General features: G+C 41.0%; 3 protein-coding genes and 2 long non-coding RNA genes across 5 annotated transcripts; 2 read left to right on the plus strand and 3 right to left on the minus strand.

Annotated features, from left to right (window-relative positions):
• The first annotated feature begins 2,295 nt into the window (after positions 1-2,295).
• g0s2 (G0/G1 switch 2) lies at positions 2,296-3,228 on the plus strand. The gene is made up of 2 exons (XM_063015733.1): positions 2,296-2,376; positions 2,539-3,228. The coding sequence occupies exon 2, from the start codon at positions 2,555-2,557 to the stop codon at positions 2,888-2,890; it is 336 nt and encodes a 111-aa protein (XP_062871803.1). The 5' UTR covers positions 2,296-2,376; positions 2,539-2,554; the 3' UTR covers positions 2,891-3,228.
• Positions 3,229-6,095: 2,867 nt separating this feature from the next.
• On the plus strand, positions 6,096-17,705 carry LOC134333339 (transcription initiation factor TFIID subunit 8). The gene is made up of 8 exons (XM_063015291.1): positions 6,096-6,255; positions 6,606-6,765; positions 9,877-9,975; positions 11,634-11,696; positions 11,789-11,913; positions 12,001-12,148; positions 14,170-14,312; positions 17,216-17,705. The coding sequence occupies exons 1-8, from the start codon at positions 6,208-6,210 to the stop codon at positions 17,345-17,347; spliced, it is 918 nt and encodes a 305-aa protein (XP_062871361.1). The 5' UTR covers positions 6,096-6,207; the 3' UTR covers positions 17,348-17,705.
• Positions 17,706-18,401: 696 nt separating this feature from the next.
• Positions 18,402-30,749, minus strand: LOC134333873 (ciliary microtubule-associated protein 3-like). Its single transcript, XM_063016042.1, has 6 exons — positions 30,731-30,749; positions 28,612-28,757; positions 25,560-25,658; positions 24,405-24,538; positions 21,865-21,982; positions 18,402-18,499 (listed from the first exon to the last, which is right to left on the minus strand). Exons 1-6 carry the CDS (start codon positions 30,747-30,749, stop codon positions 18,431-18,433), a joined length of 585 nt encoding a protein of 194 aa, XP_062872112.1. The 3' UTR covers positions 18,402-18,430.
• A 3,657-nt stretch (positions 30,750-34,406) lies between these two features.
• LOC134333371 (uncharacterized) lies at positions 34,407-35,141 on the minus strand. Its single transcript, XR_010015375.1, has 2 exons — positions 34,851-35,141; positions 34,407-34,709 (listed from the first exon to the last, which is right to left on the minus strand). It is a non-coding gene; the product is annotated as an uncharacterized LOC134333371 (long non-coding RNA).
• A 2,402-nt stretch (positions 35,142-37,543) lies between these two features.
• Positions 37,544-57,123, minus strand: LOC134333372 (uncharacterized). The gene is made up of 3 exons (XR_010015376.1): positions 56,675-57,123; positions 38,578-38,757; positions 37,544-37,786 (listed from the first exon to the last, which is right to left on the minus strand). It is a non-coding gene; the product is annotated as an uncharacterized LOC134333372 (long non-coding RNA).
• Between the last annotated feature and the right edge of the window lie 14,966 nt (positions 57,124-72,089).

Consider the following 72,089-nt stretch of genomic DNA (forward strand, 5'->3'; position numbering starts at 1 on the left):
AGTTTTAAAAAGCCACAAAAGATACATCTGCTCAAGACTGGTTCACCAGCAACTTGGATTGGATGGTGTGGCAGAAACAATGTTAATTTACACTGGAAGTATTATTGATACTTAGAACGTGTAGATATATTCAGGGCATGAGTACCAGTAGTCATATTCCAGTATTCCAAGAATACTGCTACAATGGAATGTTACTGGAAAGTGGCATAATAATAATAATAATAATCCATTTTATTTATGGCGCCTTTCAAAACACTCAAGGACACCTTACAAAAGCAAGAAAGTAACAGACATCAATAAACCATTAAAATCTAATAGAAAAATCAATAAAGATAAATACAATAAAATCAATACAATCTCTAAACAGTCAAATGTAATCACTATTAAACAAATATTGGGGTAGTAGTACCAATCAAGTTTGAAAGATTAGTAGTAGGCTAGCTTGAAGAGGTGAGTTTTAAGTTGGGATTTAAAAGCAGAGAAACAATCGATAGTACGGATATGGATTGGGAGGGTGTTCCAGAGAGAAGGGGCAGAGTGGCTAAAAGCCCTCGCACCCATAGTCGACAGGCGGACAGAAGGAATAGAAAGCTGGAAGGCTGAGGAAGACCTAAGAGTGCGGGTGGGATTGTAGAATTGGAGTAAATCGGAGATGTAAGAGGGTGCTAGACCATGTAGAGCTTTGAATGTGAATAACAAGATCTTAAAGTGTATGCGATAATTTACGGGGAGCCAGTGAAGAGTGAAGCTGTCTGAGAACTGGAGTGATGTGATTAGTTGAGGGTGAGCTAAAGATAATCCGTGCAGCGGAGTTTTGGACTAGTTGGAGTTTTTGTAATGATTTATGAGGTAAGCCGAATAGGATTGAATTACAGTAGTCAATTCGGGATGTTACCAGCGCATGGACGAGAATGGCAGTACTTGCATTCTATGACCTCCAAAATCAGTTCCTATGTTCTAGCTAAAGAAAATCTCTGTTAACAGTGGAATCTTCCACTAACTTACAAGGTTACTGATAGGAGTATAAAGGGTGATTATTTTCTTTCCATCTTATTGCATTCACAGAGTGTCTATGTGAGACTTGTCAGTGCGGTGCTTATCTGCAGACAAGAATAAAACTATTTTCCCTGAATTCAATTCAAGCAATTGAGGGTTAATAAAATACCTCAGAGACTGGATTATGAGTAGAAGGACCGCACTAACAAAGAGACTTGCTGAATGTGATAAGAAGGAAAGAAAAAAAAATCACCATTTATACTCACATCAGTGACCATGTAGGACCTTGTTTAGGGACCCAACAGTGGCACTACAATACAGAGTTACATGAACAAATGCCACTTAAAACTTTACTGTGCAAAAAAGAAGCCCTATGTAAACCATGTTCAGAAGCTGCATCGACTTCTCTGGGCTCTCAGGCACCTAGGATGGACCATCACACAGTGGAAACGTGTACTGTGGTCAGATGAATTAGCATTCCAGAAAAAAATGGATGTCGTGTGCTCCAGACCAAAGACGAAAAGGGCCATTCAGACTGTTATCAGCAATAAGTCCAAAAGCCAGGGTCTGTCATGGTATGGGGCTGTATCAGTGCCCTTGGTAAAGGTCATTTACACTTCTGTGATGCAGCATTAATGCAAAAAAGTACATTGAGATCTTAGAGCAACATGTGCTGCCTTCAGGATGTCATCTTTTCCAGGGATGTCCATGCATTTTTCAACAAGACATACAAAAGCATGGCTGCGAAAGAAGAGGGTACGGGTACTGGACTGGCCTGCCTGCAGTCCTGACCTGTCCCCAATAGAGAACGTGTGGAGAATTTTGAAACGAAAAATGTGACGACGACGACCCCGTACTGTTGCACATCTTAAGACGAAAGAATGGGCAGGAAGAATGGGACAAAATAAAAGCTGAAACACTAAATCACTTGGTATCCTTGGTGCCAGAATGCTTTAATGTCCCAACTTTTTTTGGAATGTGTTGCAGGCCTAAAATGCAGGAATGGATGTTTATTAATAAATGAAATGAAATATCTCAGATTCATCTTGTCTGCAATTAAATATAAATCAAAGTAAATGTAAGAAACTCTGTGTTTTTTTCTGATTTGCATTTTCCGTGCTGTCCCAGCAGATGAGATTTTCTGTACAGAGGTCTTTCTAATAACTTGGCACAGACTATCCAACCACAACTAAAGCACACAAAAAATTGCTCAAGAACATTGGCAGCACTTCTCTCCAATGAAAAGTCATGCTGCATGTGTATGACCACAGATCGCACTGCCCTTTAAATAGAGGATGAGTCTGCAGCAGTTTGCCCATTGATACTTGGACTTAACCAAACCAGAAGTTATCAACTGAAGGGTCTGCTTATTTCACACAAGTAAGTACTGATTTTATGTTTTCTATTTTTAATACATCTTCAATCTGTGTGATTTTGGTTAGCCAATTCTATAACTTGATGCAATGTTATAAAATATATTAAAACCATAGATTGGATTATGATCTGGTACTATATATAATTATTCCTTAATGTTCCACACAGACACAACTTGAAGAAAATGGAGACAATGCAGGAGACCATTCTATTCGCTAAGGAGTTGCTGAATGCAAAACCCTCAAAGGGCTCCATGAAAGTCTACCTAGTGGGTGGCACCTTCGCAGTCCTGGGCATAGCGAGTGGTGTGGTTGAGGCCGTCTGTTCACTCTTCCCGGAGGATGAAACGAGCGCCCTTCAGATACTGATGGAGGAGACTGTGAAAGTGCCGGCCCAGACACAAGAGCCACAGACGATCCTCCCTGAAGACGACGAAATGGATGCTGAGATGGAGGCCAAGGCCAAAGAAATGCCTATGCTCAGGCAGCGGCGCATGAGTTTCAGAACCCATGCTTCCTAAATACACGCACATACAAACACACATACACACACAGATTATACAGCATTTGCACTGAAGCCTATGTATGCTGGGAAGAAACGAAGAAACGAAATGGAAAGTGTGTATGGGGATAAAAGGCTGTTGAGCAGCTGATGTTGGAAATATCTGAGCGCCCTGTGTTATCAAGTGTTACATGTAAGTTTGTTAAGAAGATGTAATGATTTTATACTGGCTGAATGTTATTTATAAAGGTTGTATTAAGTCTTTATGGAGTTTGCTTTCTCTGATCGCATCTAAATGAATTGCAGATTGTAGACAACTGTGTATGTTATAGGAACAAATAAATATATTTTCTTCCATTTTGTAGTGTTATTACATGTCGCCTAATTTTATTTTATAATACTGATGAAGGTCTAGAAGAACTCAAACCCCAGCAATAGATGAGCGATTGTCTCTGACTTTACATCTACAAGGTGGACCAACTAGATAGGAGTGTCTAATAGAGTGGACAGTGAGTGGACACGGTATTTAAAAACTCCATTAGCATTGCTCTGTCTGATCCACTCATACCAGCACAACACACACTAACACACCATCACCATGACATTGTCACTGCAGTAAATAATACCTGCTCTGTGGTGGTCCTGACCATTGAAGAACAGGGTGAAAGCAGGCTAAAAAAGTATGCAGAGAAACAGATGGACTACAGTCAGTAATTGTAAAACAAAGTGCTCCTATATGGTAAATGGAGCTGATAAAATGGACAGTGAGTGTGGTTTTAATGTTATGGCTGATTAGTGTATAGTTAGTGCATAGTTAGTACAGACCTAATATTTGACAGTGATACATTTCAGCTATGTATCCCACCACAATGGATATCAAACAAACAATAATTTTAGGTGTCTATTGTCTATATTGCATAAACAAAATAGGAATCTCTCCAATTAATGGGGCAAATGGATAATTGGTTGTCTAGTAGAGGACCATCAATGTTTTACTGCTTTAAATATACCAACACTTACATGATAAACGTGAGCATAGACTTGTATGAATGTCAGTGGAACATTTATACAGGTCTTTAATAATAATAATAATAATAATAGTAATAATAATAATAATAATAATAATATTAATAATAATAAAATAATAATAATAATAATAATAATAGTGATAATAATAATAATAATATTGATGATGATAATAATATAATAATAATGATAATAATGATAATAATAATGATACTAATACTAAAAATAATAATAATAATAATGATTGATGATGATGATGATGATGATATAATAATAATGATAATAATAATAATAATGATGATTGATAATAATAATAATAATAATGATAATAATAATGATAATAATAATAATAATGATGATGATTGATAATAACAATGATAATAATAATAATAATAATAATTATAATAATTATAATTATTATTATAATAATTATAATAATTATAATAATAATGATAATAATAATGATGATAATGATAATAATAATAATATTAATGATAATAATAATAATAATAATAATAATGATTGATGATGATGATTGATAATAATAATAATAATAATGATAATAATAATAATAATGATAATAATATTAACAATAATGATATAATAATGATAATAATAATAATAATAATAATAATAATGATGATGATTGATGATGATGATCATAATAATAATAATAATAATAGTAATAATAATAATAATAATAATATGATTACAGTGTACAGAAGCATCTTAACTGCTAGTGGTCGGTCTAAATAAAATACCAAAACAATAATAGCATTTAAAAAGGAAGGGAATGTGTTAGGAGTAGGGCTGGCATGTCTCCAGAAAAGTGTAATCATTTTCTGAATGCCTAATGATGGGATGCTAAATCATTAATTAAATAGAAAATCTCTGTTTGATGGAGGATTTGCAGTCTGGAGTCTAGAACATTAATAAAGGATCAATGTTGTTTAAATCTGGCGAATGAAGAGGTTATCGATCCATGGGTAAATAATATTAGCAGCATGTATGGTGGAGATTACCACTCTGTAATATGGGAACTTAATCAGTGTGTACTTAATACTCTGTAAAAAGCCTTAAATTGTGTCTTACCATGCTCATACCATATGTGGCTTATCAGACTGTTACTTTCTTCAAACCCCAATTTGGAAAACTATTTTGTAAAATTCAGTAAGAAGAAGAATCTGTGATTTGTTGATTCTGTTGAATCCTTATTCAAGTGACAAAAGTAGAAACAAAAGATTTCCAATATTTGTAAATAGAAACAAATTTAGAATTTGATGCCTGACACTACACAAAGTTGGGAGAGACAATAAATTAGTGTACAACATTTAGTTTATATTTACACTGATCAGCCATAACATTAAAACCACCTCCTTGTTTCTACACTCACTGTCCATTTTATCAGCTCCACTTACCATATAGAAGCACTTTGTAGTTGTACAATTACTGACTGTAGTCCATCTGTTTCTCTACATACTTTTTTAGCCTGCTTTTACCCTGTTCTTCAATGGTCAGGACCCCCACAGGACCACCACAGAGTAGGTATTATTTAGGTGGTGGATCATTCTCAGTACTGCAGTGACACTGACATGGTGGTGGTGTGTTAGTGTGTGTTGTGCTGGTATGAGTGGATAAGACACAGCAGTGCTGATGGATTTTTAAACACCTCACTGTCCCTGCAGGACTGAGAATAGTCCACCGACCAAAAATATCCAGCCAACAGCACCCTGTGGGCACCGTCCTGTGACCACTGATGAAGGTCTAGCAGATGACAAACTCAAACAGCAGCAATAGATGAGCGATCGGCTCTGACTTTTCATCTACAAGGTGGACCAACTACGTAGTTAGGAGTGTCTAATAGAGTGGACAGTGAGTGGACACGGTGTTTAAAAACTCCAGCAGCGCTGCTGTGCCTGATCCACTCATACCAGCACAACACACACTAACACACCACCACAAAGGGTGAAAGCAGCCTAAAACAGTATGTAGAGAAACAGATGGACTACAGTCAGTAATTGTAGAACTACAAAGTGCTTCTATATGGTAAGTGGAGTTGATAAAATGGACAAATATAAACACACAAAAGACATACCGTCATGACAGTGTTTTCTTCCCCAAATAAATGAGACGCTTAACTGTGTGGGACTTTTATTGCATATGCTTCTTTTTGTCAAACGCTATGGTACTTTTATTATGAATTTAACATAAACGAACCTGGTTGCAGTCCCTACCTAGCTCTCTGTGGAATAAACACACAATGCTTTAGTTAATATAATTATTTGTGTATTTCTAACAGTCAGTGCAGTAATGGCGGATCCTGCGGTGATGACCGGTGGTGTTCTTAACACCGCAATGGTAATAATGATATAACGCTAGCTTATAGCTTGTTAGCAGTTTAGGCTAACTAGCTTACTAGCGAGCTATGATATTATGTAGTAAAATTATATAATTAGGAATTATATGTGTGTATATCTATTGTATATTATATGTATGTCAAATGTGTGTTTTGTTTACATTTTAATAAGCGAAAGCCGTACATATTCAATTATCCGACAAGGTGCGAATTCTTTTTTGTGCTAAGCTAAGAAGCTAGATAGCAGCAGCAAGTTCTAGAAAAGTGTTTACAAATGCACGCGTAAACTAGCTGTTAACCTGGTAAGAAATTAGTAATTTTTGTTAAATATGTGAATTATGTTTTTAAACAGCGGTCAAGCGGTAATAAGGCGTCGAGCAGCCCGGCGGAAAACTATAACCTGGCTCGGCGGCGCACTCTGCAGGTGGTGGTCAGTTCCTTACTGACTGAATGCGGTTTCGACAGCGCTGAGAAAGCAGTGGTGGAAACCTTAACAGAAATGATGCAGAGCTGTAAGTTACCTTATAAACCTGTTTAAATCATATTAAAATGTATGAAACATGTACATACGGACACATTAAACGAGGTAATCTATAAAGGTACTGGACTAGTAATCAAAAGGTTGCCAGGTTGCCACTGTTGGACCCTTGAGCAAGGCCCCTAACCCTCAGTTGCTTGGACAATATACTGTCACAGCACTGCAAGTCGCTTTGGATAAAAGCGTTGTCGAAAGGTCGAAAATGTAAATGTACTGTAATCAAGGTCAACAACAAGTTGGGAGGTGTGTAGAATAAAGTACACATTCATGCAGTTTTTATAGACAAATATTATCAGATAAATGGGAATATAGGGCTTCAGGATTTGACACGTCACCCTGGCTGGTCATCTTGCCTACAGAACTATTACGAGTATTGAAATCACTATAAAGAATTATACAGTGGTACCTTGTAACTCGACGTCCCCTAAACTCAAAATCTTTGAAACTCCACACCTTTTGTCAAGATATTTGTACCCTTAAACTCGACGTGTGTGCGACTGCTGCTTTTTTCAGCGCTCATCAGAGTGCGAATACGAGACGAATCTGCATTTGTATGGAATAACGGTCAGATTTATCCTGAAAGCGTCCACATGTATCTGTGTTCAGCTGGATTTTCGTCCTGTTTCACTTTTAAACTTGTGTTACAGGTCGAGGTTCAGAGAAATTGTGAGAATCAGCTTTTCCGAAAGAGTCTAAAATGCTTATCGTTAAAAAAAAGCGCAGTGCGACTTAATGTATTAAAAGAACGACATAGAGCCGCTCAGGTGGCGCAGCGGTAAAAAGAAACGCGCTGCAACCAGGGCTGGATTCTGAGAGCGTGGTATCGAATCAAGCCTTGCTTTACCGGTTCGAAGCTGAGTGGCTATATGAGCAACGATTGGCCGGTTGCTCATGTGGGGGGTGGGACAAAGAACCGGATGTGGGTCTCTCTCTGTCAGAATGCGATTGCGTTCTCTGCCGGCTGATTGGAGGTGCTTACACAGAGATGGGAGAGGGTACCCTTAGGGTGTGTCTCTCTGCATGCAACGCTAGGTGGCGCCAAACTCGTCAATGTGTGGGTGGCAAAGATGCATCTGGCTGCTGCTCGTGTTTCGGAGGGGATACGGGTTAGCTTCAATCACCTCCGTCAGGGCAGGGTTCGGCATAGACAGAGAGGAAGCACGATGCTAATTGAACAATTGGATGCGCTAAAAGGGGAGAAAAAGGGGTTAAAAAAATTTTTTTTCTTAATTATTACTGCTCATAAGTTCTCTCCACTAATTAAGAAGCATAAGGAAACAATAAAGAAGTAAAGGTAGAGTGCAGGTTTTATTGTATTTTTTATTGATTTTTAACTGTTTTTAATTGTATTTCAGTTTTTTTATATTATATTTGTGTTATTTTCAATGTCTATGTGTCAAAAACAACCCCATTATTTTACATTTGCCTAAAATATATGCAGTTCTATGGGACCATGGAACACATTAACAGGTTTTCCATACATCCTTATGGGAAAAAATAACTTAACTCTTTTAAACTCCGTTTCCAGAACTAATTGACGTTGAGTTTCAAGGTACCACTGTATCACCTTGATATGGGGAAATATAATTGTCACTTGAACAATGCAAAAAAAATTACAATTTCATGATGCATAAACCACTACAGTGACAGTAATTTACATGTACTGTACCTTGATTGAGGATAATGGCTATACCTGGTATTTATCGAGTTGTTGAAGAAAGTGGTAAATAAAAATATACACACATCAATGCATTGTGTTGATTTTCTGGGACCTGCACAAACTTGAGAAGATGCCTCTTTGGATACATGAATATGTCCACATTTGGTAACTCCAACTGTTGGGGTGTGATTCCCATGGTGCAGTGTCAGAAATATCTGGTTTTAAATCACATTCTATACTGCTGTCACCATCTATCGCCTATCCATAAATCAGTATTGGCCAACACGGAGACACATTTGGTAGAGGGGGTGACATAACACATAAACCATTAACGGTTTAAGAAGGGACAAGCCACAAACCGCCAATGTTGTATGGCAACCAAGAGTCTATGATGCAAAAGGAAACAAAGGTTATGACATCTGATATTGACCAACAGGGGGACTAAAGTGGTTAAATAGTGTCGAGGTAAAACCAGGCCAAGATAAATCTTTTGGTAAAGCCATTTTTGTTGATGTGGAAGTATGCTTTGTGTCATTGTCTAGCTAAAAGGTGAGATTCCTCTTCAGCTTTTTAGTGGAGGCCGAGGGTTTTGTGCCAGAATTGACTAATATTTGGAACTGTTCATTAGGGATGTACCGATGCACCACAAGACAGTAAAAAATCGATTCACATGTGTAACGATTCAAATCAGTTTACATGTATAATGAATCGATATTCACTTTAAACAGCAGAGGGCACTGGCACTGTTCACCTCGCCTGGTTGACATCACTACAGGGTTGCCAGGTTCGGAATTTTCCAGCCAAATGTATTTATGTGAGGATACTTTCTTTATTTGTATTATTCATTTATTTATTTAATGTGGGATTTATTTCATTTCAGTTTGTTTTTTTTTACACAAAAAGGGAAATGTGCAGCATTGTTTTGCATAGTTTGTACCTACCTCAGAAATAAAAGGGCATTCATTATTTAGATAAATAAAATATAAGCACAAATACAGTATTTTATTTATTTTTTTAAAGAGAAATAATAAAAGGAAACTTTAATAATTTGTCTTCAATTTCATTTTGTTTAAAAATCAGGAAAAAATTGTATCGTGAACCCAGTATGCATCGCATCGTGGGTAGTGTGTATCGTTGCATCCCTACCTTTACCATATTTCCATGTTTTGGAGCTGCTCTGACCCAGTCGACATCAACTTCAAGAACTGACTGTTCATTTTCTGCCAAATATATCCCACCCCTTGGCAGGTGCAACTATATCAAGATAATCAATGCTAGATATCAGTATAACTAAACTGATGTTTACAATAATTCAGTTGACAATGTAATATAATGACATTCACAATTTCCAGCTGTGTCTTTTTTTTCTTTTTTTTTTTAAATTGGGACATGGCAGATATAACTGCTGCTATATCTGTTTGGCAGATATAACTGAAGTTGGACGTTGTGCAAAAGCAAACTGTGAGCATACAGCCAGAAGTAGCCCAACACTCTCAGATGTGGTCATTACCCTGGTAGAAATGGGTAAGTAGCACTTCTTCTAATCAGCTAATGAGTTTTTTTCCTTTTTAACCAGTGCAGTTATTCTGTTTTTTTTTCTTTATATATGTAATTGTTTGTTTATTTTTGTTTTGACCAATTTCTGGATAAGTGTTTTTTGTAAAATGACATTGTGTGGAATGTAATAAAAACAAGAAACTGTGATTTGTTAGCTCTCTTATATCTTTATTTAATTGAGCAAGGTAAAAAATAAAAACTTTAAATGTTTTGGCTGACCGACTTGATGTTATTTTTTAAATATAAACAAATTTTGAGTTTGATGCCTGCAACACACATTAAAAAAATAAGTTGGGACAGGGTTACACTAAAAGTTACAAAATATTCAAGCTACACTGTTTCAAATGTGAATTGGTAACAGGTGAGAGCCGCATTATTGGGTATAAAACACTCAGTCTTTGCGAGCAAAGATGGGTCATGGCTCACCATTTCATTCCAAACTTCATGAAATAATTGACAATCATTTGAAAAAAGAACATTTTGACACAAGACGTGTCCCTCAGGCCACAGCCCAGCAACACAACTGCTGAAACAAAGGGCGATTGGGTCAGTTTGCCCGTGTCTGTTGGTCATTGCACACTTCAGCTAAAATTTGCTCTAAATGTTCTTGTTTGTCTTCATTTTTTGGTGTCTAACTTTTTAGAATAAAGAACAATTCTTAATGCAAGCTTGCAAATAATTTGTTTCACCATCTACTGTACATAATATTGTAAAAAGGATTTTTTTACAGTAGTGCCTGGCCTACCAAAATCTTATCAAGAAAGTAAAAAAAAAAAACGATTTTACCAGTTGAAAAAAGAAAACAAACTGATGCTAACCAAGTGACACCTAAGGACTGGTTTCAGATTTAATAAACACATCAAAGCCTAATAATTCTGTGAACTGTAAGGTCAATATACTTTGAGCATATAAAAAAGGATACGGTGCTGCCTCCTGGGCTAAGCAAATTGCAGTAGTTGACAGAATCATGAACTTTGCTGCCAGAAAAGCCTAAAGGAGAATGTCTGAAAAGCTCAAGCATAATTGAGTATAGCAACAAGACAACAATTGAATTGTTGTCAATCCTTTAAAAACATAACATTTCTTATTGCAAGCTTGCAAGTAATGTAGGTATTCACCAAATACTGTACGTAATATAGTAAAATCTTTCTTTTTTTTAACAGTAATCTCATCAAGGAAGTAAAAAAAGAATGATTTCACCAGTTTGGGACAGTGGTAGCCTAGTGGGTAGAGCTTTGGGCTATCAACCGGAAGAGTGGCGGTTCAAATCCAGGCTCTGCTATGCAGCCACTGTTGGGTCCTTGAGCAAGGCCCTGCGCTCTGACCCCAGCTTCCAAACAAGCTGGCATATGTGAAGAAAGAATTTCATTGTACTGTACATCTGTATATGTATATATGACAAATAAAGGATATCTTATCTTTAAAAGAAAATCAAGGGCCTAGTTAAAGTCTAGACTTGAACTTATTGATTTACTGTGGCAGTTCTTACTTAAAAGCTGTGGTTGTAATCCTATAAAGCCAATTAATTGTAACCAGTAAACACCTGCCAACCATAAAACATCAACTAAATTCATTTATTTATTTTTAGATGTATCATTAATGGTTTCTCTGTTAAACTTTCTCAGGTTTTAATGTTGACTCACTCCCATTGTACGCCAAAAGATCACAGAGAATGGTCATAACTGCACGTAAGTCTTAAATGCTTCTAAAAGCTGCAACATATATCTGATTAAATCCTTCCTCTCCGAGCTCTAAGTCTTTATTCTTCTTTTTTTTATAGCTCCAGTGACAAATCCACCTGTGATTCCTAAATCTCTAATGGCTGGCCAGAAGCGCACCCACCCTGCTTACATCCCCAGCCATTTCCCAGATTTTCCAGACCCTCATACGTACATCAAAACCCCAGTAAGACTCGCCAAAAATGACTGGGATTTTAAGTGTATAGTGAAAATACTGACATGTTCAACATGCATGACCCTTTTTTTTCTACAGACCTTTCGTGAGCCTGTGTCAGACTACCAGGTGCTGCGTGAGAAGGCAGCTTCACAAAGACGGGACGTTGAGAGAGCTCTGACACGGTTTATGGCCAAGACTGGGGAGACACAAAGCCTTTTTAAGGATGATCTGACTGCGTTTCCATGTAATAGCTTTACACCATGCATAAATCTATCCATATCAAAAGTGTTTAGGTAGAAATCTGAAGGGAACGACTGTGTGGTTTTGTTTGTTTAGCTGTTTACACTCCTGGTGCTGGGTTACAAACTAAGCTTCAAAAAAGGTTTTACTGTCAATATTGCAGTACAGTGGAACCTCGGTTCTTTAACGTCTCTTATCTTGAGCAATTCTGTTCTCAACCAAAAGAGAACAAAGAGAAAAGTGTCTCTGTTGACAACCGTACACTCGGTTCTTGACCAGTCGGCCACACGTACGACACAAGACGTGTCCCTCAGGCCACAACCCAGCAACACATGCTAAAACAAACGGTGAATGGGTCAGTTTGCCAATGTCTGTTGGTCACTGCACACTACCACTAAAATTTGCTCTAAACGTTCTTGGTTTTTCTTCAATTTCATATGAACCCACGATATAAAGACAAGATACAATGAGCAGATTCAAACACAATACCGATCGTGCCGTAAAATGGCACAGATGTGTTAAATATGGCGTTAAAATCTAAATAAATAAATACTTGGTTTTTATTTGTCTAACTTTTTTTAATTAAATTATACACTGCATTTATACGTTGTCCCAAAATTCAGACCAAAGAATGTGGTCTGTCCTGGCTAAGTCCCAGTCATGCATTCAGTCAGTTGTACAAGCTTCTTAAAACATTGTATCATTTTTCTGATTTTCATTAAAAACATGTGTAATCATGTGTGATTCTACCAACCCTAAAAGGAAAGCAGTGAGAGTGACAATTTAACTGAAAAAGAACTCACTGGAACTTCAAGTCAAGTTCATTTGTTTCATGTACATTTATTGGTTTTATATGTATTAAGTCTCATTAGATTTAAATAAGTGATCTGCTGCTCAGGTGGCGCAATGGTAAAAACACACGCTAGCACACCAGAGCTGGGATCTCGAATACATCGTATCGAATCTCGGCTCTGCCATCCGTCAGGGCTGAGCGGCCACATGAACAACGATTGGCCTGTTGTTCATATAGGGGTGGGGTAGCAGTAAGCCGGATAGGGTCTTCTCATAACTGATGCAACTATGACCTCTGCTGGCTGCACAGGGGTGGGGAAAGAGTGCGTTGATCAGGGTGTGTCTCTCTGTACACAGGGCTGATCCGCATTAGCACTCGCCTAGTGCAGGTGAAAAGAAGCATACGGCTGCTGCCTACGTGTCTGAGGGGGCGTGAGATAGCTTCGTTCTCCTCAGATCAGAGCGGGGATCGGCATTAGTGGAGAAGAAGCATGATGCAATCGGGGACGAGCTAAAAGTTGGGAGAAAATGCATAACAAAATACAAAAAAATAAGCGATCATCTAGGGCCTAGGACAGATTCATTGGGTTACATTTTGATAGCCGGAACGTATAAATAATTCTGCTGCAGTGGTTGGCGGAGTAGAACTAGAGAAAGAAATTATGAGACACTAAGTCCTACCTTGCTGTAAATTTGCTATGCTCGACAAACATGAACTTATGTTGACACACCTAGTAACTAGACAATTTAGCTAATTAAGCAACACCCAGAGTGTAAACAGTAACTTGGGTTAAAACGTCCAAGCAGGTGCATACTAGTTTATCAGGATTCATTTATTTAATTTATTTATTTGGCTGCTCCAGTATTTAGGGGTTGCTACAGCGGATCTAGTCCACATAGCATATTGGCACAGTGTTAAGCCTGGATGCGACCCTCCTGTTTCTATACAGCTTGGGACTGGAACTGACAGCACACTGACAATTTCACCTAACATGGCTAGGCTTTTTAGGCCATCCCCTCCTTCTGACATTAGATAATCGTGTCCGTAGCATCACAGATTCTAACCCTGGATTCCTGGATCTCAGTGGTAGAGGCCTAGCCTACATCCAGGCACATCTAAGCACCCTATGTAATTTACTGTATTTAATTTATTGTATTCACATTAGCAGTGAGTTCTGCTAAAACATGTTAAATTGATCAAAAGAGGTATCTTATTTTTCCTTGTCTCCACAGTGATAGCAGCACAGCTGAGCTCGATCCCCTATTTAAGTGCGCTTTTGCCTTCTGAGCTGGAGCTGCAGGCACTAGAGGAGACCGATTCATCTGAGCAGGATGACCAGACAGACTCAGAAAACAATGCCAACCACATCATGAACGTAAGAGAACCATCTCTGGCGAGTCTCATCCACCAGAGTCTCATACAGCATAATTTAGTCCACTACATCTATATCACCGTACGTTAAGACCGGCAGCAAAGCGACGCGACGAACAACCTGTTGTCATTTATTTTCAATTGAAGCTGGCAATAGGAGGCAGAGCGAACGTTGGCGACGCAAAGCGGGTGGAGTTTGCGACTCACAAATGTTTAACTTTATGCACATTAGGAGTAAAGCAATGTGCCAATTATTAATTAATTTATCACTGTATGCTTTAATTTTAAATAGAAAATTAGATATAGAAGGAAAACACATGGTCACAGTGTGGTCACAAACGTACACTTATAGACAGAACAAACACAGTTTTCTTGTCATTGACTGCACAGACAGTGATTGAACAGGGTTGTAATTTATAGATGAGCAATTTCCATGCAGGATCTGTGATCAAATTGTTTTTTCTAGATTATCTTAAGCAGATTCTAGCCATGACATTTTCAGTAAACAATGGCAGCCAAATGCCCACAGATGATGACGCTTCCGGTGTAAAGAAGAAGAAGAGATCCTTTATTTGTCATATATACAGGTGTACAGTACAATGAAATTCTTTCTTCGCATATTCCAGCTTGTTTGGAAGTTGGGGTCAGAGCGCAGGGTCAGCCATCGTACGGCGCCCCTGGAGCAGACAGACAGGGTTAAGGGCCTTGCTCAAGGACCCAACAGTGGCTGCATAGCAGAGCCTGGATTTGAACCACCAATCTCCCGGTTGATAGCCCAAACCTCTACCCACTAGGCTACCACTGTCCCTAAACACAGGGAGATGAGCGATTCGGGCAACAAGAGGCAAAAAAATGTTGCCTGTCTGAAAGTAGGATCAGACAGCAACCTTCCTCCACACTACTGACCATAGCATCTGTGTTACTATAGCAACCAAGTTACCACAGAAGCAAAATTTTCATACTGTTTAAACTAACAAAATCACTTTTTGGTCACTGTTATTTGCTGTACAGACACTCGGTCAGTACAACAGATTTGAGAAACGAGTAGAGGAAACAAAGCCTGAATGATTTATGGTATTGGGCTGTACTAAAATACTGTATCAGTGGTAGATGGTAAACAGCTAATAAGAGGCTTTTTTTTTTGGTTCGAGCTCACTGTTAAGCTGCGACTTTCCGACAGCATACTACACTTGTTTTGTAAATGAAACATGGGACAGATCATTAGCTGGTCAGTTAGACATCCATTATAAGGGCTGGATATAGGTGGAACATGTCAACATATTATATTTACTGTTATAAGTCATGGATCAGGGTGGGTGATTTAGAGCAGCACATTAACATTCCTTATGTTTTTGGTAGTTCTGCCCACAACCCATGTTTATGTGCAGTGCCACCCAACACAGCACTGTAGATCTTTTTTATTATCTGTATTATCAGATAAGTATTATCTGTGCAGTAACTTGGGCAGTCCAGGCCCTATAGACCAGGCCCAAACACATCCTCTATGGGCCGCTCAGGTGGCGCAACGGTAAAAACACACGCTGGAACCAGAGCTGGATCTCGAATACGTCGTATCGAATCTCAGCTCTGCCTGCCTGCTAGGCTGAGCGGCCACACGAACAACGATTGGACTGTTGTTCAGATATGGGTGGGATTAAGCCGGATAGGGTCTCTCTCATAACTAATGCAATTATGACTTCTGCTGGCTGAAAAGAGTGCTCTCAGGGTGTGTCTCTCCGTACACAGTGCTGAGCTGCATTGCACTCGTCAAAGTGTAGGTGATGAGATGCATACGGCATGCTGCTCACGTGTCGGAGGGGGTGTGGGTTAGCTTCGTTCTCCTCAATCAGCAGGGATCTGCATTGGTGGAGAGGAAGCATGACGCAATCGTCATAAAAATATATGAAAATATAAAAATATATTAAATAAAAAACATATCCTCTATGCATGCCAGAAGATAAACAACACCAAAATAAAATTCTACAAGGAAATATTCACCTTCAAGGAAGTCCCCTCCTGGATTCTTACAAGCATAATAATAATAATAATAATAAGTTACACTTATATAGCACCTTTCACAAAACCCTTTACATACAAAAACTAACAATCACACAGAAATAGAGATGAAGGAAGAGAGTTCCAGAGCGAAGGGGCAGCAACACTAAAAGATCGACCGCCTATAGTACTCAGCCTGAACCTGGGAACTTCCAGGATCCAGCATCTGACGACCTTAAATTCCGGAATGGAGTGTAGCACTTAAGAAGGTCTGACAATAAACCACGAAGTGCCTTAAATGTGAGAAGCAAAATTTATATTGTATACGCTTATTAATGGGCAGCCAATGAAGTCGAAAGCATGCACCAGTGTCTCAGCCGCCCTAGAGGACAATAGAGGGCGGATACGAGCAATATTACGAAGATGGAAGAAAGCAGAACGACTGGATAGAGATTTTATGTATGGTTCAAAAGACAGAAGAGAATCAAATAGAACACCAAGATTGCGTACGGTGACTGAAGGTTTTACGTTGATGTCATTTATAGGAAGAACCAAGTTAGAAAGAGAGTGCCAGTGAACAGAAACTCTGTATTGTGTATTCAATAGTCGAAAGTTTGCTCGAGAGGCCAAGAGGGAGAATGCCAAGTAGATGATAAATAGGAGAGGTCCAAGGACGGAACCCTGAGGGACTTAATTACACCATACAAGTCTACAGCCTCACAGGAACCCAAACAACACCATAATCCCTATAAAGTCTTTTCATGAATTCCTATAAATAAACAAATCCACCCCTGCCATTATACTATCCATAGCAACACAAGTGTGGTTTAATGTGCATGTTGAATTTTTACTGTACATGTATCACTGTTCTGCATGATTATCTTTTTTTATTTTTTTATTTTAACCTTCTAGGATGATGCAGGAGCCGACAAGGAGAACGCTGTACTCCCACCAGGTGGTGGCTTAAAATCCAACGAGGAGAACATGATCGACAACCCCTATCTACGACCAGTCAAGAAGCCGAAAGTAAGGCGAAAAAAATGAAGTACATGAGAGGACTCGTACGCAATGAAACAAGACTGGATACAGATGTTCTGGTGCTCATGGGTCACACTGTGCCTTTAAAGAGGACGAATTTTGCTGTCATGTTATCGACCCGCAGATCCACTGGCACAGTTGCAGCACTGAACTACTGGTTTTAATCCTCTCGAGCCTGATTGACTCAAACGCAGTTCACATCAGAGTTAAATATTTAACAGTTTGTTCATTAGACTTTTTATACACCACGCTTTGTTTTGATATTCACTATGCTCAAACAATTTGCTTTTGATCTCTTTTTGTCATGTATGAATGACTGAATCAAAAATCGATTCAAATAAATGTTTTTATTTTCCCCACCAGACTGTTTACTATCTATTCTAAAAAGTTTTGCCCTCCATTAATGCACTATATTGCCAAAAGTAGTGTTCCAATCACTTCAATGGCCACAGGTGTATAAAACCAAGCACCTAGGCATGCAGACTACTTCTACAAACATTATTGAAAGAATGGGTCACTCTCAAAAGCTCAGTGAATTCCAGCATGGTACTGTGATAGGATGCCACCTGTGCAACAAGTCCAGTCGTGAAATTTCCTCACTTAAATATTCCAGTCAACTGTCAGTGGTATTATAACAGAGTGGAAGCGATTGGGAACGACAGCAACTCAGCGGGGTCAGCTGATACTGAGGCGCATAGTGCACAGAGGTCACCAACTTTCTGCAGAGTCAATCGCTACAGACCTCCAAACTTCATGTGGCCTTCAGATTAGCTCAAGAACTCTAGAAAATCTAGCTCTGCAGAAAGGTTCAGAGTTAGAATATTTTTGGTGGCAACTGTAAGAGAAAGGGAGTAAAAAAAGGTTATGTTTTTAAGGCACTATAAAAACATACCAGAAATCCACTAATCCCTCCAGTTGACCAGTTAGCTCACATGTACGGCAGTGATCAGAATTGAATATAATAAAAGAAATAATTCATTCATTCACTACAGCCCTAGTGTATTAAAAACACAAGGTAAATAAAACAGTACTGCTATTAACTGGTTTTATTTTGTGCTTCATTTCCTATCAGTTTCACAAGATGCAAAGTCAAGAATAAAACATACTTAGATATGCTACCCTGTTTCGTTGTTTTAGAAACTCCTTGTCACAGTGGAGCTGCATGCAATAAAACACAAAAGACAATTATCAATGTGTAACAGGTTAGGGTAATGTGCAATAAAGTGTTCAATTATATTATTATTATCATTATTTAACTTAGTGGCATCAGTTTGGAGGATGCTCTTTCCTGTTCCAGCATGACTGTGCTCAGGTGCAAAAACACATGACAACCCCACTAAACTGGGATAAACTGGAACTCTGATTTGAATCAATTGAAAGACATGACATATTCACACTGTACCTTGTCTTTGTGCACTGTGGCACAGTCATGCTGAAACAGGACGGCCTTCCTCAAACTGTTCCACAAGGTTAAAAGCATATACAGTGGAACCTCGATTTAACAGACTAAAAGGGGGGTGCACTAGTCCATAAAATGCGACTGTTTGAAACAGCGAAAATATATGAAAAAAACACAGCATTAAGGTCCACAAAAGTGCTAAACATACACATGATAAACAGTAAACGTAAATAGATATGTGAATATGTCATGTAAAACCTGTAAATAAATATTAAAAATAGTGTCCTGTACTAGTGGGAAGAAATTTCATTTACCTTGTGTGGTGGAGGGTGTTTTTTGCCGTGATCCTATAGTAGGGACTCTATGGAGTGGAGTATCTATTACTTTAAGCCTGAAGCACTGCTGGTTGCTACTGAAACAGTGCTGGTGCATAACTAAGCACTAGAACTTGCAAAAATGAAGCATAAAACACAGAGAAAAGCCGAAAACTAAGCGAGCCTCCAGACAAAATTAAGCCTATCACTTATGTAAACGGAGACGTGCGCCGGCTAGCGGACAATTACTGAACTACTGGTCTTGGTACGCTTCTCCAGGGAATTTTAAACAATCGGCCCGGACGTTTGGTTTTCCAGATTTTGTCTATTAAATCCGGAATCCTTAGGAGCCGCTCAGGTGGCAAATACATCGTATCGAATCTCAGCTCTGCCTTCCGACTGGGCTGGGCGGCAGCATGAACAACGATTGGCTGTTGTTCAGGGTTAGGGGTAAAAAGTCGGATCATGGGTCCTCATAACTGGTGCAACTGCGGCCCCTGCTGGCTGACTGATGAGGAATAATGCTGATGGGGGTGTGGCCCTCCGTACACAGTGCCCGTCGGTGTATGAACTGGACTCGTGCAGGTGAAAAATGCAGTCTGTACTGACTGTACGTGCCGGAGTCGGTGTAGAGGACGCAATCAGGGTAATTGGACACGACTAGATTAGGGGAGAAAATTGGAGGAAAAAAAGTGGGAAATTTTTTTTTTAAATCCGGAATCCTTTAAATGGAGGTCCTTTAATCGAGGTTCCACTGTGTTATTACTATTCAACTTTGTGGCAACAGTTTGGGGATGCTCTTTCCTGTTCCAGCATGACTAAGACCAAAAACACATGAGCTGCATTCGAAATCGCATACTTAAACAGTACGTTCTAGATTCGTTCTAACTTTTCTCTCACTTACACTTGTAAACAGCCGACTCTCTGCTTTCCACCATCTATCAGCTCCAGTTAAATTATGGGATACATTAGCGGACCGCAAGTGTGCATCGTTTGCATACTCAACAATAGTTGCCCATGAAGTAAGTCATCTGGGTACTTTTCGCGTACTCTTTAATGTATACTATGTATTCAGACATACTAACCGCTCTCGCGTACTGCTTTCGCGTACTGTTCAGTATGGAAGTATGCGATTTCGGACGCAGCTATGGTTTGACAAGTTTGGTGTAAACAAACTAAAGCGGCCTGCATGAGCGCAGACTCCAACCCAAATACAGTAATCCCTCCTCGATCGCGGGGGTTGCGTTCCAGAACCCCCCGCGAAAGGTGAAAATCCGCGAAGTAAAAACCATGTGTTTATATGGTTATTTTTATATATTTTAAGCCCTTATAAACCCTTCCCGCACAGTTATACAGCATAAAGCGGAATCTAATGCTTCTCTCCTTCGCTGAGCCAATCAGCACCCAGGATACTTAACTGCATGCTCTGATTGGGTAGCTTCTCAGCCATCCGCCAATAGCGTCCCGTGTATGAAATCAACTGGGCAAACCAACTGAGGAAGCATGTATCAGAAATTAAAAGACTCCTTGTCCGCAGAAATCCGCGATTTATATTTAGATATGCTTGCATATAAAATCCGCGATAGAGTGAAGCCGCGAAAGTCGAAGCGCGATATAGTGAGGGATAACTGTAAACTGGGATGAATTAAAACATTGATTTGAGCCACACCTCTATGTCCAACATCAGTGCCTGACCTTAGACAGGCACAAAGATTTTGGTGAGAATCTTTCCCAGAAGAGTGGAGGCTGTTATGGCAGCAATGGGAGACTGTTCTTCATTATCGTTAAGCTTAAACTTTTAAGGAAGCACATTCATTCCTTCATTTATTTTGACTAGCTGCTTTAGCTTGGTCAGAGTTCACACCATAGACAGGGCGCCAAACCATTGTAAGGACCTCGTACCTCGACCTCAGTCATGCTGGAACAGGAAAAGGCCTTCCCCAAACTGTTTTCACAGAATTGGTAGCATATAGTTTTATTTTATGAGAGTGACACATACTCTACTATATACTATACATACAACATACACTGATCAGCCATAAAATTAAAACTCCCTCCTTGTTTCTATACTCCACAATTACTGACTGTAGTCTATCTATTTTTCTACATATTTTTTTTTAGCCTGCTCTTACCCTGTTCTTCCACAGAGTAGGTATACTTCGTGTGGTGGATCATTCTCAGCACTGCAGTGACACTGACATGGTGGTGGTGTGTTAGTGTGTGTTGTGCTGGTATGAGTGGATCAGACACAGCAGCGCTGCTGGAGTTTTTAAATACCGTGTCCACTCACTGTCCACTCTATTACACACTCCTACCAAGTTGGTCCACCTTGTAGATGTAAAGTCAGAGACGATCGCCCATCTATTGCTGCTGTTTGAGTTGGTCATCTTCTAGACCTTTTAGACACTGTTGGCTGGATATATTTGGTTGGTGGACAGTGGTGACAGTGAGGTGTTTAAAAACTCCAGCAGCGCTGCTGTGTCTTGTCCACTCATACCAGCACAACACACACTAACACACCACCACCATGTCAGTGTCATTGCAGTGCTGAGAATGATCCACCACCCAAATAATACCTGCTCTGTGGTGGTCCTGTGGGTTTCCTGACCATTGAAGAACAGCATGAAAGGGGGCTAACAAAGCATGCAGAGAAACAGATGGACAACATTCAGTAATTGTAGAACTACAAAGTGCTTCTATATGGTAAGTGGAGCTGATAACATGGACAGTGAGTGGTTTTAATGTTATGGCTGATCTGTGTATATAATGTAATATGAATAAAGAGTTATTGTAAATCTTTGAGCTCGTACCTCTGTGTGAAGTGCTTTCTTCTCAGGCAGGGCCACTTTGGACCAGTCTGGTGAGCCAAACTTCATGGGCCATGATACTTTCTGATTAAACGTAGTCTCTAGATCGTAGAAACCTGGTCTGATAGGGAACAACAGTACAAGTGCATCTCAATAATACTCTACAGAAAGATGACAAATTGTAGGAAAACAAAGTGCAAGAATGAATGCCATGGTTTGGGTAGAGCCAATGTTAAATAATAGAAAACTGATCAACATGATAAAAGCTTTCTATCCTGATGGGAGGGGTATCTTGAACAATAATACCCCATTCACAGGGCAAAGGGATTTCATTTTTTTGATAAGTTTAAAAATAACGCAACCATACACTAAGGTCTTTGCAGTCACCACATGTCGACCCATTTAAAGCCTAAAGGGAGATTTTGGACTTATTTGTAGGACAGCGTTCTTCAGCTGCATCTTTAATATATTAGTTAAGGGAATATAGATTTGAAGAATAGTGTCCAAAGTTGTGTAGAATTCATGTCAAGGTGCTCTAAATTGCTCTATTCAGTCATATTTATAAGTTGTTTTTAGATAGAAGTGTCTGCCAAATGCCAGAAATGTAAATGTAGTAGACTCCTGCAGCATTCAAGCACACAAAACGAACAATTAAATCATTTAAAAGATAGCACTACAACCCCAAATCAGAAAAAGTTGGGACAGCATGGAAAGTGCAAGTAATAAAAAAACCCCACTTACATTTACTTTGACTTTTATTTGATTGCAGACAGGATGAACTTGAGATATTTCATGTTTTGTCTGCTCAACTTTATTTCATTTATTAATAAACATCCATTCCTGCATATCAGGCCTGCAACACTTTCCTTTTCACCACACTTAAAAGACGTTTTGGCACCGAGGAGACCAAGTGATTTAGTGTTTCAGGTTTTATTTTGTCTCATTCTTCCTGCAAACGCGTCTTAAGATGTGCAACAGTACGGGGTCGTCGCTGTCACATTTTTCGTTTCAGAATTCTCCACACATTCTCTATTGGGGACAGGTCAGGACTGCAGGCAGGCCAGTCCAGTACCCGTACCCTCTTCTTCCGCAGCCATGCCTTTGTAATGTGTGCAGCATGTGGTTTTGCATCGTCTTGTTGAAAAATGCATGGACGTCCCTGGAAAAGACGACGTCTTGAAGGCAGCACATGTTGCTCTAAGATCTCAATGCTGCCATCACAGAAGTGTAAATGACCTTTGCCAAGGTCACTGACACAGCCCCATACCATGACAGACCCTGACTTTTGGATTTGTTGCTGATTCGTCTTTGGTCTGGAGCACACAGCGTCCATTTTTTTTCCCCAAAAAGACCTGGAATGCTGATTCATCTGACCACAATACACGTTTCCACTGTGTGCTGGTCCATCCTAGATGCCTCCGAGCCCAGAGAAGTCGACGCCGCTTCTGGACATGGTTAACATAAGGCTTCTTTTTTGCACAGTAAAGATTTAAGTGGCATTTGTGCATGTAACTCTGTATTGTAGTGCTTAACAAAGGTTTGCTAAAGTAATCCCTCACCCATGTGGTTATATCAGCTATTGTTGAGTAGCGGTTCTTGATGCAGTGCCGTCTGAGGGATCTTAAGTCTGCACATTTGGCCTTTATGCACTAAAACTCATCATGATTCCTTGAATCGTTTAATAATATTATGCACTGTAGAGGGACACATATGCAAATCCCGTCCAATATTTCTTTGAGGTACATTGTTTTTAAACATTTCAATCATTTTCTCACACATTTGTTGACAAACTGGATCCTCTGATCATCTTTGCTCATCAAAGACTCAGCCTTGCCTAGATGCTGCTTTTGAAACAAACCATGATTACAATCACCTGTTTGGAATCACATCATTATTTAGTTTTTTCACCTCATTGCTAGCCCTAAATTGACCCCGTCCCAACTTTTTTTGAAATGTGCTGCAGACCTGAAATGCAGGAATGGAGGTATATTAACAAAGTAAATGAAATTGAGAGGAAAAAACATAAAATATCTCCCAATTTTGTCTGATTTGGGGTTGTAAAAGACAATTGATGACATGCCACATGATGTCGGCCCAGCTGACTTTCCCACGTCATGACACTACCTAGCAGCGTTAGCAGGGCAGACGTCAGACTAAGTGACGATGTAAAATAGTCTTGAATGTACTCTAGTGCACAAAGCAAGGTCATTGTAGACATGATTTGATAAGCTTGGTTTGGAGGAACTTCAGTAACCTTAACTCCAATGAACACCTTTAATATGAATTGAGACACTGATTGCAAGGTAGGCTATGTAGTCCATAACTATTATCCATGGACACAATCTAGAGACAAAATCTAGTGGAAAGCCTTTCCAAAACTCCATATTAATGTCCATAGTTGAGATTGGATGTCCAACAAGTTTATGGTCAGAAGTCCACATACCGGTAATTTTGGCCATAGGTATAGGTCTTGTTTAGGTCTTGTGTGTATGAGTGCCTAGAGGTTTTAAGCATTGAATGTTCAACAGTAAAGAGAAGCTTACCCAGGGCTGCAGCTGACAGTAGCAGACTTGGAGCTAAACCTCTGTGAGATGGAATTAAAAGGAGTTTTTCCTGGACAGCATGCTCGTGATGCACTCCAGTCCTGCTGGTATTTCTGAGGTGAGGGGGTCACTGTCTAGAAGAGAGCAGCATCTGTCAGAAATTAGTCTACATCGATAACTTTTAACAATAATTAATCACACCAATATCTGACCAATATTTTGATTGTATTGAAGACTGAAGAGATTAAGCCCGTACACAATGTCATAACATTAAAACCACCTCCTTGTTTCTACACTCACTGTTAATTTTATCAGCTCCACTTACCATATAGAAACACTTTGTAATTCTACAATTACTGACTGTAGTCCATCTGTTTCTCTGCATACTTTTTTTAGCCTGCTTTCACCCCGTTCTTTAATGGTCAGAACCTCCACAGGACCCCCACAGAGCAGGTATTATTTAGGTGGTGGATGATTCTCAGCACTGCAGTGACACTGACATGGTGGTGGTGTGTTAGTGTGTGTTGCTGGTATGAGTGGATAAAACACAGCAGCGCTGCTGGAGTTCTCACTGTCACTGCTGGACTGAGAATAGTCCACCAACCAAAAGTATCCAGCCAACAGCACCCTGTGACCACTGATGAAGGTCTAGAAGATGACCGACTCAAACAGCAGCAATAGATGAGCGATCGTCTCTGACTTTACATCTACAATGTGGACCAACTAGGTAGGAGTGTCTAACAGAGTGGACACGGTATTTAAAAACTCCAGCAGCATTGCTGTGTCTTATCCAATTATACCAGCACAACACACACTAACACACCACCACCATGTCAGTGTCACTGCAGTGCTGAGTATGATCCACCACCCAATTAATACCTACTCTGTGGTGGTCCTGGGAGAGTCCTGACCACTGAAGAACAGCATGAAAAGAAGGCTAACAAAGTATGCAGAGAAGCAGAGGGACTACAGTCAGTTATTGTAGAACTACAAAGTGCTTCTATATCGTAAGTGGAGCTGATAAAATGGACAGTGAGTGTAGAAACAAGGAGGTGGTTATAATGTTATGCCTCACTGGTGTATATTGAAAAATTAACATATTTTTTATATTGCTTAAACTACTATTTAAAACTAGGATTTAATGATTTTTAGTACCTGGAGAGGGGGGAGAAAACGGGGAGCAGTACGAGCTGCTAAACTGTATCCTTTCTTGCTCTCTGGTTTTTTCCTAAGATTGTATATGATCGTGTCCACCTGTTTGGAATAAGGGTGGAGTGGTCTAATAATAATAATAATACATTTTATTTATATAGCGCTTTTCAAGATACTCAAAGACGCTTTACATAAGACAAATAATCAAAAACAAATACGTACATACACCATACAAATCATAGTACAAAATCAAAAAAGTACATCAACATCAAGAATAATTAAGATAAAAACAAAGAGAGCAGCATAAGACAGTTCATTAAAAATTAGCTAAATTATGAGAGAGAACAACAAATATAGAACAATTTCTTAAAATTAGACAGAAACAGGACAGATTTACATGCAATCAGGAAACTGAAAACTTTACAAGTTTTAGGATCTAGGACTTCACATTTCTGTCGTGATCTAAGTATAAAAACTATTAAAAAGAATAGCAAAAATAAAAGCATTTATTTTGTGTTGTTACAAGTTAAATGCCACTCTGAATAGATGAGTTTTGAGAAGTGACTTGAATTTGGACAGGTCAGGACAATCTCGTAGGTGTTTGGGGAGAGCATTCCATAAAGATGGAGCAGCTATGGAAAAGGCCCTGTCACCCCAGGTCCGGTGCTTGGTCCTAGAGGGTATGGACAGTAGGTTAGCCTCAGAAGAGCGAAGGCTACGGGAGGGAATGTGCTGATGGAGCAGGTCGGTGAGGTAGGATGGGGCCTGATTATGGAGAGCTTTGTGAGTGAATAGAAGAATTTTGAATTGAATGCGTTGAGCAACGGGAAGCCAATGAAGTTTTTGTAGAACAGGTGTAATATGATCACGGGAGCGAGTATGAGTAAGGAGGCGAGCAGCTGAATTCTGGATATACTGAAGTTTTTTTAGGATTTTGTTAGATGTACCATAAAGGATGCTATTGCAATAATCAATTCTGGATGTAATAAAAGCATGAATCAAGGTTTCGGCGGCAGAAAAGGAGAGTGATGGACGTAGACGTGCTATGTTTTTTAGATGAAAGAAAGCAGTTTTGGTGATGTGATTTACATGGCGGTCAAAAGAGAGGTTGCTATCAAAAATTACACCAAGCCAATTAAGTAAATCATTTAGAGCATTTATGTATCTGCAACAATCTATTCAATGTTTTAATTTATATTTAAGGTGCTTAAGTGGCACAATTGTCTGTTACGCTAGCCCACCAGGTTTAAAATCCAGGTTTTAAATCTTAGAGGTGGTGCCAGCCGGGCATCTACACAGACATTAGGGCGGCACGGTGTCTAAGCGAGTCGCACTGTCGCCTCAGAGCAAGAAGGTCCTGGGTTCGATCCCCAGGTGAGGTGGTCCGGGTCCTTTTCCGTGTGGAGTTTGCATGTTCTCCCCGTGTCCACGTGGGTTTCCTCCGGGTGCTCCGGTTTCCTCCCACAGTCCAAGGACATGCTAAATTGTCCAAGACTGTGTTCAATATAACCTTGTGTGAACTGATGAATCTTGTGTAATGAGTAACTACTGTTCCTGTCATGAATGTAACCAAAGTGTAAAACATGACGTTAAAATCCTAATAAACAAACAAACAAACAAACACAGACATTATTGTCTATGTCCAAGAGAACAGAATAATTAAAGCCTTACAATGGATTGGTGCCCTGTCCAGAGCCCAGAAGATGCAGCTTTGGGCTCAGCAGTTCTGTCTCTCAATACCCATATCAATAAACCAGACACACTCCCAGCTAAAGAAAGAGGTGAGCAGCATTGTGTTGAATGGCATGTCAGGAAAGGAATTCTTTACAATGATAAGAACTAAAAATGCCAGACCAGCATTCATTTTATGCTAGTCTAGGCTGGTCTATATTGATTTTTGCTTGTATAGTGCTGGTCTGGTGCTGGTATTGCTGGTAAATATACACAGATTAGCCATAACATTAAAACCACCTCCTTGTTTCTACACTCACTGTTCATTTTATCAGCTCCACTTACCATATAGAAGCACTTTGTAGTTCTACAATTACTGACTGTAGTCCATCTGTTTCTCTACATGCTTTGTTAGCCCCCTTTCATGCTGTTCTTCAATGGTCAGGACCACCACAGAGCAGGTATTATTTAGGTGGTGGATCATTCTCAGTTAGTGTGTGTTGTGCTGGCATGAGTGGATCAGACACAGCAATGCTGATTGAGTTTTTAAACATCTCGCTGTCCCTGCTGGACTGAGAATAGTCCACCAACCAAAACTATCCAGCCAACAGCGCCCCGTGGGCAACATCCTGTGACCACTGATGAAGGTCTAGAAGATGACCAACTCAAACAGCAGCAATAGATGAGCGATCGTCTCTGACTTTACATCTACAAGGTGGACCAACTAGGTAGGAGTGTCTAATAGAGTGGACACGGTATTTAAAAACTCCAGCAACACTGCTGTGTCTGATCCACTCATACCAGCACAACACACACTAACACACCGCCACCATGTCAGTGTCACTGCAGTGCTGAGAATGATCCAGCACCTAAATAATACCTGCTCTGTAGTGGTCCTGTGAGAGTCCTGACCATTGACGAACAGGTGAAAGCAGGCTAAAAAAATAATTAGAGAAACAGATGGACTACAGTCAGTAATTGTAGAACTACAAAGTGCTTCTATATGGTAAGTGGAGCTGATAAAATGGACAGTGAGTGTAGAAACAAGGAGGTGGTTTTAATATTATGGCTGATCGGTGTATATTTACTCAAGTTATTCATTAACACATTCATTATTACATTGGTTTTGCATCCACTGTGTGTTCATGTTTATTCACTGACCACTTGTCTCTTTACAATTACTGACCCACAACCCATCTGTTGCATTGTACATTATGTCAAACCATCTACCCCATCCATCAAAGGAAAGGGACCCACATAGGACCCTCACAAATTAGTGTTTTCTAAGGAGACAAAAAAATATAATAATTCAGTAGACTGTATGTAATTTTAATACAAGACATGGGTAGTGCAAATTGGGACAGAGCCCAGTCAAGCTTTTTACATGTACCTGGTTGTGATAGGAGCCGGGGCCAAGCTCATCTGACCCATGCAGACCAGGCTGCTCATTGCCCATACGATTCGGTGCAGAATGCGTCGGGAACATCTTTCTTTCTTGGCAGCTACCAAAGGCCACTCTCGTAGCCTCTGCTATATTGTTAATGAAATTAAATGAGGTTAAACTTGTCAAGTAGAATAACAAGAATGTTGTTACTATGGATACACTCTAACGATGCAGTCTACCCACGGTGCGATGCGATTCACAATACTGGGTTCACAATACAATTTTTTCCCGATTTTTAAACTTAAATTGAAGACAAATTACGACAAAGTTTCCTTTTATTATTTCTCTTGAAAAATAAAATAAAACACTGAATTTGTGATTATCTTTTATTTATCTAAATAATGAATGCCCTTTTATTTCTGAGATAGACACAAACTATGCAAAACAATTTTGAATTAAGCCCAATTTGGCTGAAAAACCCCGAATTTGGCAACCAGGCGTATAGCGCCAGTTACGTCAACCAGGCGAGGTGTATAGCGCCAGTGCCCTCTGCTGTTTAAAGTGAATATCGATATTAACTGTATTGTGGTGAGTCGTTACATCCCTAGTTGTTACATTACGAACTTTATCACAGACTGGACTGAATAATCAAGACTGGACTAAACAATCAACTCCAATTGTTTACATTACTATTATAATTTTTTTTGCTAGTAATGACTTCAATTAAATTCAATTTAATTTCAAGTATGTATGATTTGTGTAAATCCTATTTATTCAAATTATCCTCCAGGCCACCCAAGGAGGATGGGGGTCCCTGCTGAGTCTGGTTCCTCACAAGGTTTCTTCCGGTATTTTTAAGGGAGTTTTTCAATGCCGTGTTGCCCTCGGCTTGTTCAACATGGGTTTTTGGTCTGTTGGTTCAAGACAATATCCATTGTAAAAAGCACTATACATACACTGATCAGCCATAACATTAAAACCACCTCCTTGTTTCTACACATTGTCCATTTTATCAGCTCCACTTACCATATAGAATCACTTTGTAGTTGTACAATTACTGACTGTTGTCCATCTCCCTTTCATGCTGTTCTTCAATGGTCAGGACTCTCCCAGGACCACTACAGTACAGAGTAGGTATTATTTAGGTGGTGGATGATTCTCAGCACTGCAGTGACACTGACATGGTGGTGTGTTAGTGTGTGTTGTGCTGGTATGAGTGGATCAGACACAGCAGCGCTGATGGAGTTTTTAAACACCTCACTGTCACTGCTGGACTGAGAATAGTCCACCAACCAAAAATATCCAGCCAACGGTGCCCCGTAGGCAGCGTCCAGTGACCACTGATCAAGGTCTAGAAGATGACCAAGTCAAACAGCAGCAATAGATGAGTAATCGTCTCTGACTTCACATCTGGACCAACTAGGTAGGAGTGTCTGATCCAGGATGTCATACCAGCACAACACACACTAACACATCACCACCATGTCAGTGTCACTGCAGTGCTAAGAATCATCCACCACCTAAATAATACATGCTCTGTGGGGGTCCTGACCATTGAAGAACAGGGTGAAAGGGGGCTAACAAAGCATGCAGAGAAACAGATGGACTACAGTCAGTAATTGTAGAACTACAAAGTGCTTCTATATGGTAGGTGGAGCTGATAAAATGGACCGTGAGTGTAGAAACAAGGAGGTGGTTTTAATGTTATGGCTGATCAGTGTATAAATACATTGCAATACATAAGCTACGCCTACATTCAGTCTGATACTTTTTCGACGGTCCCTAACTCGGTAGCTCCGAAACAGTTTGTAAACCCTAGTTTGTCTTTTCAGTAAGTAAAACAAAGTAATATTGGATTTTGGAATAAAATTAATAGTAATATAATAGTAGTGTTTTGTTAAGCAAATATTCGAGGTTATTTGTACTAGTTAAACAGACCGGAATGCCCTGTCAAACGAACTTTACAACAGTTCAGAACTACTTTGCTATAACCATTGATAATTTGTCTCCCTGCTTGTTTGGAATAAAACATGCAGTTCACACACTGTCCGTTTGCGGATAATATTAAACAATTATCAAATAAAAATGTTTAATACGTTTAATAAAGAGCAATGTTTACCTGTTTTGAGTCTCGCCATTTTCCTCCTGTGTACCTGTAACGTTGGCAACCAGGTGAGTGAGTGCACGAGCGGTGTGTCTCGAGCTCGGATTAAATATCGCGCGCTCTGACCGTTATTTTCCTCAGACAGATTAAATCATTCTATCATAAAAAGACCCACATCAACACTAAAAGACTATTTTATATTTAAAGTAAAGTGGTCTACAACCCCAAATCAGAAAAAGTTGGGACAGTATGGAAAATCCAAATAAAAAAAAAATGCAGTGTTCCTTATATTTACTTTGACTTTTATTATATACCTCCACACCTGCATTCTAAGCCTGCAACACATTCCAAAAAATTAGAGACAGGGGCAATTTAGGGGTAGTAATGATGTGATTCCAAACAGGTGATTGTAATCATGGTTTGGTACAAAAGCAGCATCCAGGACAGGCTGAGTCTTTGATGAGCAAAGATGATCAGAGGATCTCCAGTTTTATCATTGAAATGTTTAAAAACAATGAACCTCAAAGAAAGATTGGAAGGAATTTGCATATTTCTCCCTCTACAGTGCATATCATTAAACCATTCAAGGAATCGGGAGGAATTTCAGAGCGTAAAGGCCAAGGGCGCAAGCTCAAGCTGAATGCCTGTGATCTTCGATCCCTCAGACGGCCCTTCATCAAGAACCGCCACTCAACAATAGCTGATATAACCACATGGGTGAGGGATTACTTTTGTTAAGCACTACAATACACAGTTACATGCACAAATGCCACTTAAAACTTTACTGTGCAAAAAAGAAGCCTAATGTTAACCATGTCCAGAAGCGGCATCGACTTCTCTGGGCTCGGAGGCATCTAGGATGGACCATCACACAATGGAAACGTGTATTGTGGTCAGATGAATCAGCATTCCAGGGAAAAAATAAAACCTGAAACATGAAATCGCTTGGCTTCCTCGGTGCCAAAACGTCTTTTAAATGTGGTGAAAAGGAATGGCAACATTACAAAGTGGTAAATGCTTTACTGTCCCAACTTTTTTTTGGAATGTGTTGCAGGCCTGAAATGCAGGAATTGTTGTTTTTAAATAAATTAAATGAAGTTGAGGAGACAAAATTCATCCTGTCTGCAATCAAATAAAAGTCAAAGTAAATGTAAGAAACTGTTTTTTTTTTTATTATTTGATTATTTATTATTATTACTCTTTCCTATTTGGGGTTGTACTTTTCTGCAACATATTAAGTTGTCTATATAAAGTAGGGGGAAAGAAATTCCTTTTGTTTTTATTACTTAATGTACATTCAATGTATATACTGTAAAGTCAGTTAGAGTTCTATAGGCAAAGGCCAAAGAGGGTCCCAATGTTAAAGAAAGACATTTAAAAGAAGCAACTCAACTGGAACAGAACTTACAAAGACAAACCACAAACCTTCTGGGAATATTGTTTATGGACAAATTAAACCAAACGATTATGAAATGAAGCAAAAAAAGCACCCTACTTACCTGAAACATGACAGAGGATCTATAATGTTGTGGGGCTGCTTTGCTGCCTTTGGAACTGTAAGCCTTCAGCATGTTATATGAACAGTAAACTAAGAGTATTATCAAAGCATTTAAAGTAAATATGCTCAAACAAAGTGGGTCATAAAGCAGTATAAAGACTCAAAGCATGTCCAAAATTGTTAGGAAGAAAATAATAGACCAAATGTTGTGCAACCAAGTAATAAAATCCTGCCCATGTCATATACTATGTATTTATTTTTTTAATTTTTTAATGGCCTCATATATGTTGACAGCATAGCTTCTTTGTTGAATGTATTTGGACATGCTGTAAAAATATTCTAACGAAACAAAGTTGGTACATATTTATTTATTCCAGAAGTTATTGGCTTTTCATACCAAATGCTCAATGACTAAAACTGTAATTGCCATTTTACCCATCAGTCAACACATTATCACTGCCATCTTCTGTTCTCTCCACAAATGTTCAATGGGGTTTAAGTCTGGGATTTGTCTAGGCCACTCAAGTCATTCTGAGACATGCCCCTAACCCACTCCAGTGTTACGCTAGGTGAAACCTTAACCGTCACCCTAGTCTAAGTGTGTGTGTGTTCTCTTGAGGAGGTTGTCTTCAAGGAGTTTTCTGTTTATATGGCTGCATTCATCTGTCCTTCAATTCTTACTAGACTTTGTCGCTGCCACTGAGAAGCGACCCCATAGCAAGAGGATGTTGGGTTCCACCTCCATGTTACTCCAACATTCTGATGGCTAACACTGAGCGGTTCAGGAGGAGCATCTTTCCCCAGGCCATAAGACACCTCAATGCACACATGCCCATTATACCAACCTTGCCAAATTAAAACTCTGCACTGCACTTTCACATTCCACTGCACATTTGCCCACTACTACTAATCTTATTTTATGGCAATTTTAAACTTTGAACAGTCAACGAGAGTTGAGATTGCAGGCTGAAGACTCTGTGTAACTGTGTGTAACAAATTCAATCTTGAATCTGATATCTTTCTGTTCCTGCCATTAAGAAACATACTGATAGCATGATGCTGCCACCACCGTGTTTCACCGCAGAAGCAGAGGTGTTACTAGGATGTCATCTTTGGGTGGGCAACAACAAAGATGTTGCTTTTCCTAAATATAGTATGTAAACAATGGTGTGGTTTGATTGAAGGGGCAAAAGAAATACAGTTGCCACTATAATTTTCCCCTACATGAAACCATAATTATGGATTATTTAAACTGTTTTGATATAATAATATAATAATAATATAATAAAAATATAATATAATAATATAAATACTGAGAATTTAAAGATGCTTATCAAGATTGACACTGACATTTTACTTTCTTGTTCTCCAGGCCGGTGACACTGTCAGATTGCTAGTTAGGGCTAATTAAAAAACATTGCAATGTTAAATTGAAGCAGCTTTGAGTTCTCTGGGCATCTGGGAGGGACAAAGATGAAAAGGACCATCCAGACTGTTATCAGCAACAAGTCCAAAAGCCAGGGTCTGTCATGGTATTGAGTTGTGTCAGTGCTTTTAGCAAAGGTCATTTACTTTTCTGTGATGGCAGCATTAATGCAGAAAAGTACATTGAGATCTTAGAGCAACATGTGCTGCCTTCAAGACGTCATCTTTTCCAGGGACGTCCATGCATTTTTCAACCAGATGTATATTAACAAATGCAATACATGTAATGGTTCATACTATCTGCAATTAATTACATAAATTTTTTATAATTGCATTTTCCATACTGGATTTCTTTACGAATTTGGGGTTGTATTTAATTATGTAATTAATTATTGTAATTATGTTTCTGCATTAACAGCCAACATTTAGTACCCAATTTAAGCATAACACTTACTCAATGCCAACTGTTCAGCTTGTTTTAGTTTAATAATTCTTTATTTTAATGTGTGACTCTTTAAAGAAGCATATCTGCATAATAGTCACTGTGTGCTGTAAATGTAAATAAGCTACTATGAAAATGTCGAGCCTGTTTAAATTTCACAGAAACACACGATACCTTTAACATTTGAGAGTACAAACTTTGCAAGCACATTAAAATACACTGAACTTCCCAATTATCGCCACCCTGGTAAAGATCGGTAAAAAAGGTTTAAAAGAAATTCACCTTTTACATTGACCTCACACTGAAAATATGAGAAAATTCCAGTCTTTAATTGGACCAAATTTATTCAGAGAAATACATTTTAACAACACCACATTCTTGACATGTTTTTTGTACTTTTGGGTAAAAAAAAAATAAATCGGCGGTGCCGCTCAGGTGGTGCAGCGGTAAAACACACGTGGTCAGTATCTATCAAAAGTGGTCTGAGGAAGGAACAGTGGTAAACCGGCAACAGGGTCATGGGCGCCCAAAGCTCATTGATGCACGTAGGGAGAGAAGACTGACCCGTGTGGTCCGATCCAACAGACGAGCTACTGTAGTTCAAATTGCTGAAGAAGTTCATGCTGGTTCTGACAGAAAGATGTCAGAATATACAGTGCATCACAGTTTGTTGCATATGGGGTTGCATAAGGGGGACCAACACAATATTAGAAAGATGGTCATAATGTTATGCCCAATCGGTGTATGGTAGATAGTAGACTTTGACTTACCTCTACAATTCACATAAAGGTTCCTTAAAGCAGAGGCCGGTCTTGTGAAACGCTGATTTCTGTCCTTCATTGTAACCGATTTCAAATGGTGCTAGAAACCCCAAAAGACTCTGAACACCAAAAGAAATCGGTCAGCCTTGGTGACAGTATCTGATCTTGCAGAATCTTCTGTATCCACATGATATTTACTTTATTTTTCAACCTGTACATTCATATTTCAAGAAAAGCATATTCACTTCAGCATGGTTGCACAAACAGGACGATGCCTATCCCACCCCTAGAACACTGATTTCAAATGGTGCTAGATTTTTTAACAGAAACACTCTAAGCCACCATCTGAAACCAGCTTCCAAGAGTAGTCAGCATTATGCTTGTCTTCTTTGTGTTCCACTTTGTGTTCTGCTAAAAACAAAACAAAAACAAAGCATTAATGTATGCTTAAATACTTTTTTAATGTTTAAAACTGTGAACAATTAGTACAAAATTAAGCATATCCCAAAATTAACTTACACTATATTGCCAAAAGTATTCGCTCGTCTGCCTTCACACGCATATGAACTTGAGTGACTCCCATTCTTAATCCATAGGGTTTAATATGATGTGGGCCCACCCTTTGCAGCTATAACAGCTTCAACTCCTCTGGGAAGGCTTTCCACAAGGTTTGGGAGTGTGTTTATGGAAATTGTTGACCATTCTTCCAGAAGCGCATTTGTGAGGTCAGACTCCAGTCTCCGCTCTAATTCATCCCAAAGGTGTTCTATCGGGTTGAGGTCAGGACTCTGTGCAGGCCAGTCAAGTTCTTCCACACCAAACTCGCTCATCCATGTCTTTAAAGTTGGGAGCATGACATTGTCCAAAATCTCTTGGTATGCTGAAGCATTAAGAGTTCCTTTCACTGGAACTAAGGGGCCGAGCCCGACTCCTGAAAAACACCCCCACACCATAATCCCCCCTCCACCACACTTTACACTTGGCACAATGCAGTCAGACAAGTACCGTTCTCCTGGCAACCGCCAAACCCAGACTCGTCCATCGGATTGCCAGATGGAGAAGCGTGATTCGTCACTCCAGAGAACACGTCTCCACTGCTCTAGAGTCCAGTGGCGTGTGCTTTACACCACTGCATTCGACGCTTTGCATTGTGCTTGGTGATGTAAGACTTGGATGCAGCTGCTCGGCCATGAAAATCCATTCCATGAAGCTCTCTACACACTGTTCTTGAGCTAATCTGAAGGCCACATGAAGTTTGGAGGTCTGTAGCGATTGACTCTGCGCACTATGCGCCTCAGTATCCGCTGACCCTGTTCTGTCATTTTACATGGCTACCACTTCGTGGCTGAGTTGCTCTCGTTCCCAATCGCTTCCACTTTGTTACAATACTACTGACAGTTGATTGTGGAATATTTAGTATCGAGGAAATTTCCCGACTGGACTTGTCGCACAGGTGGCATCCTATCACGGTACCATGCTGGAATTCACTGAGCTCCTGAGAGCGACCCATTCTTTCACAAATGTTTGTAGAAGCAGTCTGCATGCCTAGGTGCTTGGTTTTATACACCTGTGGCCATGGAAGTGATTGGAACACCTGAATTCAATTATTTGGATGGGTGAGTGAATACTTTGGCAATATAGTGTACATAGATACAACATCCCCAAAAACCTCACATGACTAGTGAATGTGCTACTTTGCATTTACTTCTAATTTAATACGAATTTTAGTATTTCATGGTACAGTGGCAGCTTAAAACTCTACGTCAGTTGATTCTGGGACTGGCGTCAAGTTTAAAAGGCGTTGAGTTATAAGGTGTTCGTTCCCATAAGGATGTATGGTAAACCTGTTAATGCATTCCATGGTCCCGTGGAACTGCATATATTTTAGGCAAATGTTAAATAATGGGGTTGTTTTTGACACTTATACACTGAAAATAACATAAATATAATATAAAAACACTGAAATACAATTGAAAACAGTTAAAGTTAATATAAAAATACAATAAAACCTGCTCTTTACTTTTACTTCTTTATTGTTTCCTATTGCTACTTAATCGTGGAGATGCTTGATCTTGGAATACTGTAATTCCATTCAGTAAGGGCGCATTCACATCTGCTGGCTGAATTTCATTAGTGTAGGGAACTTATGAGCAGTGATAATTAAGAGAGGTTTAGTGTTTCTATGTCGTTCTTTTAATACATTAAGTCACGTTAAGCTTTATTTATTTATTTTTTTACAATAAGCGTTTTAGACTCTCTCGGAAAAGCAGATTCTTACAATTTCTCAGAACCCCGAGCTGTAACACAAGTTTAAAAGTGAAACAGGATAAAAATACAGCTAAACACAGATACATGTGGATGCTTTCAGTGTGGATTTGACTGGTATTCCACACAAATGTAGATTCGTCATGTATATACATTTTGATTAGGTTTTACAGTACCGCTCAAGCCAAGCGCTGAACAAAGCAACGGTCACACACATGTCGGGTTTAAGGTAAACGTCGATTTTAAGGGTACAAATCTCTCAATAAAGGGCGTTGAGTTTCATAGATTTCGAGTTTAGGGGGAGTTGAGTTTCAAGGTACCACTGTACATACAATAAACCCAAAAGCCCGACATGACTAGTAAATGTGCTACTTGAGTTTGTCTCTAATTTAATACAATGTTTTTCAGGAATTTTAGAATTTCCTAGTATTTGACCATACTAAAAAGCAAGAAAGCAATTCGTAAAACTGACCATGTCAATACTTGTCAAACTAACAAACTGTCAGAGTAAATCATAACTTAACAAAGTGTCTGTGAACAGTGAATGGCATTCTAACACTCCTCCAGGAACTGGATCATTTGTATTCAAACTACAATTAGGGAAACCAAAATTAACCATACCATTGTTTTTTTTCTCACTGGCAGGCTAACTTGGTTGATACCTCTGACAGAGCCTGCATCTGTAGATAAAGAGGGTGGGTTAATTCCAGCTAGTTTGTGCCACCAAGGTACATAAGGTGACCTTGATAAAGGGGATGGTCATATACAGTCCTTATAGTTGTCTCAAACCGTTTGTAAGACCATGTCTCCTCTCCCTATATTGTTCACAAATGACTGCACTTAAAACTACTGTAGTGCTTCAACTGTGAGACATGAAATGATGAAAGCCACCTTAGAACCTTTAGAGATCAAGTAAGATGAGTTATAGTAAATATAAAAAAGTGGTAAAGTACGCTAGCTCACCAGAGTTGGGGTTTCGAATACATCGTATCGAACCTCAGCTCTGCCTCTCCGACTGGGCTGGGCGGCAGTATGAACAATGATTGGCTGTTGTTCAGGGTTAGAGGGTAAGGAAGTCGGATCATAGGTCCTCACGACTGGTGCAACTGCGGCCCCTGCTGGCTGATTGATGGCGCCTGCACAGGGCTGAGGAATAATGCTGATGGGGGTGTGGCCCTCCATGCACAGTGCCTGTCAAGTATATGAACTCGTGCAGGTGAAAAATGCATCTGTACTGACTGTACGTGCCGGAGTCAGCGGTGAGGGGGCGAATCAGTATAGAGGACGCAGTCAGGGTAATTGGACACAACTAGACTGGGGGATAAAAATTGGGGGAGAAAAGAGGGGGGAAAATATATATATAAAAAGAAAAAGAAACATGTGCTGTAAGAAACCTCTACATGAACTAGGAGTTCTGTCATATTTTTCTGATTAGGAGAGCATGGAAGAACATGGGACAGCAAGGAGTTACCTGAGTTTACAGAGGGACTGGTTTGAGTGTGGGTCAGATGATGAGTAACATTAGTGAGAAGCTGAATGACACAAGTTCTGCTATTGAGTTGTTTGTTGTTGGCTGGTGAGTTTTGTTTCCATCCCAACTGTTTCCACTTGTAGCACTTCCTGAATACCTGCAGTGTCTGGGCACAGCATCCTGCAATAAAGATGCAAAAACAAAGATATATTAACACCAGAGCAAGGTATCTACTTTCAGTGATGAGTGTCAAACACACTAAATACAAACCTGCCACAATCGATAATATCGAGATTTGAATGTTAAGGTTAATAAAGACCAAAGAGTGACAATGATACAGTGGACTATAATACATTTACATTTTCGGCATTTATCCAAAGTGACTTACAGCAGTGTGACAGTATACAGTCTGAGAGCAGCAACCTGGCAGTGGTGGGGCTTGAACCAGTGATCTTTGGATTACTAGTCCAGTACCTTAACAGCTAGGCTACAACTGCCCTACTATTACAGTGCCTTGCAAAAGTATTCAGCCCCCTTGAACTTTTCAACCTTTTGCCACATTTCAGGCTTCAAACATAACGATATGAAATTGTAATTTTTTGTGAAGAATCAACAACAAGTGGGACACAATCGTGAAGTGGAACGAAATTTATTGGATATTTTAAACTTTTTTTAGAAATAAAAAACTGAAAAGTGGGGCGTGCAATATTATTCAGCCCCCTTGCGTTAATACTTTGTAGCGCCACCTTTTGCTGCGATTACAGCTGCAAGTCGCTTGGGGTATGTCTCTATCAGTTTTGCACATCGAGAGACAGAAATTTTTGCCCATTCTTCCTTGCAAAACAGCTCGAGCTCAGTGAGGTTGGATGGAGAGCGTTTGTGAACAGCAGTTTTCAGCTCTTTCCACAGATTCTCGATGGGATTCAGGTCTGGACTTTGACTTGGCCATTCTAACACCTGGATACGTTTATTTGTGAACCATTCCATTGTAGATTTTGCTTTATGTTTTGGATCATTGTCTTGTTGGAAGATAAATCTCCGTCCCAGTCTCAGGTCTTTTGCAGACTGCAACAGGTTTTCTTCCAGAATGGTCCTGTATTTGGCTCCATCCATCTTCCCATCAATTTTAACCATCTTTCCTGTCCCTGCTGAAGAAAAGCAGGCCCAAACCATGATGCTGCCACCACCATGTTTGACAGTGGGGATGGTGTGTTCAGGGTGATGAGCTGTGTTGCTTTTACGCCAAACATAACGTTTTGCATTGTGGCCAAAAAGTTTGATTTTGGTTTCATCTGACCAGAGCACCTTCTTCCACATGTTTGGTGTGTCTCCCAGGTGACTTTTTATAGATATCTTTGAGAAATGGCTTTCTTCTTGCCACTCTTCCATAAAGGCCAGATTTGTGCAGTGTACGACTGATTGTGTCCTATGGACAGAGTCTCCCACCTCAGCTGTAGATCTCTGCAGTTCATTCAGAGTGATCATGGGCCTCTTGGCTGCATCTCTGATCAGTCTTCTCCTTGTTTGAGCTGAAAGTTTAGAGGGACGGCCGGGTCTTGGTAGATTTGCAGTGGTCTGATACTCCTTCCATTTCAATATGATCGCTTGCACAGTGCTCCTTGAGATGTTTAAAGCTTGGGAAATCTTTTTGTATCCAAATCCGGCTTTAAACTTCTCCACAACAGTATCTCGGACCTGCCTGGTGTGTTCCTTGGTCTTCATGATGCTCTCTGCGCTTTAAACAGAACTCTGAGACTGTCACAGAGCAGGTGCATTTATACGGAGACTTGATTACACACAGGTGGATTCTATTTATCACCATCAGTCATTTAGGTCAACATTGGATCATTCAGAGATCCTCACTGAACTTCTGGAGTGAGTTTGCTGCACTGAAAGTAAAGGGGCTGAATAATATTGCACGCCCCACTTTTTAGTTTTTTATTTCTAAAAAAAGTTTAAAATATCCAATAAATTTCGTTCCACTTCACGATTGTGTCCCACTTGTTGTTGATTCTTCACAAAAAATTACAATTTCATATCGTTATGTTTGAAGCCTGAAATGTGGCAAAAGGTTGAAAAGTTCAAGGGGGCTGAATACTTTTGCAAGGCACTGTATATTAATGCAAATGTCTGCTAATGTTAACCAGGCTAAAGGCTATGTGTGTACATTGTATGTCTGTACATACAAAACCACACTGTGCACTGGATGCTACACTAACAGTTACACCAGCAAAACTATACACTACACAAATGATAAGCTAACAGCTAAACTAAAAAAACAAGGAAATAAACTACACTAACATATTTTGGTGACCGGCTGGCCGGTTTGTTGTTATAGTAAGGCGGGGGGGGGGGGGGGGGGGGGGGGCGTTTCCCCTGTGTGCATCATCAGCCCCGGGAATGTGTCATCCCATGATGTGTATGTATATATATGTATGTATGTATATATATACAGTGGGGCCAAAAATATTTAGTCAGCCACTGATTGTGCAAGTTCTCCTACTTAGAAAGATGAGAGAGGTCTGTAATTTTCATCATAGGTACACTTCAACTATGAGAGACAAAATGAGAAAACAAAATCCAGGAAATTACATTGTAGGATTTTTAAAGAATTTATTTGTAAATTATGGTGGAAAATAAGTATTTGGTCACCCACAAACAAGCAAGATTTCTGGCTCTCACAGACCTGTAACTCTTCTGTCCTCCACTCGTTACCTGTATTAATGGCACCTGTTTGACCTCGTTATCTGTATAAAAGACACCTGTCCACAGCCTCAAACAGTCAGACTCCAAACTCAACCATGGCCAAGACCAAAGAGCTGTCGAAGGACACCAGGAAGAAAATTGTAGACCTGCACCAGGCTGGGAAGAGTGAATCTACAATAGGCAAGCAGGTTGGTGTGAATAAATCAACTGTGGGAGCAATTGTAAGAAAATGGAAGACATACAAGACCATTGATAATCTCCCTCGATCTGGGGCCCCACGCAAGATCTCATCCCGTGGGGTCAAAATGATCATGAGAACGGTGAGCAAAAATCCCAGAACTACACGGAGGGACCTGATGAATGACCTGCAGAGAGCTGGGACCAATATAACAAAGGCTACCATCAGTAACACACTACGCCGAGAGGGACTCAAATCCTGCAGTGCCAGGCGTGTCCCCCTGCTTAAGCCAGTACATGTCCAGGCCCGTCTGAAGTTTGCCAGAGAGCATATGGATGATCCAGAAGAGGATTGGGAGAATATCATGTGGTCAGATGAAACCAAAATGGAACTTTTTGGTAAAAACTCAACTCGTCGTGTTTGGAGGAAGAAGAATGCTGAGTTGCATCCCAAGAACACCATACCTACTGTGAAGCATGGGGGTGGAAACATCATGCTTTGGGGCTGTTTTTCTGCAAAGGGGACAGGACGACTGATCCGTGTTAAGGGAAGAATGAACGGGGCCATGTATCGTGAGATTTTAAGCCAAAACCTCCTTCCATCAGTGAGAGCATTGAAGATGGAACGTGGCTGGGTCATAGAAAATTTGTGGAGGGAGTTGAAAGTCCGTGTTGCCCAACGACAGCCCCAAAACATCACTGCTCTAGAGGAGATCTGCATGGAGGAATGGGCCAAAATACCAGCTACAGTGTGTGCAAACCTGGTGAAGACTTACAGGAAACGTTTGACCTCTGTCATTGCCAACAAAGGTTATGTTACAAAGTATTGAGCTGAACTTTTGTTATTGACCAAATACTTATTTTCCACCATAATTTACAAATAAATTCTTTAAAAATCCTACAATGTGATTTCCTGGATTTTTTTTTTCTCATTTTGTCTCTCATAGTTGAAGTGTACCTATGATGAAAATTACAGACCTCTCTCATCTTTCTAAGTAGGAGAACTTGCACAATCAGTGGCTGACTAACTTGTTGTTTATTGTTTATTAGGATTTTAATGTCACGTTTTACACTTTGGTTACATTCATGACAGAAACGGGCCAGTGATAGCTCAGTGGTTAAGGTACTGGACTAGTAAGCAGAAGGTTGCCGGTTCAAGCCCGTTACCACTGTTGGGTCCCTGAGCAAGGCCCTTAACCCTCAATTGCTCATCGTGTTCAGCTCATTGTGTAAGTCGCTTTGGATAAAAGCGTCTGCTAAATGCTGAAAAATTAAAATTTAAATGACTAAATACTTTTTGGCCCCACTGTATATATACATATATATATACACACACACACATATATACAGGGGTTGGACAATGAAACTGAAACACCTGTCATTTTAGTGTGGGAGGTTTCATGGCTAAATTGGACCAGTCTGGTGGCCAATCTTCATTAATTGCACATTGCACCAGTAAGAGCAGAGTGTGAAGGTTCAATTAGCAGGGTAAGAGCACAGTTTTGCTCAAAATATTGCAATGCACACAACATTATGGGTGACATACCAGAGTTCAAAAGAGGACAATTGTTGGTGCACGTCTTGCTGGCGCATCTGTGACCAAGACAGCAAGTCTTTGTGATGTATCAAGAGCCACGGTATCCAGGGTAATGTCAGCATACCACCAAGAAGGACAAACCACATCCAACAGGATTAACTGTGGACGCAAGAGGAAGCTGTCTGAAAGGGATGTTCGGGTGCTAACCCGGATTGTATCCAAAAAACATAAAACCACGGCTGCCCAAATCACGGCAGAATTAAATGTGCACCTCAACTCTCCTGTTTCCACCAGAACTGTCCGTCGGGAGCTCCACAGGGTCAATATACACGGCCGGGCTGCTATAGCCAAACCTTTGGTCACTCGTGCCAATGCCAAACGTCGGTTTCAATGGTGCAAGGAGCGCAAATCTTGGGCTGTGGACAATGTGAAACATGTATTGTTCTCTGATGAGTCCACCTTTACTGTTTTCCCCACATCCGGGAGAGTTACGGTGTGGAGAAGCCCCAAAGAGGCGTACCACCCAGACTGTTGCATGCCCAGAGTGAAGCATGGGGGTGGATCAGTGATGGTTTGGGCTGCCATACCATGGCATTCCCTTGGCCCAATACTTGTGCTAGATGGGCGCGTCACTGCCAAGGACTACCGAACCATTCTGGAGGACCATGTGCATCCAATGGTTCAAACATTGTATCCTGAAGGCGGTGCCGTGTATCAGGATGACAATGCACCAATACACACAGCAAGACTGGTGAAAGATTGGTTTGATGAACATGAAAGTGAAGTTGAACATCTCCCATGGCCTGCACAGTCACCAGATCTAAATATTATTGAGCCACTTTGGGGTGTTTTGGAGAAGCGAGTCAGGAAATGTTTTCCTCCACCAGCATCACGTAGTGACCTGGCCACTATCCTGCAAGAAGAATGGCTTAAAATCCCTCTGACCACTGTGCAGGACTTGTATATGTCATTTCCAAGACGAATTGATGCTGTATTGGCCGCAAAAGGAGGCCCTACACCATACTAATAAATTATTGTGGTCTAAAACCAGGTGTTTGTTTCATTGTCCAACCCCTGTATATATATATATATATATATTACACACTGATCAGCAATAACATTAAAACCACCTCCTTGTGTCTACACTTACCATGTAGAAACACTTTGTAGTTCTACAATTACTGACTGTAGTCCATCTGTTTCTCTGCATGCTTTGTTAGCCCCCTTTCAAGCTGTTCTTCAATGGTCAGGACTCTCCCAGGACCACTACAGAGCAGGTATTATTTGGGTGGTGGATCATTCTCAGCACTGCAGTGACACTGACATGGTGGTGGTGTGTTAGTGTGGGTTGTGCTTGTACAAGTGTATAAGACACAGCAGCGCTGCTGGAGTTTTTAAACACCTCACTGTCCCTGCTGGACTGAGAATAGTCCACCATCCGAAAATATCCAGCCAACAGCGCCCTGTGGGCAGCATCCTGTGACCACTGATGAAGGTCTAGAAGATGACCAACTCAAACAGCAGCAATAGATGAGCGATCGTCTCTGACTTTACATCTACAAGGTGGACCAACTAGGTGGGAGTGTCTTATAGAGTGGACAGTGAGTGGACACGGTACAGCGCTGCTGTGTCTGATCCACTCATACCAGCACAACACACACTAACACACCACCGGCATGTCAGTGTCACTGCAGTGCTGAGAATCATCCACCACCCAAATAATACCTGCTCTGTGGTGGTCCTGACCATTGAAGAACAGAGTAAAAGCAGATTAAAAAGGTATCTAGAGAAACAGATGGACTACAGTCAGTAATTGTAGAACTACAAAGTGCTTCTATATGATAAGTGGAGCTGATAAAATGGACAATGAGTGTAGAAACAAGGATGTGGTTTATTGTTATGGCTGATCAGTGTATATAGTAGGCATTTTTCTCCCATTTTTGCTGCTCACGCCTTGTTTGGCTGTATTATTTAAGACAAACACTGGGTGTGACTACGATAGGTGAAACCACTAATTAAAAGGAGTGTCCACATACGCTCGGCTACACAATATAAAATTGCCAAAGGCCTGCCTGGGTTGAACTTATCAGGTTTGTTTTCTTCCCTGCCCTGACTCCCACTGCTTTATAGTGATGAGGATTTATTCTTGCGTATATTGTCCTCTGTTGCTTTCAACCCAAAATCCAAAGTCATCACAGACTGAGTTACACAGAACAGAGAGAAACACACACACACCACCCATTTAGTGTGGAAACTTAACACTAGCTGGGATTTCTCTGAGGACTATTAGGATTATCAGTCCAGCAACTCTGGAGATTCTACATTGTGAGAGAGGAAAGACGGGGTGCTTTAATCTTACTCATCTCCACTCACCAGACTTTGATAATGGCCTTCTACAAAAGCTGAGAGCTTGAGACATCAGCCGGATCAAAAGGAAATACTTTAATGTAACTGTGTAAAACAATGCATCAGTCTGACTTAATGTATTACACTGAGCTTTTTAAATGAAAACTGTGCTCAGTGGAAGAACCAAGTGCTGTTAAAAAGCATTTGCTGACTTTTTCATTTATCATTCGTCAGCATGTTTGTTATATCTTCTTAACTGGTTCAGATCTTCAACACAAAAAAAGTGCTGGGCGGTATGACGGTACATTCGGTATACCGTCTTTGATTCCTCATACCATATGGATTTAGGGCTGCAACTAGGGTGGCCAGCCGTCCGGTTTTAGGTCGGACAGTTCGGTTTTTCAGCTGCCAGTCCTCCGACCCATGCAACGCTAGGATGACAATCCTTAAAAATCCTTCTTGTGGAGTGAACTGGTTACATTTTTGATCAATATTATCTGTCAATGGCTCAGGTACATGTCAAAACAAATGCTTTGAACACCTCTCAGGTGGCGCAGCGGTAAAAAGACACGCTGCAACCAGGGCTGGATTCTGAGTACGTAGTATCGAATCCAGCTCTGCTTCACCGTTTCGAGGCTGAGTGGCTGTATGGGCAACGATTGGCCAGTTACTTAGTTGGGGGGTGGGACAAAGAACCGGATGTGGGTCTGATTAGAGGCGCCTGCACAGAGATGAGGAAGAGTGCCCTTAGGGTGTGTCTCTCTGCATGCAATGCTAGGTGGCGCCACACTCGTCAATGTGTGGGTGGCAAAAATGCATCTGGCTGATGCTCATGTTTCAGAGGGGATATGGGTTAGCTTCGATCTTCTCGGTCAGGGCAGGGTTCGGCATAGACAGAGAGGAAGCATGATGCAAATTGAACAATTGGATGTGCTAAAGGGGGAGAAAAAGGGGAAAAAATTAAAAAACAAACAAACAAAAAAACAAAACAAATGCTTTGCATTTCATTGGTTTAACAGCCTTATTTGACTGCTTATAGTGCTACCTATCATGGCTCGCCCACCACCGGCCAATCGCAGAAGGTCCGCCCTCTAAATGCTAGTCTGTGATTGGGTGGTCTGTTCTGCATACACCTCTATTTGAGTCAATTAGTACCACAAATTCCTGGCCAATAGTAAACTTTTTGGAGGCAGTGAGGAACAGACTTAAATATCAAAAGTAGACATAACATTTGGTGAGTAAAACAGTAATTTGTTGTAGAATTCTTGCTTAAATTGGTCAAAAACTCTGTTATATGTCCCCCCCAGGGGGTATCATATCCCCCTGTTCCTGGTATGACGTCCTCCTTTTGGGGTGTAATGTCCTCCTTTTTGTGACTATGAATGTGGCCATCCTAGCTGCAACTATTGATTAATTTCGTAATTGAGTATTCTATCGATTATTCCAGCAATTAATCGAGTAATCGGATAAGAAATACTTTTGCTTTAATAAAGAGCAAAAATAAATACGTATAAGATGAAATAAGACGTGTCTCTTAAAACAAACTGTACAATTTTATTCCTTGCATACAGGACAGTTTAAAGTCCTTTAAAGGACTTTTAAAATGTATACAGGAAACTAGGGATGCCCGATCCTTTGTTTTACGTCAGCGGTCACGCAAGTGTCGTACACGGAGAGCACAATTTGTGGCAGGACGTGGCTATAATGTCTGCTGTGTGGAAATACTTTAAATTGGAAAGCGAAACAAGTCCAACAGCGGAGTGTAATGTCTGCAATGTGAGCGTTTCACGAGGCGGTAGTAGCAGAGCTGCGTTCATTACTACCAATTTGATACGGCACCTAAAAAAATAAACATTCGCCGAATACAGCGAGTTTATTCAGGCAACTCGGGCAAAGGCTGCACCTAAGCAACATACGCTAGCAGAAACTGTCGCAGTTTAAATCAAAGCACTTTAAGAATGGGCTTTCCTTGATAAGAGTGCCTTGCGATTTTATTTTGGTATTTAGGTTTTACTGTAATGCTGTTAAATAACTTATTATTATAATTTTTTTTATATTCAAGTTAAGCTGCTACACCACTTTTGAGTGGAGATTTCTGTTCATTTTTAGTGTATCACTGCATTAAACAGAATTGTGTTCTTTGAATGTAAAGTTCAAAGTGGAACTGTAATTATCTCACTCATTTTGAGTGTTCTAGTTTTACTACTACAATGCTGCACTAAGTTTGTTTACTTTTATTTTGTAAAAATATAAGAACATTAAGCAATAGCTTGGATGCAGGCAATTTTTTCCTACAGTACTGCAAAGCTATTCAGTTGTTAAACATATACATTGGACTAATTTGAATAACTGTAATGTACTTGAAGTGTGCACTGTGTGAACAGTATTATCTAGTTCTTATCTAGACAATATCTAGAAAATAGATATCGGAAGACACTCAAGATTAACTCGGATTGGGATCGGGAACAAAAAAACTTGATCGGGACATCCCTACAGGAAACCTAAAACTAAGGCATAAATAATAATAAACAATAATACTAGGGCTGTCGTTTAACACGTTAATAAACGTCAAAAAAATGCACGTCAACAAGTAGCGAGTGATCAAAGTGTTTGTGCGCTGATGTGCAGCGCAAAATCAAGGAGGAAAAATAAATGAATCTGAGTGGATTTGGCAACACGAACAGCATGGATTGTTCTGTAGTGAGTGGGAGGTTAATAAATATTTTTGCAATGTTGGTGTTATGTTTTGTAGAGAACGATCAGGTCAGAAATACTGTAAAACGTGTGTGCGCTGGTGTATTATGATGTAAACTATATTATCCCCCTGTCCCATCTGTTTACACGCCACTCCTGCGTTTCTCCTCACACCGTATCGTGTTCTCATTGGCTGTTCGACATAGCACTCACTGCCAGTTGTGCAACTCAGATCAGATATCTGACATGCAAGAAATCTCGATTCGGTTGCCGAGCGCTCGGCGAGCCGGTCGGATCGAGTTGTTGGGTATTTCACACATAGCGATCAAGAGCCGAGTTTCGATCGCCGAGCGAACGCCGAGTTGCTCCCGATTCGGCAAATCTAGCTAAAAAAGATTAGGGGAAAAATCGTGTAGTGTGAACTAGGCATTATGCTTTTGTTTATTTTTTATTACTTTATTTATATATTATTTTCATTTCTTTTGCGTGTGTGGCTTTTAAACCACTAGTATTTTTCTTTCTTATTAATTCTCCAGAACTTGGGTTCATTCCTTATTACTGCAGGTGCTGGGTTACACCTGGCGCCTCTGTCAAAAGGCACTCATCAACCCGTGACAGATTCAGTGTAACTACTAGGGTATTGTTACAGGTCATGTTACAGTTTTATCTCCTCACACATGCAGGATTGGCATGACATTGCATGAGCGTGTTGCACCACTTTACATGTGAATGACCCAGCATTTATCAATGTATATTCTACACTGATCAGGCATAACATTAAAACCACCTCCTTGTTTTTACACTCACTGTCCATTTTATCAGCTCCACTTACCATTTAGGAGCACTTTGTAGTTCTACAATTACTGACTGTAGTCCATCTGTTTCTCTGCATGCTTTGTTAGCCCCCTTTCACCCTGTTCTTCAATGGTCAGGACCCCCACAGGACCACTACAGAGCAGGTATTATTTAGGTGGTGGATCATTCTTAGCACTGCAGTGACACCGACATGGTGGTGGTGTGTTAGTGTGTGTTGTGCAGGTATGAATGGATCAGACACAGCAGCGCAGCTGGAGCTTTTAAACACCTCACTGTCACTGCTGGACTGAGAATAGGCCACCAATTAAAAATATCCAGCCAACAGCGCCCCGTGGGCAGCGTCCTGTGACCACTGATGAAGGTCTAGAAGATGACCAACTCAAACAGCAGCAATAGATGAATGATCAATTTTATATTGTATGGCACTCAAATGTCGCAGTGGTAAAATACGCTTGCCGTCTAGCGCTGGGATCTTGGATCTTCTGAAGTTCTAGTCGGGCGTCTACACAGACATAATTGGACATGGTTGGCTGTGTCTGAGGGGTGAGCTGGTCAGAAAAGTTAATGCCTAGTTCACACTACACGATTCTTGCTCGGCACTATATTTGCTGTCCCGGAATGACCCGGCTCTCGATCGCTATGTGTGAACTGCTCAACAACTCGATCCGAGAAGCTCGCCGACTGAAGATAAATATCTAACATGCTAAATATCTGGATAAGAGTCGGCTGACTGGCAATGAGTGCTGTGTCGAACAGCCAATGAGAACGCAAGATACGGGGTGAGGGGAAACACAGTGGAGGAGTTGTAAAAAGGTAGGACGGGGCAAAGTCAAGTTTTACAGTATTTCTGACCTTATCGTTCTCTACCAAACACAACACCAATGTTGCATTGCAAAACATATTTATTAACCTCCAACTTACTATAGAACAAACAATCCCTGCTGGTCACGTAACCCAATCCACTCAGATTCATTTATGCACATCAGCGCACAAACTTTGATCGCTACTTGTTGACGTGCATTTTTGGACGTGGTATCATTAAACCTTTCGTCACTTCTCAAGTTTGTTTTCATGACAAAACGTAGTTTGAGAGACCAGAAAAGCTCGCCTGCAATTCCAGTTGGTGATAGATCGTGTAGTTTAAAATCCACTATCGCCCCTATCAGTCGTGTAGTGTGAAATACACGCCGACTTGAAAGACTCCCGATTACAAGAGATCCAGTTGTGTAGTGTGAACTGTACAGTGACCTGACGACTTGGGAAGTCGTGTAGTGTGAATTTGGCATTAGCTACTAGGAGGTGAACTTGGCATTAGCTACTAGGAGGTGAACTTGTCAGTGTGCTCTTAGTGCAGGTCCATCTTGAGGTCCTGGGTTCGAATCTCGGCTCTGCTATCAGTCGGCTGGGCGCCCTCTAGAAGGCACAATTGGCTAAGGCTTGCAGCAGTCTGCGCACACATCAGAGGGAGTGTGTCAGGGAAATAAACACCCCCCTTAGACGACATCATGGTCCCCAGCATTGTATTGACTACGCTAAATTGGGAGGAAAAAGGGGTGTAAAATGTGCTTGTAAATAAAGTACTAGCCAATCTAAGCACTAGAGTAATTATTTGTTTATTCAGCAAAATGTTACATATGATGATGATGATGATCTCACAAGAAAGGTGCTATATCGTCACCACCTTCAGTTTATTAATCTGTTTTTTTCACATAACTTTATTACAGCAAGTGACCAAAAAAAATCACATATGCTATGAGTCACTAGGCTAGACACGCTCCTCGAGAGCCAAATCTGTGTTGGTTAAAATGATATTTATTTTTGTTTTATCTACAGGCAGAGCAACACGCAGCACTATGAAAAAAAATTAGCTCTTGGATCACAAAAACAACCCCTTTAAGGTGCTCGTCTGTAATCTGATTTTTGTAATGGTCTCACCGTGGGTGAGAAAACAAATGAACAGAGTACTAAAAAAGTAACGAAGGTCTCGAGACTCAAAAACAGCTGTGGCCAAGGATGGAGAGCGGAAAAAAAATCTGTACCTTTAAATAGTCCATTAAAATGAACATTTATAAAAACTACAAATACACTGATCATCCATAATATTAAAACCACCTCCTTGTTTCTACACTCACTGTGCATTTTATCAGCTCCACTTACCATATAGAAGCACTTTGTAGTTCTACAATTACTGACTGTAGTCCATCTGTTTCTCTACATACCTTTTTAACCTGCTTTCATGCTGTTCTTCAATGGTCAGGTATTATTTAGGTGGTGGATCATTCTCAGCACTGCAGTGACACTGACATGGTGGTGGTGTGTTAGTGTGTGTTATGCTAGTATAAGTGGATAAGACACTGCAATGCTGATGGAGTTTTTAAACACCTCACTGTCACTGCTGGACTGAGAATAGTCCACCAATTAAAAATATCCAGCCAATAGCGCCCCATGGGCAGCGTCCTGTGACCACTGATGAAGGTCTTAAGGATGACCAACTCAAACAGCAGCAATAGATGAGCGATCGTCTCTGACTTTACATCTACAAGGTGGACCAACTAGGTAGGAGTGTCTAATAGAGTGGACAGTGAGTGGACACGATATTTAAAAACTCCAGCAGTGCTGCTGTGTCTGATCCACTCATACCAGCACAACACACATTAACACACCACCACCATGTCAGTGTCACTGCAGTGCTGAGAATGATCCACCACCTAAATAATACCTGCTCTGTTGTGGCCCTGGGAGAGTCCTGACCATTGAAGAATAGGGTAAAAGGGGGCTAACAAAGCATGCAGAGAAACAGATAAAGTGGACAGTGAGTGTAGAAACAAGGAGGTGGTTTTAATGTTCTGGCTAATCGGTGTATTTGGAGACCTGATCATGAGCCTGGACCCCGCTTTTCCTGGGAAGGTTTTAACAGAAAATAAACTGTAAATAGACAAACTATCGGGAGTATAATACTTTACTGGCTTGATCTTTAGAGGAGCAGCACTGACTACACAGAGATGATCACGTGTGTAGAGAAGCACAGTTTTTCTTTGACTATGGAATCCCCAAAGGGATAAAATGCACTCAATATGTAAACACACACATCAAACATTGTCAGCACACTACACCACAGAAAAGTCTGTTACACTATATTGCATATTGCAATTGAAAAATGCTGAATCGCTAATAGCTCATTTCACGGTCCGTGATGCAATTTTCACGGTCGTGAATTAGGTAGAGCTTTAAATATAGTTAAAGCTCTTGTTATGTACCGCCACCTAGTGTATGGATGTCCTGAGCAACACAAAACACTGGGGATCATTCATTTAGTCAGTGAAAATGCCTCTTCTAGGCCTGGCAAATGTGTCAGGCAAAAAGATATACAGTGGTACCTTGTAACTCAACGTCCCCGGAACTCAACACCCTTCGTCAAGAAATGTTTACCCTTAAACTCAACGTTTTCCTTAAAGGTGTGTTAGTGTGTGTTGTGCTGGTATGAGTGGATCAGACACAGCAGCGCTGCTGGAGTTTTTAAACACCTCACTGTCACTGCTGGACTGAGAATAGTCCACCAACCAAAAATAACCAGCCAACAGCGCCCCGTGGGAAGCGTCCTGTAACCACTGATGAAGGTCTAGAAGATGACCAACTCAAACAGCAGCAATAGATGAGCGATCGTCTCTGACTTTACATCTACAAGGTGGACCAACTAGGTAGGTCCAGTGAGTGGACATGGTATTTAAAAACTCCAGCAGCGCTGCTGTGTCTGATTCACTCATACCAGCACAACACACACTAACACACCACCACCATGTCAGTGTCACTGCAGTGCTGAGAATCATCCACCACCTAAATAATACCTGACCATTGAAGAACAGCATGAAAGGGGGCTAACAAAGCATGCAGAGAAACAGATGGACTACAGTCAGTAATTGTAGAACTACAAAGTGCTTCTATATGGTAAGTGAAGCTGATATAATGGACAGTGAGTGTAGAAACAAGGAGGTGGTTTTAATGTTATGGCTGATCAGTGTATGTTTGTGTATTTGAACACCTGACTATAAGCTTGTTAGATATCCATTTCTATGCGTGACCTCTATGTGATCCCTTCAGCTATAACAGCAGCTGTTCTGAGACTTTAAAAAACTTTAAAGTATGTCTGTGGAGATCTGTGCCCATTCAGTCAAAGAGCATTTGTATAGCTGGGCACTGATCTTGACCTCAATTAATGCTCCAGTTTATTCCAAAGCTGTTCGGTGGGGCTGTGGGAAGTCAAGGATATGTGCAGGCCACTGGAGTTTCCTTAAATCAACATCGAAACAGGAAAGGGCCTCACAGCAAGAAGGTCCTGGGTTTGATTTCCAGGTAAAGCAGTCCGGGTCCTCCCTGTGTGGAGTTTGCATGTTCTCCCCATGTCTGCGTGGGTTTCCTCCGGGAACTCCGGGTTACCTCCCAGTCCAAAGACATGCAAGAGAGGTGAACTGGAGATACAAAATTGTCCATGACTGTGTTTGACATTAAAGACTTGAACTGAAGGGTGCTCAGGAGGTCGCCAGTTCGAAATTCAGCTCTGCCATCCGGCAGGCTGGGCATCAACACGAACAACGACGGCTGTTGCTCGAAGGCAGGGTGCCGGACGGGATTCCTCATAAATGATGCAATTACGACCTCTGCTGGCTGATTTGTTAGCCCCACAGGACCACCACAGAACAGGTATTATTTAGGTGGTGGATGATCTCATCACTGCAGTGACACTGACATGGTGGTGGTGTGTTAGTGTGTGTTGTGCTGGTATGAGTGGATCAGACACAGCAGTGCTGCTGGAGTTTTTAAATACCATGTCCATTCACTGTCCACTCTATTAGACACTCCTACCTAGTTGGTCCACCCTGTAGAAGTAAAGTCAGAGATGATCGGTCATCTTTTGCTGCTGTTTGAGTTGGTCATCTTCTAGACCTTCATCAGTGGTCACTCTTGGCTGGATATTTTTGGTTGGTGGACACAGTGTCACTGCAGTGCTGAGAATGATCCACCACCCAAATAATACCTGCTCTGTAGTGGTCCTTGGAGAGTCCTGACCATTGAAGAACAGCATGAAAGGGGGGTAACAAAAAATGCAGAGAAACAGATGAACTACAGTCAGTAATTGTAGAACTACAAAGTGCTTTTATATGGTAAGTGGAGCTGAGCGTAGAAACAAGGAGGTGGTTTTAATGTTATGGCTGATGTGTGTATGAGAGAGACATAGAGAGGGAAAGAGAGAGTTGAACTTATATTGTGTCAGAAAGCCACAGAAACCTAAAATATTGAATCTCACCTGAGATACGATGCACTGAGAGATGCTACGCGGTTTCATTCTAGCCCTGGCGCACTTGTTTCAGAGCGATCTTGTCCACTGTATTCTGTAAAATGGCGTGAGCTGGTAAAATGGAGAAATGGGGCAGCCGCCAGCACGCTGTAAGGGTGTGGTGACAGGTAGTGCCCAGTGTAATGCAGCCAGAAAGGATTTAGCCGAATGCTTCGGAATGTCAAATAGCACGATTCGGCGTGTCTGCGCCCACGCTGCCAAACCCTCTGGCAAGTAAATGGACGTTAACCACACCCCAAGACTTTGATTTCTCCTTATCTTGTTTGAATTCTCTCTGTGCTCTGTGTTACACTCTCTTGCAGTGACTGATTACAGGAGATTAAAGGAAGTGGTTGCCAAAAAGTAATTCCCTCCCGTCTCAGATCGGGTTCAAACACCGCCCGTTTGCTTTGGCCACCACAATAGAAGGAAGAACAGTGGCACAAGGCCGTGGTGAGCTTTATCTGTAGGATGGGACAATGTTCATGGGAGTTTCCCGTGCTGAGAGCAGAGAGGAGCCTGGTGACAGTTGCTGTTTGGAGGTATCTGGTTGCTTGTGGAGCTCAGCCCCCCTCTTGCCTTTTTCGCTCCTGGGTTTGTTTGTTGCAGCCGAGCTTTTGGTGTGTTGTGTAATTTTTAAAGGGACAGTGTTGTTTTTATTGCAAAAGTGCGTAAACAGCGGGTCAAGGATTGGAAATGTTGTCCATTTTTATCTGGAAACTGTCATATATACATACAACAATCAGCTATAACATAACCCAACAGTTCTACAATTACTGACTGTAGTCCATCTGTTTCTCTGCATGCTTTGTTACCCCCCTTTCATGCTGTTCTTCAATGGTCAGGACCCCACAGGACCACCACAGAGCAGGTATTATTTGGGTGGTGGGTCATTCTCAGCACTGCAGTGACAATGACATAGTGGTGGTGTGTTAGTGTGTGTTGTGCTGGTATGAGTGGATAAGACACTACAGATATAATATCCGATATAATATGGTATAATATGTGTTAAACATGCACATATTATAAACAGTAAAATGAACAACATGAATAGATATGTAAATAAGTAATGTAAAACCTGTAAATAAATAATTTCACTGTACGTGAGTTACAGAAACACCGCTTTCCACTTTTTTAATAAGTTCTAACTTTTCAGCAATACCTTCAGCAATACCTAGATACTTTCGAATCCATAACTAAGCACTAGAACTTGCAAAATTGGGCACAAAACACTGAGAAAAAGGCGAGAACAAAGCAAGTCTCCTGGCAAAACAAAGCCTATCAGTCATTTAAACTGAGAGACTTGCGTCGGCTAGCAGACAATTACTGAATTACTGGTCTTGGTACGCTTCTTTTCATTTTTCCCAAATTTCCTCCCAATCTAGTCGTATCCAATTACCCGATTGCATTACGCTTCCTCTTTACTGATGCTGATCCCCACTTCTGATTGAAGACAGCGAGACTTACACATGCCCCCTCTGATACGTGTGCAGTAGCCGAGTTTATATGCGGATCAGCTTTGTGTACGAAGAGCCACACCCTGATCAACGCCATCAATCAACCAGCAAAAGTCATAATTGCATCAGTTATAGGGTCCCTATCTGGCTTCCCATCTTGTATGGACAACAGGCCAGTTGTTCGTGTAGCCGGCCAGCCCAGCCGGACGGCAGAGTTGAGTTTCGAACTGACGAGTCAGCTCTGGTGTGCTACTGCTCCGCCACCAGAGTGGCGTCTTGGTACGTGTCTCGTGGGAATTTTAAACAATAGACATTCGGTTTTCCAGATTTTGTCCATTAAATCCGAAATTTGTTAAATGGAGGTCTGTAAAATCAAGATTTAGCCATGGTATTTACTGTAATATGAATAAACCTTTGAGAGGATGTTGCACGTGTTTGCCGAGTTCATATGCAGATCAGTTTTGTGTAGATGGCAGAGCTGAGTTTCGAACTGACGAATTTGAAAGGTCAGCTCTGGTGTGCTACCGCTGCGCCACCTCGTTAAATGGAGGTCTGTTAAATCGAGGTTCCTCTGTACTTACTATTTAGCCATGGTATTTAGTGTAATATGAATTGGGTCCTGAGATAAACCTTTGAGAGGATGTTGTACGTGTTTGCCGAGTTCATATGCAGATCAGCTTTGTGTACGGAGAGCCACACCCTGATCAACGCATTATTCCATGACTCGGTGCAGGCGCCATCAATCAGCCAGCAGAGGTCGTAACTGCATCAGTTATGAGGTCCCTATCTGGCATCCCACCCTGTATGGACAACAGGCCAGACGGCAGAGCTGAGTTTCGAACTGACCCCTGAGCGGCGTCTTGGTACGCGCCTCACGGGAATTTCAAACAATGGGAGCAGATTCCGTTTTCCAGATTTTGTCCATGAATCCGAAATCCGTTAAATGGAGGCCTGTTAAATCGAGGTTCCTCTGTATGGCTATTTAGCCATGGTATTTAGTTTTGCTTTTTGGATGTTTCTGTACTTGCTTACCTTGCCTCTTAGTCGGTTGCTCTGTGTTTCAGCTTCCGGCTTTCCCTCCCTTTCGGCTGCGAGCTCTCTTCTCCCTAATAGTCTTGCATTTTCACTACGTCTCAGCTGAATCATGGCATGTTCCCAGTCATCTCTCATCCACATTGAAGAATTTCCCAAACAGCTGACTTGGAGCATTAGGATCCGTAGCGGTGCTGTTCGTGGGGGTCCGCTTGCTCGGAATCGGCCTGCTTTGCCTGAGTGCAGTGGTGTCATCTACATCCATTTGAGGTCTTTATACGAACTCCTGTGCTGTTCACATAACTGGAAGGAAAGAGAAGACTTATCAGCTACAAACACACAGATTCATCAACTTCTGGCACTGGACTTCTGGCAGTCCTACATATGGGACTTGAGTCAGTGGGCGGCGGATCTTGCTGTGCTACTGCTCTCAAGCTTTGAAACTCCTACAGTCTCTTAGTGCATGCTCCGTACCATCTCTCTCTTAGCAACTCAAATGATTATATCACTGTTCATTATTGTTTCTTAAAGTCCTAGTTTTTTTTGTCATGTTGTTTCAATTTATTATAAATATGTCCCTTCTAAATCCACAGGAAAATGTGCTTAACTTGGCAGTCATTAAATATCACTCATAAATTGAGTGATACAGCACAGCCCACTTTAACAAATAAATGTAAACCTAAAACATCCGGCGACGATACGAGGCTTGAACATAATGAAATAATGAACATTCTATATACATACCACCTCCTTGTTTCTACACTCGCTGTCCATTTTATCAGCTCCATATGCCATATAGAAGCACTTTGTAGCTCTACAATTACTAACTGTAGTCCATCTGATTCTCTGCATGCTTTGTTAGCCCCCTTTTATGCTGTTCTTCAATAATCAGGACTCTCCCAGGACCACTACAGAGCAGGTATTATTTGGGTATTGGATCATTCTCAGCACTGCAGTGGCAATGACATGGTGGTGGTGTGTTAGTGTGTGTTGTGCTGGTATGAGTGGATCAGACAGCAGTGCTGCTGGAGTTTTTAAATACCGTGTCCACTGACTGTCCACTCTATTAGACACTCCTACCTAGTTGGTCCACCTTGTAGATGTAAAGTCAGAGACGATCGCTCATCTGTTGCTGCTGTTTGAGTTGGTCATCTTCTAGACCAGGGGTGTCAAACTCATTTTCACCGAGGGCCACATCAGCATTATGGTGGCCCTCGAAGGGCCGATTGTAACGTATCTTGCTGTGATTGCAGTCACATTGCTGTTTTTCTTGGAGGCTGAATTCTGCATTTATATTGTTCTACTTTACCACAGACACAGCCTCATAACACAAGAGACGCACCGGTTTTTCTTCCTGAAGCACAAACTTGTTTTCACTTTCATAAAATTTCCTCCTTATGCTTAATTTTCTTACTTATCTTCTTGTACATTTTAGCATCATGTGCAAATATGTGTAACATCATCTACTGGCGGGATGTGTCACTTTGCAGGTCAAAAAATCAGCCTGCATTTTGAAAGATGCAGTTTATTTCGGATTTTACAGTGTATTTTTAAGACAATCATTCTGCCCTCACTAAAAGTTTATCCCCCTTTCTCAGCTAGACAGACAGCTCTCTTCAGAATACAGTCAGTTTATTTGCTTCCCAGCTGTGATACACTGTGTGCATCAAAATGAAGTAAAAATACAAACAATAAAAACAATAAAGAACCTAATACAGTAAAAGGCACACAGCTGTAGTCAAGTGTTACATCTGGTACAATATGAGATTTAACCAAACGTAAAATAACGAGTTAAAATTTTGTGTAAAGTTACTAATTGCTATAGTAACGGTAACAACAGTATTTAATTACTAAAACGCTGTGATATACTCTTACTATATATACTCTTTACTAACAACTGAGAATATAAATGCCACTACTTACAGACAATGCTTGGGTATTATATTGCAATATAATTATTTGTATTTATTTATTATTGTTCACATTACTGACTACGCTACCCCGCGTTCTTTTGCCGTAAAAGTCACATGGCTTCTTAGCGAAGGTTAAAGTTAGTTGCCATGACTACGATGTCACGTTGTCTCTTAAAGGCGCAGGAGCGCATTAAATTATAAGCGCGTCTCTGTAACGACTCGAACCATCACAACAATCATACAGTCGTTTAAGCTCTCGCGGGCCAGATCAAATGACGCGGCGGGCCGGATCTGGCCCGCGGGCCTTGAGTTTGACACCTGTGTTCTAGACCTTCATCAGTGGTCACAAGACGCTGCCCATGGGGTGCTGTTGGCTGGATATTTTTGGTTGGTGGACTATTCTCAGTCCAGCAGTGACAGTGTGGTGTTTAAAAACTCAATCAGCGCTGTTGTGTCTGATCCACTCATACCAGCACAACACACACTAACACACCACCACCATGTCAGTGTCACTGCAGTGCTGAGAATGACCCACCACCTTAATAATTCCTGGTAGAGTCCTGACCATTGAAGAACAGGGTGAAAGCAGGCTAAAAAAGTATGTAGAGAAACAAATGGACTACAGTCAGTAATTGTAGAACTACAGAAGTGCTTCTATATGGTAAGTGGAGCTGATAAAATGGACAGTGAGTGTAGAAACAAGGAGGTGGTTTTAATGTTATGGCTGATCAGTGTATATATAGCGGCTCATTTCACGGAAGGGCCTTAATTATGAAGTATCCGTGGGCATGTGAAAGGCGCTATACATTGTTCAGGCATAACATTATGACCACCTTCCTAATATTGTGTTGGTCCCCGTTTTGCTGCCAAAACAGCCCTGACCCTTTGAGGCATGGAGTCTGACACCTTTCTATCAGAACCAGCATTAACTTCTTTAGCAATTTGAGCTACATTAGCTCGTCTGTTGGATCGGACCACACGGGCCAGCCTTCGCTCCCCATGTGTGCCTCAATGAGCCTTGGCCGCCCATGACCCTGTCGCCGGTTTACCACTGTTCCTTCCTTGAGCCACTTTTGATAGATACTGACCACTGCAGTCCAGGAACACCCCACAAGAGCTGCAGTTTTGGAGATGCTCTGACCCAGTCATCTAGCCATCACAGTTTGGCCCTTGTCAAACTCACTCAAATCCTAACGCTTGGACATTTTTCCTGCTTCTAACACAAACTCTGATGATAAAATGTCTGTTTTTTACATTTAAATTACCGCATTTAGTAGACGCTTTTATCCAAAGCAAGCAATTGAGGGTTAAGGGCCTTGCTCAAAGGCCCAACAGTGGCAACCTGATAGTGGTGGGGCTTGAACAAGCGACCTTTCAATCACTAGTCCAGTACCTTAACCACTAGGCTACAACTGCCCTAAATTGAACTTGAATGTATTATAATTATAATAATAATAATAATAATTATTATTATTATTATTATTACCCCAAATTACCCAAAACTTGTCCTAAATAGGATAAGAATAATAATAGGTGTTGGCGAATACTACTTCACGGAATTTACCAAGCATGTTTATCAAACACTTGGTTACATCCGGACCCAGTTTACTTTGCCTGCACTACACAATTTCCCATGTCCCATTTCTAATCTCTGAATAGTTTGAGGGCAAACATAACTTTCAACTTTCAACAAAAGCTCACAGGCATATACACATCATGGGCGCAGTGAGCAATGCCAGCATACAGTCAGCATACAGCCAACAGTTTGAGCATTTTCAGTCTTGCCCCTTTTCCACCGAATAAACGGAGCCGGTTCCGGTTCGCGAACTTGGTTTTCAACCGGTTCCAAGAGGTTCCAGACAGCAGACTAGCGTTCTAATCTGGCACTACAGAATACTTGGTTTTTCAGCGCGAACTGTGACGTCATCGGTGGGCGTGTCAAAGTGTAGAGGTTTGGCTGCTTTCACATGAGAAGCTGTAAAACTGCTGCGCTGTTGTCTCGTATGGAGCTTAATGCTGCACCTCCGACTTTTAAAGTCCACCTGAATAAAATTTAATCCTGTTTGCTGCTGATATTTTCAAAGCGGCTCAAAAGACACGAACCGTGTGATATGACGTGGTAAAAGTGACCCGGACAGTACGTGAAAAATAAAGCGTAACGTGGCTTGTTGTACTAAAACAACGACTGATGAATTTGGGCAATACAGAGCACTTATAAGCAGTAATAACAGAGAGAACTTGAGTGTTTTTGTGTCGTACTTTTAGTACATTCAGCCACGTTACGCTTTATATTTTACGTTAAGCTTTTTCGACTCTTCCGAGAAGCGGATTCAGAACCTGGAGCTGCATGAACACCATAAACAAAGTAAATACAGCTAAACACAAATACATGTATTGTATTTTAGAGTGGATTTGATGGTTATTTCAGACAAATGGATGTTCGTCTCGTGGAACTTCAGTGATGTTTTATCGCTCAAGCCGAGCGCTGAGCAAATCAGCTATTCGTGCAGAGGGTCGCGGTGAGAGCGAAGCGCAAAACACTTCTCACATGAATGCACTAAAGAAAGCAACAATGGCGACAAACATGTCTACGTCTATGGTCTGTGTACCTTTGGTAATTCGTTTTTCACTTCAAATCCCAAAGTTGATAAACAAGAAAACGGGTCGTTTTTCGTTTCAAAAAACAATATTGAAAAACGGGAAAACGGGGCGTTATTCGTTTTAGGATCAAAAATCTAATAACAAACAAGCAGAAATTGAAAAATGGATCGTATTTTAATTTTCCGAAATCAACATTTTTATCAGTTCAACTGCATGTGTATATTATTTGCTTCATATAGACACATAAGTGTACAATGCTAGGGCATAGGGAGCAAGTGTGTAGGGAAGATATCAGAAATGATCGTCTCCGGCTGTGCTTATGTTGTTTTGCGCTGAGCCTGTGTGACATTGAAAGTAGCGTTCTCGTTAAACCCCCACTCAAATGTTTGGACTTTGAATTATTGTACATTATTTAACATCACCGTCGTCACATTAACATTTACATACATTTTTATTTTACCGTATAGAACTCAATTTTGTAATACATACATAACTAATCGTAAATGTCACTGTGTAACTATTACAACATTTAATGCTTTTTAATCAGTATTCTGCTTCATGCACTTTTAAGAAATAGCTTTAACTAAAAATTAACCAAATAACTTTTTGAAATATATTTAATTGTTATTTGTTCCTTATTTACTGCAGAGTTAGTTAGTGCAATTCTCTTAATTTTTGGATGTTTATTGGCCGAGAACAAGAAATACTTTAATACAAGATAAATAAATAAATGATGTCCGGGACGTCAGGTGATCATCCAGTATAAACTAACATGACCACGGCGGTGAACAACGTCCAGTACGAAAATTGTTTCCCCATATATGTTTTTTTTTTTTTTTTGCAGAAAGAGCAAATATATGCACGTCAAATATACAAACACAAAAGTCAGAACAACAGGGGACGCGTCATTACGTTATTATTACTTTTTGAACACATGCTTCATTTACACTGTTTATATATGAAATACATGCATGTTAGCGTGTGCACGCGCTTGTGTTTATTTCCGGTTGAACTGATAAAAAAATTTTGATTTCGGAAATTGAAAATACAACCCGTTTTTCAGTTTCTGCTTGTTTGTTATTAGATTTTTTATCTTAAAACGCAAAACGAATAACGCCCCGTTTTCCAATATTGTTTTTTGAAATGAAAAATTACACGTTTTCTTGTTTATCAACTTTGGGATTTAAAATGAAAAACGAATGACCAAAGGTACACGGACCGTCTACATCTTCTCATCACCAATAGTTGAGCGATGTTTTTGCATAATAACAAACATCTGTAACAACAGCACAAATGCTCACAGGTAACCTACACGCTCCGCTATTATGTTACTACTCTTTACTTTCTTTATGTAACGCCCACTGTTGATGACTCATGGTTCCCAAAACTGGTGGAAACGCACATGGGTTCTCTAAAAAATAGGGCTGGCACCGATCCGATACTCTGAATCGGTATCGGTCCGATATTGGCCAAAATTACTGGGTTGGATATCAGAAGGAAAAAACGTGTAATCCGATCTGATACTGTTGCGTAATGTAAATAACACAACGTAAATAAGACCATTGTTTGTGTGTAAAGCAAATAACACACGAAGATACGTTCCAACACAGTGCCGTTATTGCCAGCTTGCATCTTGAAGAAATCATTAACATGTGCCACTGATCTACAACTCATCTGCAACTCATTAGCACTTAAAAAAAAAATCATCTATGACAGCCACATCTAAAAACACTGTTTAAACACAATAAAAATCGCTTTATAAATGATAAATCGCTCACCTGAGATAAAGAAAACCTATCTTGTCCTGGTTTGGAGATCTCTCACATCCTTAACGATTAATCCATTAGTGTTTTTTAAAAGCGTGCTTTGGTTTTTAATAATCTAAAAACGTGACAGAACTTTAACAGAAAATCTCAACTCTGCGTCAATTCTAATTGGTCCATCACGTTTGATTGACATCCACATCTTCCAATTGTAGACACTTTTGTTAAACAAGCCAAAAATGCTGCTAAATGTTCAGTGTGTAAAAAAAATCAAACAGCAGTTTTGCATAAGTGTGATGTTGTAGGTTCTGTATTTATTCCTTCAGAATATTTATTTTAGTCTGAGCATTATTATTTAGATAGCTAGTTTAACCATGGTGCATTGAGACATGTATTATTACTGCTTAGTTGTTTAAGAGAAATGACTGTATCAGATTGGTATCGGTATTGGCAGATACTCAATTTGCAGTATCGGTATTGGCAGATACTCAATTTGCAGTATCGGTATCGGTATCGGTATCAGACATAAACAAGTGGTATCGAGCCAGCCATACTAAAAAAACACCAAGGTTCGAAGAAACCCAAACAGAACCGGTTCAAGAACCAGGGTTCTTTTGGTGGCAAAGCGCTATCTGTGCATATGATCGACAGGTTATTCGCTCTTGTGGCTGGCATCATCCGAACAAAACTAACAAAACGGCTTCTGGTGTCGCTACATGACGCAGAAATGCCGGGCTGTGGCGTCGACTGCAGCGATAGCTGCACTGCGGGCTGCTGGCATCCACATCAACCTGGGTCTTACCTGCGTGCGAAGCTACATGTAGCACCATGATAAATGAGCTCTAAAAAAAACAATCATACCTCAGAGGTGAGGTCTTTGTCGTTCTGATATTTCTCTTGGCTCGTACAGTGGAACGAGGACTCAAACAGCGTTGAGGCTTCTAGAGAGTAAGAATGGAGATTGGGAACTTCTGCTTTCTCCAGGTTTGATGGATCTACGGACGCACAAAAGCCTCGGAGAAGTAGCCAGGCAGTAATATAATACACTCTATCCTTAGAACATACAATAAAGCTGCAGGCGGACAATCACTTTAAACAGGAAACACAGTGGTCAGCCGGCGGAGGGAAAGAGGAGCTGATAAACACCAGAGCAACAGGCAGAGATGAACTGCGTCACAGTAGTTTCTGTCACACTCAAATGAACGCACACAGATACGCATACACCTATCCAAATGACTGGCATGACAAACAGTACCGTATTATACTTATAATCCTTTAAATCAGATAAACAAATTAGTGACGAAATTCATGAATCATCCAGAAGGGCTTGTCCGGGTGTCTCGCAGCTACCCTAAATACAAACCAGCACTCAAGAACACTATACACGCACATAAAGTGTCGAAACAATTCAATAAATACAAACATTCCATCAAAACAAGACTTCGAATTTATAAGAATACCTTCCGGGCAATGAGAGTAAACCGTCCACCTGTTTGTTTGTGCTCATCCAATAAACATCCATCTGCAAAAATGGTTAAAGAGCCTCACTGGCTGGAAGAGGCGTCGCTCAGCTCACTGATGTGGCTGCTGTCGGAAGTCTAGCGCATGTGAACTGGAAGTCAGCCAGTGCACAGTCACCAAGCAAGAAAGGTAAACAATCTCTCTCTCTCCTTCTGTCTCTCGCTCTGTCTCTCTTCCTTAAAGCCTTTTCGGTGCACTCTACCCCTCTTAAGGCACCTCTGCATTTTAGAAGAGAGCAGAATGACACAGCGTGCATTCGAGACCGAGCGCAGCTGATTGTACTGCGTCACAGCCTCTGTTTCCAGTAACTATGCAGGAATGAGCACAGTTAAGTGACATGCTAAGACTGTGCGTCACTACCCAAATCTGTCCAAACTGGTCCTGTAATCTAGCACACTATACACACACACTTAAATCGTCAAACGTCCCATCAAAACAAGACTTCGAATTTATAAGAATACTTTTCGGCCAATGAGAGTAACCCCTCCAACTGTTTGTTTGTGCTCATCCAATAGACGTCCATCTGCATAAACGGTTAAAGAGCCTCACTGGCTGGAAGAGGCGTCGCTCAGCTCGCTGATGTGGCTGCTGTCGGAAGTCTAGCGCATGTAAACTGGAAGTCGGCCAGTGCACAGTCACCAAGCGAGCAAGGTAAACAATACTCTACCCCTCTTAAAGCACCTCTGTTTTTTAAAAGAAGGCAGAATGACACAGCGTGCGTTCGAGACCGAGCGCAGCAGATTGTACTGCGTCACAGCCTCCGTTTCCACTAACTATGCAGGAACGAGCACAGTTAAGTGACATACTAAGACTGTGCGTTGCTATCCGAATATGACCAAACTGGTCCTGTAATCTAGCACACTATACACACACACTTCAAGTGTCGAAACGATTCAATAAAAACAATCTTCCCATCAAAACAAGACTTCGAATTTATAAGAATACCTTTCGGTCAATGAGAGTAACCCCTCCACCTGTTTGTTTGAGCTCATCCAATAGACGTCCATCTGCAAAAACGGTTAAAGAGCCTCACTGTCTGGAAGAGGCATCGCTCAGCTCGCTGATGTGGCTGCTGTCGGAAGTTTAGCGCATGTAAACTGGAAGTCGGCCAGTGCACAGTTACCAATTGAGCAAGGTAAACAATACTCTACCCCTCTTAAAGCACCTCTGTTTTTCAAAAGAGTGCAGAATAACACAGCGTGCGTTCAAGACCAAGCGCAGAAGATTGTACTGCGTCACAGCCTCTGTTTCCACTAACTATGCGGGAACGAGCACAGTTAAGTGACATGCTAAGACGGAGTCGCTATACAAATCTGACCAAACTGGTCCTGTAATCTAACACACTATACACACAAACACACTTCGTGTCAAAACGATTCAATAAAAACCAACGTCCCATCAAAACAAGACTTTCCGGCCAATGAGAGTAACCCCTCCACCTGTTTGTTTGAGCTCATAGAATAGACATCCATCTGCATACACAGTTAAAGAGCCTCACTGGCTGGAAGAGGCGTCGCTCAGCTCGCTGATGTGGCTGCTGTCAGAAGTCTAGCGCATGTAAACTGGAAGTCAGCCAGTGCACAGTCACCAAGCGAGCAAGGTAAACAATACTCTTTCTTTCTTAAAGCACCTCTGTTTTTTCAAAAGAGGGCAGAATGACACAGCGTGCGTTCAAGACCGAGCGTAGTAGATTGTACTGCGTCACAGCCTCTGTTTCCAGTAACTATGTGTTAACGAGCACAGTTAAGTGACATGCAAAGACTGTGCATCGCTATCCGAATCTGACCAAACTGGTCCTGTAATCTAGCACACTATACACACACACAGTGTCAAAACAAGACTTCGAATTTATAAGAATACCTTTTGGCCAATGAGAGTAACCCCTCCACCTGTTTGTTTGTGCTCATCCAATAGACGTCCATCTGCATAAACGGTTAAAGAGCCTCACTGGCTGGAAGAGGCGTCGCTCAGCTCACTGATGTGGCTGCTGTCGGAAGTCTAGCGCATGTAAACTGGAAGTCTGCCAGTGCACAGTCACCAATCAAGCAAGGTAAACAATCTCTCTCCCTTGGTCTCTCTTCCTTAAAGCCTTTTCGGTGCACTCTACCCTTCTTAAAGCACCTCTGCATTTCAGACGAGGGCAGAATGACACAGCGTGCGTTCGAGACCGAGCGTAGTAGATTGTACTGCGTCACAGCCTCTGTTTCCAGTAACTATGAAGGAACAAGCACAGTTAAGTGACATGCTAAGACTGAGTCGCTACCCAAATCTGCATTTTGCTCTCCTGGGTGCCAAGGGGCCATAAATTTAGCCCTTCGGGGCTAGGTATTAGCTGGCGATCTTTATAAAGACAGCACAGCACCAACACATATAAAAAACACCAATAACTGATGCCTGGTGAAGAATTTGATGTGACATTTTATTAGTGTTTAAAGAAAACGTCGGCGACGCAACCTGCGCCATAAGGTGCGCCGAACAGATCGGCGCCCTTTGTACGAATACTTATATTTGTTGACCCAAGCCTGTGCACCCAAACAAAAAAGCGCTTGTTTCGTCATTAGCTTTATCATTTTTAAATGACGTAGTGATGCGCTACTGTGCGTATGTTACTTTCCGACGGACGCCCATCGCTTCCGAATACAGGAACCTTCCAGAACCGGAGCTGTCTTTAACCCTTTACCTGCCGAAACACAGCCTGCGAGAGCATTAAGATACAGATACCCGAACATGACGACTAAATAAAAAGTATGTCACAGGCGTAGCATCCTCGCTGGAACCTGCGGTGACGATGGCGGCAATGGCGACGATGGCGAAGTGTGGACCTGGGCGTCCGAGACGGAGAGAAAAGGGTGTCTGAGAATGAGGATGGAGAGGAAAAGAAGAGGAGGATGAGAGGCGGACGAGCGAACGCAGGGCTGATTCTCACTCACGGCCGGGAGAAAAGGCACGCGTATCGGACTCCTGTCCTCCTAGCTGCTGCGTTCTTTTCGACGTGAAAAAGTGACGTAGCAACTAATCCAAAGATCTCGCCCTCTCGTCTGTTTCTCTCTTTTCTTTGCCACTCTCCTCGCTTATATCATCACTCCTCCCTCTCCCGTTCGGTCTATTTTCATCGGCCTGTGATACGGCGATCACTTGCTGCGTTTCACTGATACACGTCCGTATGGATAGATCTCGGAGTTGCGAGCAAACAATTGGATATCAGCTGCACACTCACTCTCCCACAATCCCTCTCTCTCTCGCTCTGTTTCTCTCCTGTGCGCACATTGTGACGCAGCACTTAATTCTCCAGCTTCCTCTCTCTTGTTATGGCCACACGAGCCATGCTTTCTTCCAGGAAAACATCGACCCAGCATCACTCTGGTTCTTTCTCAGAGTACTGAGATTAGTACTGGCGAACATAAGCGGGATAGATAAATCACTTGTTTACAGTAAAAGGGACGCCACGGTTCTCACCGTGTTCCTGTTCTTCTGTCCTCTTTTCACGTCCTTCTATTCCCTCTGTCCTTCTTTAACTGGGTCTCTGCTCATCTGTGTCTGTCATTCCTTCTATATCTCTTTCTGCCAGATACGCACTTGCTTCTCGGTGAACTAGGATGACTGAGCCCCCCAACCCCCCCCCCCCCCCCCGATCACCTGACAACCCACAGCTTTTAAAGGCGCATTGCTTAGCCGAGCGTCTGTTACGTAATAACTAGGCTGCGGTTTGTTTTCTTCCTCTCTTGGGTCACATCCTTGAAGCGAGGCTGGACACTTAATATCTATCTAATCTGCCAGTTGCCGTTTCTTAGTGAAGTAGGCATCGGCACGAGGAAGGAAAGACTTTCGTCCATGGTAATTAATACCTATGTACGCTAGCTAAACAGCCAAAAGTATGTGGACACTTGTTGGACCACTTGTTGGATATCCGACCCTAACGTCCAAAAGTATACTAGCCTTCATTTATTTGGGAATGCTTTTTTTTTAGGATTCTGAAGCGTGTCTGTGGGAATTTGTGCCGATTCAGTTAAAAAAAGCATTTCTCATTGGTGTTATATACACAGTCGAGTCACATTATTATGACCACTTCTTACTTTTGATGGTCGCAGCGCATAGCTTATGAAGGAAGTCATGTTTCGTGAGCTGACTTGTGGGTATATAAGGTGTGCGATAGGCTGATATGCAGTCATGGGTAAAAGTCCCATGGGTAAAATCGTCTTCCATGGGGCAAATGGGATCTTCCAGCAAGACAATGTTGAAAGAGCATGACCAAGACTTCCAAATACTACCCTGCCCCCTATTCCCCAGAAAACATCTGTGAGACCACTTCAATCATCGTGTTTGCTCTGTGAATCCTCCCCCACGCACCCTCTAACAGCTGGCTTGGTGGGTATATAAGGAGTGCAATAGGCTGTCTGCACATATATACCTCACTGCAGTCATGGGTAAAATTGTCTTCACTGGGACAGATGGGATGTTCCAGCAAGACAATGTGACTGGTCACATGGCTAGAAATGTCCAACATTAGTGGTGAAGAGCATGACCAAGACTTCCAAGTACTACCCTGGCCCCCTAATTTCCCAGACTTGAACCCAATTGAGCATCTGTAGGACCACCTCGATCATCGTTATCACACTATGGATACTCCCACATGCCCCCTCCAGCAGCTGTGGGATGCACTGCAGTCAGCATGGCTCCAGATACCTGTGACAACCTACCAGGACGTTATTGAGTCACTCCCAGCACGTCTAGCTGTGGTCTGTGCTGCACACGGCGGTTACTCTGGATATTAGCTGGTGGTCATAATAATGTGACTCAACTGTGTAGAGTTGAGGTCAAAGCTTTGTGAAGGCCACCGGAGTCAAACCGTGCCTGGGTGATGGGTCAGGTTTCTCTGGCTTCACTGGGCGCAATGCTTTAACACACCCCAGACAAGATGCCAATCTGCGGAACAAAGCATGGTATCATCCCATTCTATTTAAAAATACTGGGGTGGCTTGGTGGGTAGCACCGTCACCTTACAGCAAGAAAGTCCTGGGTTCGATCCCGGGGTAGGGTGGTCGGGGTCCTTTCTGTCTCGAGTTTGCATGTTCTTCCCATGTATGTGTGGGTTTTCTCAGGGAGCTCTGGTTTCCTTCCACAGTACAAAGACGTGCAAGTGAGGTGAATTGGAGATACAAAATTGTCCATGACTGTGTTTGGCAATAAACTTGTGAACTGATGAATCTTGTGTAACGAGTAACTACCGTTCCTGTCATAATTGTAACCAAAGTGTGTAAAACATGATGTTAAAATCCTCATCAATAAATAATCAGTCAAGATGATTTATGACTGCAATGCTGTAAAAGATTCTATGGCTTCTTTAAAGCAACACAGAAACACTTAATTGTGTTGCTATGTGAGTGATTGAGCAACACATTTTTGAGGGTATTATATAACAGTTAACAGTGCCAACTACATGTAGTTAATAGGAGTAAACAGAAGCACCTGTCTATCTTTGACAATTTGGAATCCACACCATGTTATTCTTCTATTAACATAATGCTTGTGCTTTCTGCTATTTTGTTTATGCATTTTTTTCTCCCAATTTAGCGTAGTTAATTCGTCTTCGGTCGTGTCCGAGGAGGGTATATTCGCCTGCCTCACGCTACCTACGACACGTGCGCAGTACACGACCCCTTCTTATTCGCCCACACTTTCGGTGAATTCGCGCATGAGGCCAGTATGCTCCTCCACTTTCCATACAGATGCCTTGGGCTACTAACCAAGGTCCTTACACAGCATCGAAGACCCCACCCATATTAGTCCAATCTTTAACCCTCCTGGCAGACTTAAATTGGCCAATTTAGTTATGCCGTCTAGAGGGTGCCCAGCCGACAGGTAGCAGAGCTGAGGATCTGTTATTCTGTTATTTTTATGTTAATTCTAAGTGTCTTCTTGTTTATATATGGCAGGGAAAATCTACATGCCTAAATGCATAGTAGAAAAGAAACAATGGTCTGGGGTTAATTCATTCATTCATTGACTGTTTTACCACCGCTTTATCCTTTTTAGGGTCGTGGCGTGTCCAGTTCACTGGGTGAAAGGTAGGAGACACCATAGACAGGGCAGTGGTCTGGGTTCCTTTTCTTAAACTGGGTCTGTTAATTCCAATAACAGAAAATCCTTATGCTACATGATAACAATGCCATCATGCACAAAGTCCATATAGAAATAATATAGAATAGAATAGAATTATAGAATGCCTTTTAGGGATGTCCCGATCATGTTTTTTTGTTCCCGATCATTAATTTTGATCCCGATACGATACCGAGTCTCAAACCGATACTTGTATTTTCTAGATATTGTCTAGATAAGAACTAGATAATACTGTTCACACAGTGCACACTTCAAGTACATTACAGTTATTCAAATTAATCCAATGTATATGTTTAACAACTGAATAGCTCTGCAGTGCTGTACGAAAAAAATTGCCTGCATCCAAGCTATTGCTTAATGTTCTTATATTTTTACAAAATAAAAGTAAACAAACTTAGTGCAGCATCGTAGTAGTAAAACTAGAACACTCAAAATGAAGTGAAGGTTCTTTTAGAGGAAAATCAGATTCTCTGCCGTGTTAGCGGCCGGCCGGTTCATCTTCTCATCATATAATTATAAACTCATTGTATTCGACTGAGTGTTTATTTTTTAGATGCCGTATCAAATTGGTAGTAATTGTAGATCGTTTGGTTAAATTATATCTGGTTTGTTTCTTATGAGCCACCGTACTTGTAGGCGTGTTGTAACTGTAACAAACTTTTCTGTGGTTGTATTGTGACAATGGTTTGATGGACGTTTCTACGCAAAGTGAGTGTGTTTTGACCCTTTGGGGCTTCCATAGTGCATGGAATAGAGTGCTTGGCTAACGCGATGATTCGGTACCGTAACAGAAGAAGTTAATAAAGTGTTATGCTCCCGACAATTTGTGAATACAGTCGAATCCGGTTAATCGGACCACATCGGGACGCGATCGTTTTGGTCCTAATAACCGGCTGGTCCGATTACACGAACATGCCCTATGTTACAAGACGGGACGTGCTATAATTTATGTAACATATTAAATGTTTATTAAACCTTTATTGTGCGATATACTGTACACGTATAGCGAACGTACAAACAAGAACTACTGTTGCTTACGAACTTTGTTCATTGAAAAATAAATTTGCAAACAAGTTTTTCGAAACGATCTACAACACAATGTATAGGTACTCAGCATGCGAAGCATAATAAAAAAAAAAGTTCTTACTAAATTCCATCTTGTTTACTGCTGGCTACTGGGTGCTTCGTTGTGGGAAAGAAAGTGGTGGGCGTGTTCACCTCCCGCTGGTTTTGCTCTTGTCAACACAACTTTTCGGATTTCCTGACCTTTGATAAAAGCATAAATTCTCCCGGGGAGCCCAGGAATCCTCCCATATCTCGCTGACCCGCTTTGCATCCGCTCTAAGTGGCGACTTGTGGCTTCTTTTTCTTATTCGCTCTCACGTTCTTTGGTCCGATTGAACGGAATTTTGGTCCAAATAAGCGAATAACATTACACGTACATAATAGGATTTGTTTCGGTACTTTAGGATCCGGTCCGAATAAGCGGCTGGTCTGATT

The sequence above is a fragment of the Trichomycterus rosablanca genome, chromosome 19 (assembly GCF_030014385.1).
Source record: "Trichomycterus rosablanca isolate fTriRos1 chromosome 19, fTriRos1.hap1, whole genome shotgun sequence".
In the NCBI taxonomy this organism is placed as follows: Eukaryota; Metazoa; Chordata; class Actinopteri; order Siluriformes; family Trichomycteridae; genus Trichomycterus; species Trichomycterus rosablanca.

Excerpts from the sequence above, each read along its gene's own strand:
- g0s2 (XM_063015733.1), top strand. The coding sequence starts at position 2,555 with ATGGAGACAATGCAGGAGACCATTCTATTCGCTAAGGAGTTGCTGAAT.
- LOC134333339 (XM_063015291.1), top strand. The coding sequence starts at position 6,208 with ATGGCGGATCCTGCGGTGATGACCGGTGGTGTTCTTAACACCGCAATG. Across the intron at positions 9,976-11,633 it reads CATTACCCTGGTAGAAATGG|GTTTTAATGTTGACTCACTC; the intron begins GTAAGTAGCACT and ends AAACTTTCTCAG. Across the intron at positions 12,149-14,169 it reads TGATCTGACTGCGTTTCCAT|TGATAGCAGCACAGCTGAGC; the intron begins GTAATAGCTTTA and ends TTGTCTCCACAG.
- LOC134333873 (XM_063016042.1), bottom strand. Across the intron at positions 25,659-28,611 it reads CCTATCACAACCAGGTACAT|GTGGACACGATCATATACAA; the intron begins GTAAAAAGCTTG and ends TATTCCAAACAG. Across the intron at positions 24,539-25,559 it reads GTTTTCTCCCCCCTCTCCAG|ACAGTGACCCCCTCACCTCA; the intron begins GTACTAAAAATC and ends GCTCTCTTCTAG.